The sequence below is a fragment of the Netta rufina genome, assembly GCF_964035555.1.
Source record: "Netta rufina genome assembly, chromosome: Z".
Taxonomy (NCBI): domain Eukaryota; kingdom Metazoa; phylum Chordata; class Aves; order Anseriformes; family Anatidae; genus Netta; species Netta rufina.
The window spans coordinates 38,729,525-38,790,472 of NC_140126.1; the positions used below are offsets into that span (position 1 = coordinate 38,729,525).

Below are 60,948 nucleotides of genomic sequence, written 5' to 3' on the forward strand. Positions count from 1 at the left end.
CCATTCACCAATAAAGTCAGTCAGGGAGCCAGATGATGCCAGGGCTGGAATTCTTCCAATATTGCAGGTGACTGACTGTTGTGTTTAAGAAATAAGAACTATCTTAAACAATGTAAGTTTATACATTACAATTCACCCCATTTAGAGTCATAGAACAGGCTACACCTGGGTCATCACACATTTTTGAGAGTGCAAGGCAGGAGAGGCAGACCCACCACCTACAGCAGTGCAAGGCCAAATGTTGCCAAGACAATGGCTGAGGAGGAGATTTTATCCTTCTTTACGTTACTAAATCAGTGAAGCAAAAAAGTACACTTAGCAGTCCTAACATCTTTTCAAAAATATACACAGTTGCAGGTTGCTCATACAAATAGCACTCTCTCGAGGCTACCATTTACTTATTTCATGCATCCCATCCCTCTGAGCCTCTTTAGCTCAGAATAGGGTCTCTTCAGCCTTCTAAGCCCGCTCCACCTTATAAAATTTGTTTTCCTCTCCACCCTTACCTCAGCTTTGCTAGCCTGAAGCAGGGCAACATTTGTTCTCTCTTCTCCCACACACTGGGCTTCCACACAAAATATAGCAGATTTTTTGGTTCAAAAATCCACTGTAAGGCACATTGCCAACAATAGACATCAGCACCCACCACACTGTTCACCCTGGCGATGTCATTTTACACCATTTTCCCCACACACCATCACCTCTCTCTGAAAGGGGGCATCCTTATGTCTCTCCCTATACACTCCCACCTTCACTCCACAGACCCACAGGGGTTCGTTCCCCCATCGGGGGAAGTCTTCAGGTCAGCCCCAAGAGCTGAGTTCCACTGGACCCTCACATACCAGTTCTCAAGTCTTAGCCTCCTTGGACATCCTCCTTCAGCAATTTTTAGCAATTTTCCCCATAGTGGTATTGGGGCAGATTTACCCTACCAGAGTCATCAAGACCTCAAGCAGGTCTAGGGCTTGCTTTCATTTAATTTTTTTAAAGGTCAGGTTGGCTTTCTGTCTGGATGTGCTTCTAATCACAGCAAAGGCCTTCCCCATTCTCCTGTGTTTAAAATGTTTAATTCAAGCCTCCTGTGGTACCAGAAGCATCACATTCTCCACAGCATCATCAGTTAGCCCAGGTGTCAGCAATAGGCACAGTGTGTATTAGAGAGTGATGGTGGGCCAGCTCTCACCTAAGCCCACAGTGGAGGCAAAGGCCATCATAACACTATATCAGTTTTTATCCAGGGTCAGGAACTCACCAGTTAATGAATAGATTTTTTTTCCACATTTGCAAGTGTTTTTCATGGCACACAGTAAGGTTGGTGTGGAGCTCATTTGTTTCCAACTGCAAACATTTGTTCATTACCCTAGGCTGATCAGCAGGGTAAAGAACAAACATTTGCTGCATTGATGAGAAGGGGGAAAAGAACAATGAATAAGTACCTTGGGACAAGCCAGTCTTAACATTTACAGTTGTTTTAGTTAACTTGAGTTAATTGCCAATTAACACATGCCGCTACACAACTGAAAATTCTAATGTGGACAGTCCCAAAGTGAAGGATTTTTATTTCTTACGTTTTAGTGATTTACCTATTCAACCTTAACAAACTCAAACTATCAAGATGTATATGTTAAAGGACTCTTAAAAGAACTAATCTCTTCAGCACAGTAGATACTACAAAATACAAAATGTGGTGCACGTTCCTAATTTTTGCAATATTGTCAGTCAGAGAACTTCAAATGTTTTTTTTCCTCCATTCAAAAACTGTAATGAAATTTAATGAAACTGCCCTGCAGCGATTTATTTTCATAATAATATTAACATAAGATATGAATGAAAGCAATCAAAGAACAAAACTAATCCAAGCACTTTTGCAAGACAGCAGAAGGTACCCATAGCCACAAAAATATCTTCAGCACCACAAACTGCAACATGAGAACAGTCAGACCAATATATGGCAAGAAAAATATGTTCCAGGGATAAGATTTTTATTTTAAAGCTTAGCCTTAGGGTGATTTTCACAAGCAAACAACAAACCATTCAGAAGACTTGTTTTAGTGAAAAACTGTACTGAATTTAACTAATGTAGTATGAGTGTTCTACTCTACTAGGCTAGTTTTTGAATGCATATATGATTTTTAAAATTTATTTTTATTTTCCAACATGAGTTTAACCTGAGAGATTGTTGGAATAGGGTTTTATTGAACATTGCTGCCCTCTAGTGACTACACAGAACTAGCAATTGGAAGAATGCTGCAAAAGGGTTCTTTTTGCCCTCAGCATAGCTTGTAATTAACTGGGCATAGTTGAACTACAACAGAATTTTATGAGAGTGAAATCTTGATTCATCTTAGTCTTAAAATATCATTTGACTAAAAAAAGTGTTTAAATCAAATAAAAACATCTTCTGTGCAACGTAATACAATTGTAACTACAACACTGAAGATTAGCTAGGCTAAAACATACATTTTTAAGAAAAAAAAGTATACTATCAGAGTTACTTAGAGTCATAAAACTAGTCCTCTACCTTCAGCTTTATACATATCTTTACATTATAAATATTGTAATTGAGGTTGAACTGCAGTTTAAATCACAATGACAGAAAACCATTCAGAATTTGTTGCAAACGGTTGATCAATTTCTGAACTTTGATTTTTCATGTAACACTAAGAAACGTGATGTAAAATCCCAGACAAAGCTACAGATGTGTGACACTTAAGTATAATAAATAAATACGTAAAATATTTCTATAAATGTAATGTGGAGTGCAATAAATGATCACAATCGATGATGTGTTTGTATTGCATTAAAGTATTGTACAAGTAATTCAGAAAATGTACAGGAAGGGAATCTATATTATATTTCCTTTCTAATTCATTGAATCAAGTGTTCTAATTTATCTGCCAAATATTTGATGTATGTGACCATGTTTACCCTACTGGTAACTTTCATAATAAACAGTGTGAGATATTTCAACAAAAGATGATGTCAGTTGTTAAATGTGCATCACTGCCTTCATTTAATAAATTATGCTTGTGCAGAATTTCCCCTCATTTCAGTAGGAGTAAATTAGTACTATAAGGTTTCTTAACAATTCCAAGTTTTTTATAGATTCAGTATTTTGTGGTAGATAAGTTGTCTAATAATCCTTAATACTGTAGTTCCAAATTGCCAATACTTTGTGCTGGTGATTTTTTCTTTAGCTTATGGATGATAACTCTAATGGGATCTTGCCCATATTAAGAAAAATTATGAAACTGCAGTTTCTTGATGCAAAATCTTAAACATATTTATTCCACCAGCATAAATACCATTTAACTCAACCAAATTATAACAAATTGAATCAACATAGTAAACCACTTAGTAAAAATCCCACTTTTCATCTTTAGACATAGCAAGCCGGCGGAGAATGTGTCTGACAGGCACATTCTTGTTGGGTTAAAAACTGGCTGGAGGACTGGTCCCAGAGCGTAATAGTGAATGGAATTAAATCCAGCTGGCAACTGGTCATGAGTGATGTTCCCCGGGGATCAGTGTTGGACCCATCCTCTTTAATACCTTTATTGATGACTTGGATGAGGGAATTGAATGTACCCTCAGTAAGTTTGCAGACGACACCAAGTTAGGAGGAAGTGTTGATCTGCCAGAGGGTAGGTGGCACTGCAGAGGGACCTGGACAGGTTGGATTGATGGGCAGAGGCCAATGGGATCAGGTTCAACATGGCTAAGAGTGCTAAGTCCTACACTTTGGCCACAACAATCCCATGCAATGCTATGGGTTGGGGGAAGAGCGGCAGGAAAGCTGTGCAGAGGAAAATGATCTAGAGGTGTCAGTTGACACTCACAAGAACATGAGCCAGCAGCATGACCAGGTGGCCAAAAAGGCCAACGGCATCCTGGCTTGTATCAGGAACAGTGTAGCCAGCAGGATCAGGGAGGTGATCATCCCCCTGTACTCTGCTCTAGTGAGGCTGCACCTTGAGTACTGTGTTCAGCTTTGGGCCCCTCACTACAAGAAGGACATTGAGGTCCTAGAACATGTCTAGAGAAGAGCTACAAAGCTGGTGAAGGGCCTGGAACACAAGTCCTATGAGGAACGGCTGAGGTAACTAGGGTTGTTCACTCTGGAGAAGAAGAGGCTCAGGGGAGACCTTATTGCTCTCTACAACTACTTGAAGTTGTGGGGAGCTGGGGCCTGGCCTCTTCTCACAGATGACTAGTGGTAGGACTAGAGGGAATGGCCTCAAGTTGTGCCAGGCGAGGTTCAGGTTGGAAATTAGGATAAATTTCTTCTCAGAAAGAGTCAATGGAATGGGTTGCCCAGGGAAGTAGTGGAATCACCATCCCTGGGGGTATATAAGGGTGTGGTGCTTAGTGTCATGGTTTAGTGGGTGATATTGGTGGTAAGGAGGTGATAGGACCAGATGATCTTGAGCTTTTTTCCAACCCTAATGATTCTATGATTCTATGAATCCTGAAGACATAGTCCCCTGTTAGGTTTCATTGTTATTTTTAACAATATAATCAAATTATTGCAGCTAGCAACATAACCTAGGTAGGTTTGTTGGTGAGAGAGGGGTTTATATCCTAGTTTCAGCTAGGATAGTGTTCATTTTCCTCCTAGTAGCTGGTATGGTGCTGTGTTTTGGATTTAGAGTAAGAATGATGTTGAATCACACTGATGTTTTAATTGTTGCAGAGCAGTGCTTACACTAAGCCAAGGACTTTTCAGCTTCTCACACTGTCCTGCCAGTGGGCAGGCTGGGGGTGCAGCAGGAGCTGGGAAGGGACAGACCCAGGACAGCTGACTCAGACTGGCCAAAGGGGTATTCCATCCCATCTGATATCACGCTGAACAATATATAGGGGTGGCTGGCTGGGGTGGGGGGCCGGCTGCTTGGGGATAGGCTGGGCATTAGTCAGCAGGTGGTGAGCAACTGTATTTTGCATCACTTGTTTCGTACACATTATTAGTAGAAGTACTATTATCATTACTATTATTATTTTCCTTTCTTTCCTGCCCTAATAAACTGCGTCTATCTCAAAACAAAAGCTTTCATTTCGTTATTTCTTTCTTTTTAATACTCTCCCCTATCCTACTGGGGGAAGGTGAATGAACAGCTGAATAGTGCTTTGCTGCCAGCCGGGTTAAACTACTACAGTTCAGAAAGAGTTAATGCACCCTTAATGTTTCCTAGTATAATCATTCTTGAGAAACTAAATCCTTTTTTTTTTTTTTTTTCCAAAATTTCCTGGAGTATGAGATGGTTGTTTTATGAAATTGCTAATGATTTATCAAATTTAACTTCCTTGAACTGGGATTTCTTCCCAATACAGCAAGTTACTGCTTCTCAAGTACAACTGAAAACTAGGAAAATAAATATTCTGTTCAAAAATGACTGTTTACGATGTTGTCTGTTTTCTGGCAACATTTATGAGTACTTATGGCACTACAAAGACATTAAAAGTCATTCCTTAACCCAATGAGATTATAGACTAAGTAGATTGGAGCATTTATGTAATCCAGTCTACTTCTTTTTTTGAGTTCTCAGGCTGCAAATAAAGACCATACACAGCAGATGCTCCTTGGATGCTCCAGGGAAGCTTCTTCTAGTCCTGGAAGGAAGGATTAAAAGAAATAAACCTTTTAGGACTGGGAAATACGTCTAGAGCATATACGTAGGCCCAACAGGTCAAAATCTCAAAATCTAAGTTGGGTCCATAATGTATTTGACAGTACAAACTTGTCCTTCAATAAAATAACCTTTTGAATCAGGTTAATATAATAATAAATAAAATAAATAAATTAATTAAATTAAAAGAAATAACTTATTCACACCACCTTCTCAGATTTCCAGTTTGCCAAAGGCTTCAGTTTCTCATGCACTTGTATTCTGGCTAGAACAAAACATTCTAGTTTTTTAACCTCCAACTATGCTATTCACTATTGCTGTGAATCCAGCAAAACTATTTCTCCTGTCATTAGCAATCTTTTATCTCTGCAATGAACCTGGAAGAATGGAAGGCACTAAATACCAAAGTTATCTAACTAATAATCAACCTTTGAGACAAACGTGCACAATTTTAGATTTATGCACTTTGCTTTTCTACTCCACTCTAAATCTGTAAATAGATAGATAGATAGATAGATAGATAGATAGATAGATAGATAGATAGATAGATAAAAAAAAATCAGTAAAAAAGCAGCTACACAAATTTCCCTAATTTAAATCAAACCAACGTCAGCCCACTCATAGAGCAAATCACCCACCACCTGGGTTGTTCTGTTGTTGCCAAAGAAATGATGTGATTGTTTGAGAAAGTTTACCCTGAGGCAAAGCAGAGACAGGATGGGGGGTGTCAGAAGGCTAGGCATGCACTAGAAAAACAGTGAAGCAGAAGCTATTGAAGATTGCAAATAAATTTTTATTGGTGAAGGAAAAATAGAGAACACTGGAGTAACTGGAAGCAGATGAATGGGAGGGGAGTGGAAATGCACAGAGTGGAGAGCAAATAGACAGGTAGAGACAGGATAGTGTTGCAAGTAAAAAGACTGAAATGAGAACTAGAAAAATTAAGGACTTGGAAGTGAAAAAGTATACCTTTCTGGATGTGCTGTGCAGGTTGACTTTTGGCCTTTAGACATTTGGTAAACTTTTTGGAATATAACACTTTCCTTAAGGAAGAAAATATTACATATGTCTTGATTTATAAGTTACTTGGTTTGCGAAGTCATAAATCTCAAATTTAAGATAAAAGTAAGAAGAAGAAAAAAAAGAGGGACATAACAAAATATTATGACAACAAAATATTTACACTATTTGAATTTAAAGAAAAAGACCCAGGTTAATCCTGCCTATGCCTGTGCCATATGTACTTACATGCATTGCTGGTAGGGATTTTAAAGATCCCTATCTTACTTCAAATGTATTATTTGAAAGTATAAATTTAATAATAATTTTATCCATCAAGATCTTATCAGTAACTAATTACCAAAAATATTTCACACTTCACATCACCTATTTGTTCCATTCACTGAGAGTGTCATATTCTATTTGAAACTCATTTAAAAGCTTGATTTATAATCACATTTTCTGGGAAAGCCTCTACACACAGGCTGCATGACTCCTATTCTTCCCATTACTTCATCACTTGTAAATACCCAACAACAACAACAAGTCCTTAAGAGTAAAAAAATAAAATAAAATAAAATAAAATAAAATAAAATAAAATAAAATAAAATAAAATAAAATAAAATAAAATAAAATAAAATAAAATAAAATAAAATAATAAATCTCTTTACACTACACACATGAAATGATCCATATATGGTCCCCATTTAAGAAAGACAGATTTCATGCCAATCACAGCACTTCACTGCTCCAGTTATTCATGTTCCCCTTCAAAAAGCACAGCTTTTCTTTGGGAGCCATACTGCTCAAATGGTCCATGAAGTCTTTTGAAAAGACAGTATTTATTCCTTGGGACCACCTTGCAACCTAAATCATTCACTCACACCTTTGAAAGAGTATCATTTTGAGACACTTCTGTACTCAAATGTTGATGCACATTCCCAAGTAGTTATAGAGGAGAATGTAAAAGGATGTTATAGTACCTTCCACATACAAGGGTAGCCCAAAGTATTTTGCAACAATGCAATAAAAATGCTCTGCGTGTTTCCAAGGCAAAAGTAGTTGCCAGTATGTGCTCAGCAAGATACAACCTTTGATTCAGAGAAAATTCATACTAAGAGGAAAAATGACAACACTAATGTAACAGTTACCTGTTATAAAAACCACTAAGATTCCTGTGATCTAGGATTTTGATTTTTTAAAGGAAATATAACAGTTTTTTTTTTCCTATGTGCAGACACATACACAAACATATATATATGTTCATATAATATATATGTTCATAAAATGAGAGCATATATATCATTTATATGCATGTATGTACAGGTGTTTATATTTACCTCAACAAACCTGATTTTCCAGACTTGGAATGTTGTTTTTCTGTCAAAAAGAGACTACTAGTCACTGCTTAGCCTTACACTATCACTCAGGTTCGGTCTCTTCAGATGACTTCAAAATAAATGTAGAAGGGTATATGTATTTTCATGTATTTGCTACAGTCTCTCTGACTATAATTTCTTTACACAGATATGTTCAGATTTCTACCAGTTCGATCAAGGATTATAGTTAAGAATGGGAAGAGCCACAGAGATGACAAGGGTGGTGTATGATTCAGCTAGGTTGTGTGTTGCCCACAACTCTGGCTACAGACAAGTTCAGTGTTACAGCTCTGACAGTGCCAGAACAATTTTTTGGCAAAACAAAGACTAGCAAAAATATTTTAAATACTTTTATATTTACATTTATATTTATATATAATATTATATATTATATATATTTATTTGTTTATAAATATATATTTATATATTATATATAATTTTATATAATTATATATATAAATATATATTTATAAAATTTATTTATAAAATATAAATATTATATATATTATATATTATATAATATATAAATATATTATATATATATTATATATATAATTTCTTCTATATATATATAATATATATATTATATATATATAATATATATACTTGTATATATAATGTATATATAAAGTATATATTATATATTTATATATTTATATATAAATATATATATTCTGTATTATATATATATTTATATATTATATAATATAGAATATATATTTTTATATATAATATATAAATATATAAATATATATATATTTAATATATATTTAAATATTTTAAAAATACTGAATACTTCACAAGCTCTTATTATTATTTATATTTGGGGGTTTGGCTTATATCTGTCTAAAACATTTCAAAGAATTGATACCTTCCATTTTTATTTGTTTCAGTTACGCACATAGTTTTAAATATGATACCAACTGCTCTCAGAAGCCTGGTTTGAGTTTGATGTCTTACGTTAATGTGTTCCATTACTTGTCTTAGAACGTGCATCTATTTGGTACATAGAAGCTAGGTGAGTTTATTCACTAGAATCAATTCAAATCTCAGGCACTTTAACTTAGTCAGTTTATAAGAGCATTTTTTTTTCATAAATTTACTGCAAAATGTACAACAATTTTCTCTGACTACTACACAGCTACCTCTGTTATCTTTAGATAACTCTCTGACATGAACAAAATAATTCCCTAAGAATGATAAAGAGAAGAGACTACAGGAATGACAAAAGACAAAAGCAGAAAGACAACTACTTTCAGCATCAAAAAAGGCATGAGGTAGTCAGTATTCTGTTCTAAACATAGTAGCTTTGGTCTTTTTTTAATCTTTTCCTCCCTCAAAAATATCCCCATTACTTTTTTACCCTGGTGTGAGCTGGAGAGCAGTGGAAACAAGAAACTAAAAAACTCTGTAAGGAGAACTTTCTTCATTCTTTTAAGGACTCTGTTATTGATTTTTTCCTTGGATATTTTTTCCTATTTTTAAATAAAAATTAAAAATGCCTAAAAAATACCTATTTTTTTGCCTATTTAAATAAAATTTAAAAATACTTTTAGCAAAAGGAAAACAGTAGTAAGTTCTTAGCAAAGCAAGACATTATCTGCACAAAGCAGTGGAAAAGTGTAAATAGGAAACTACCACGTGAGTATTTCTAGTTGTAGCAAGAAAATCAGCTTTTGAAGCTCTTTTTCCTTTGATTACAACACTAGTTAATGAAGTAGAATTCCCTATTGACCACAGTATCAGTAGGACAATACAGGTAGGCCCTTAATGAAGGAACTTAAAAATTGTTTCTGATTATATGTTCGTAGTATCAGGCATTAAACACAGCTGAATGTTTCTGTTTCGATGCTAATTTTTAATTTGTACAAATTATACAGAATGCAGAATTACGTTTTAATTCTTACAACTTCCATGGCCACAGGAAGAACACATTGCAGGAACAAGGGAGGAAAATACCTAAAGAAGAAAACAAACATGAAAATTAAATTTGGGGTCCTACTATCTTTGTATTAGCTGTGGTTTAACCCAGCAAGCAGCTAAGCACCACACAACCATTTGTTCACTCCTGCTCCACCGGTGGGACAGGTGAGAGAATCAGAGGGAGAAAAAGTGTAAAACTCATGGGTTGAAATAAAGAGCATTTATTAGGACAGAAAAGGAATGGAAAATAATAATTATTATGATTACAAGAAAAAAAAAATACACAAAACAAGTGATGCAAAATGCAATTGCTCACCACCCTGATGCCCAGAGAGACCCTGAGCAGCAGCAGCCCCCACCCGAACCCCAAACCCACCCCAGCCAACCTACCCTAGTTTTATTTTTTGACATGACACCATATAACATGGGATATCACTTTGTCCAGTCTGGGTCAACTGCCCTGGCTCTGTCCCCTCACAGCTCTTTGTGCACCTCCAGCTTCCTCACTGGCAGGGCAGAACAAGGAATTGAAAAGTCTTCAGCTTAGTGTAAGCACCATTCAACAACTGAAACATCAGTGTGTTATTGACATTATCCTCATCCAAAATCCAAAACATAGCACCATACCAGATAGAAAATAAGGAAGATAGAAAAAAAGAAAGAAAACTAATTCTATCCTAGCCAAAAACAGGGCAAAGCTATCCTTTATTCCATACAGTCTACATCAAGCTCAGGACCCACACTTCCCATTTCATTCCAGTTAATCACAACCTTTCCTGTCTTTTGATATATACACTCATAGGTGTCATTCCCTTAGTTGATGGGCAATCCATCTAGTCTGTTGAGTTCATTTACTATATGACTTTGGGCTCCGTCTGCTATAATAGCCCTTCAGGGCAGGAGAGATTGTGTGTGGTGTTGGATTATTGTATGCTGAAACCACTTCTGGTTTCTTTACCACTGCTTGTCAAGTTGCATCACTGAGGCACTTCGCTTGGTTCCTTCAAAATTAAGTTCTCATTAATCTGTGTGATTCTTACTGTAATACCATTAATATGGCATATAGCAACTATAGCAGGGTTGACATATAGCATTACACTCTACCCAGGCAGCAATATCTTGCCACAATACAGCAGCCCAGATGGGTTTAGCCACTGCATGACTAGTTACTCTGCTTCCATTGCTGTAACCATTTGCCACCATCCATGAGTTTGTACAGAGACAGAACATTGGACGCTTTTCTTGTTCAGCAACATCTAAAGGAAGCTGGATTGCTTTCTGTACTGCTTCTGCAAATTGGCTCAATTAACCTTCTGCTTTAGTAGTTTCTGCAACTTGTTCTGTAGAACTACGTAAGACCTTCCACCTCCAATGCTTTTCCGCAATATAACAATATCTGCCACATGATATTATTGTCTCTAGATTGGAGAGACAAGGGTTTGCTGGATGGACCAATTGATGGGTAGGGAATTGGCTGATTGTAACACTCAAAGAGCTGTCATCAATGTCTCAGTGTCCAGGTGGAGATCAGTAACAAACGGTGTTCCTCAGGGGTCAGTATTGGGACCACGGCTGTATAACATCTTTGTTGGTGACACGGACAGTGGCATTGAGTGCAACCTCAGCAAGTTTGCTTACAACACCAAGCTGTGCAGTGCGGTCAACACACTGGAGGGAAGGGATGCCATCCAGAGGGACCCTGGCAGGCTTGGGAGGTGGGTCTCACGAGGTTCAACAAGGCCAAGTGCAAGACCCTGCACCTGGGCTAGATCAATCCCAAGCACAAATACAGGCTGGGTACAGAATGGATTGAGAGCAGCCCTGTAGTCAGGGACCTGGGGGTGTTGGTTGATGAGAAGCTCAACATGAACTGGCAATGTGCACTTGCAGTCCAGAAAGCCAGCCACATTCTGGGCTGCAACAAAAGAAGCATGGACAACGGGGTCATGGATGTGATTGTCCCACTCTGCTCTGCTCTTGTGAGACCCCACCTCAAGTACTGCATTCAGCTCTGGGGCCCCCAGCACAAGAAGGACATGGACCTCTTAGAACAAGTCCAAAGGAGGGCCACAAAGAAGATCAAGGGGCTGGAGCACTTCTACAAAGACAGGCTGAGAGTTGTGGGTGATCAGCCTGGAGAAGAAAAGACTCTGGAACATCTCATTGCAGCCTTTCAGTACCTGAAGGGGGCCTACAAGAAAGCTGGGGAGGGACTCTTTAAACCATTAAAACATTAGGGGAGATTTAGATTTGATTCAGAAGAAATTCATTACTCAGAAGGTGTGCGTGAGGTGCAAGCAGGTGGATGACCTGGTCCACCTGGTGGCAGAACTCAAGGAGGAGATGGAGAGGTCGAGGGAAATCAGGGAGTGTGAGTGGGAGATAGACTGGTGGAGCAACTCCCTGCAGGACCTGAAGGAAAGGTACCAGGGTGAGACAACCTAAATGGGGGTGGACCCCCTGCCCTGTTGCTGCCGGGCAGAGGGAGGGGACCTAGGAGTTGAGAAGGAATGGAAGCAGGTCCCTGCTTGACCTCACAGGAGATGCCCCCCCCCACACACCCTACCGGCCCCACCTTCCCAGGTGCCCTTACACAACAGATTTGAGGCCCTGGAGCTTGAGAGGCCAGTAGGTGAGGATGAGATAGAAAATCTACCCAGGAAGATGCCTAGGGCGAGGAAGTCAACTCCACACCTCAGGACTGTCTCCACCAAGAAAGAAAGAAGGGTGATTGTTGTAGGCGACTCCCTTCTCAGGGGAACAGAGGGCCCTATGTGTCGGTCTGACCCTACCCGTAGGGAAGTCTACTGCGTCCCTGGGGCCAGGGTCATGGACTTTGCCAGAAAGTTTCCCAACCTGGTTCGCCCCTCTGACTGTTATTCTCTTTTGATAGTCCTGGTAGCCAGTGATGACACTGAAGAGAGAAGCCTGAAGGCTATCAAACGGGACTTTAGGGGACTGGGACAGTTAGTGGATGGAGTGGGAGTACAGGTGGTGTTTTTATCTATCCTTATGGTGGCAGGGAGGTGTACAGAGAGGACATGGAAAGCCCACCTGATAAACATGTAGCTCAGAGGCTGTTGCCAACACAGAAATTTTGTTGTTTTTTTTTTTTTTGACAGTGGAGTGCTTTACTTAGCACCCGCCCTGATGGCTGCAGATGGGTCCCTATCTCTAAGGGGAAAACGGATCCTAGCCCAGGAGCTGGCAGGGCTCATTGAGAGGGCTTTAAACTAGGTAAGAAGGGGGACGGGGCTGAAATAAGGCTTGTTGGAGCTGTGCCAGGGGAAACAATGGCAAGGCTGGGGGAGAAGGCAATGGCCCAGCTGAAGTGCATCTACACTAATGCACGCAGCATGGGTACCAAACAGGAGGAGCTGGAAGCCATTGTGCAGCAGGCAGGCTATGACTTGGTTGCCATCATTGAAACGTGGTGGGACCACTCTCATGACTGGAGTGCTGCAATGACTGGCTATAGGCTCTTCAGAAGGGATAGGCAGCATGGAAGGGGTGGTGGTGTGGCTTTCTATAATAGAGAGTGTTTTGATGTTGTGGAACTTGAGGCTGGGAATAATAACATCGAATCCCTATGGGTTAGGATCGGCGGGAAGGCCAACAACACAAGCATCCTGGTGGGGGTCTGTTATAGACTGCTGAACCAGGATGAGGAGACAGATGAGGATTTCTACAGGCAGCTGACAAAAGTTGCAAAATCATCAGCACTTGTTCTTGTGGGGGACTTCAACTTCCCAGACATATCCTGGAAGCACAACACAGCCCAGAGAAAGCAGTCTAGGTGGTTTCTGGAGAACGTGGAAGATAGCACCACCTGATGCAGCTGGTTAGTGAACCTACCAGGGGAGGTGTGCCACTAGACCTTCTCTTCACAGAGAAGGACTGGTGGGAGATGCAGTGGTTGGAAGCTGTCTTGGGCAGAGTGACCATGAAATTATAGAGTTCTCTATTCTTGGTGAAGTCAGGAAGGAGACTAGTAAAACTGCTGTATTGGACTTCTGGAGGGCTGACTTTGAGCTGTTCAGGATGCTGGTTGGCAGAGTCCCTTGGGAGGCAGTTCTGAAGGGCAGAGGAGTCCTGGAAGGCTGGGCACTCTTCAAGAGAAGATGAAGGAAAGGCTGTGGATGTGGTTTACCTTGATTTCAGCAAGGCTTTTGACACTGTTTCCCACAACATTCTACTCAAGAAACTGGCTGCTAATGCTTTGGACTCGCATACGCTTCATTGGGCTAAAAACTGGCTGGATAGCTGGGCCCAAAGAGTTGTGGTGAATGGAGTCAAATCCAGTTGGAGGCCAGTCACTAGTGGCATTCCCCAGGGCTCGGTGCTGGGGCCGGTCCTGTTTAATATCTTCATCGATGATCTGGATGAGGGCATTGAGTGCACCCTCAGTAAGTTCACAGATGACACCAAGTTAGATGTGCGTGTGTCAATCTGCTCAAGGGTAGGAAGGCTCTGCAGGAGGATCTGGATAGGCTGGACCAATGGGCTGAGGCCAACCATATGAAGTTCAACAAGGCCAAGTGCCCGGTCCTGCACCTGGGGCACAACAACCCCAAGCAGAGCTACAGGCTGGGAGATGAGTGCTTAGAAAGCTGCCAGGCAGAGAAGGACCTGGGAGTATTGGTTGATAGTTGGCTGAATAGAAGCCAGCAGTGTGCTCAGGTGGCCAAGAAGGCCAACAGCATCCTGGCTTGTATAAAAAGCAGCATGGCCAGCAGGTCTAGGGAAGTGATTATCGCCCTCTACTCAGCTCTGGTGTGGCCACACCTTGAGTACTGTGTTCAGTTTTGGGCCCCTCACTACAAGACGGGCATCAAGGTTTGAGTCCGGAGAAGGGCAACGAAGCTGGTGTGGGGCCTGGAGAACAAGTCTTATCAGGAGCGGCTGAGGGAGCTGGGCTTGTTCAGTCTGGAGAAAAGGAGGCTCAGGGGCGACCTTATCACTCTCTACAAGTACCTCAAAGGAGGCTGTAGTGAGGTGGGGGTTGGTCTATTCTCCCACGTGCCTGGTGACAGGACGAGTGGGAATGGGCTAAAGTTGCGCCAGGGATGTTTTAGTTTGGATATTAGGAAGAACTTCTTTGCTGAAGGGGTTGTTAGGCATTGGAATGGGCTGCCCAGGGAAGTGGTGGAGTCACCATCCCTGGCAGGGCAACATGAGGAATTGTTGACACTGACACATACACACACACACCCCACCACCACCACTTTCTTCCAGAACTCATTGCTGGATGGAGAGAAGCGGGCATTCATGCTTTAGGTTCAGATTCAACCACTACCAAACCTGTGTTTGAACTTTGAATTACAGGACTTGCTTTCACATTATGCTCACTGTCCCTAGCCACACTTTTTTCTGTTGCTCTTACTCCAGTTACATTGGAGGTTCATGTGCATGAGAACATAATGCCTTTGTGGACTTCAGAGCAGGTACTAAAACCAATTCCAACACATATAAAAATCATTAAGAAGTAAGGCAGAAGGTCAAAGTTTGGCTTCAGGCCAAAAAAAAAAATACAGCCAATGTTACTCTAAAGTCACCTCACCAAGGAGGTCAAGCTGTTAAAAGTTTGCAAGCACAGAAGTACAGATGGCAGCAGTATTCAGGAAAGCAGCATCTGTTCTCAAACCTAGGAACATACACCAAAGTAGTTCTGCCAGTAAATCTGAGGACTAACTTAAAAATCTACAGTATTTCTTTCAGCTTGTTCTCAGCTACCTTTTACTTTAAAAGAAGCATATTTATTGAGTATTGTACTTATTAAAAATATATTTATAAGAAGAGAGCAGACAATAATATCCTTTTAAGTTCAAATTGTATCAATATTTAAGGTTGTTAATTTTATCTGAAGGAGCTTTAAATTTGGATTTGGGGGTGTTTTTTCTTTGATGTATGGATTCCTAAGCATTTTCCTTTTGAGGTCTAGAGCCCTGTAGAGCATATTTGCTATAGACTTGTTGTTTGGTTTTGTTACCTTCTTCTTTTCTTTCTTACCACAGTAATATCACATACTAGTGATGTGGAGACTAAGTGGTTAAAATATCCCTCTAAAGATACGGCTATGTAATTGCAAGCCTTGTTTGTGCTCAGTTATGGACATCTCTCAACAGAGATGCAAGCTGATGACTACTTATTGAGGCTAAGTATCCACGACTTGGTATCGCTCTTACATGCTCTTGGCTGCAGAAATTGGTGAATCTTAACCACAGAAAGCTGACAAGTCATAGATGCTATGTCAGACTGCAGCCCATAAGCAGTGGCAAAAAGAAAATACAGTTCAGAAAAGTAGTTATTGAAACATATTTTATTGTACAGTAATTTTCAATATAGGGAAAGTGTAGTTCTTTTTAAGCATATGCATGTACAAAATGACAGTGGATGCAGTGATCACTCATTTGGAGGAGGAACAAACTTCACGAACACCACAGTTCTAATCGTAAACGGTAAAAATTAAAGTTTCAGAAGTTTTCACAATTTAGAGCTTTATCAAAATTTGATACATGTCATTGGCAATGAGTTTCTTCCTCATACTAGTATGAAAATACATTGTTATTTTAAATACTTTATATTTATTGGGAAACTTCCACAGCTTGGGTTTATTGGTTACTCAGCCACACTAGTGACTAATTTCACATAAACTCAACTATCAATAGCTATAACTCAAAGGGCAGAAATTACAGGAAAAAGACTTCATTTTACAAACTATGTAATGCATTTGTACGTACGTTTCACACATCTGGGACAAATTCTATTTAACCCTAAGGAGGGTTTTCTTACAAAACAAGGTATATGGAAAAAAAAATAAATAATAATAATGATAATGAATAATGATGCTACCAGTCCTGCAGACATCCATAAGGATTGGGATTACTATTACTGATAGTAATGCAATGGGAGAGAAATACTAGAACCTCTAGTGCTGTAAAAAGTTTCTCCAGTCCATAAGTAGCCTGTACAGGGTCAGAGGGATAGCATCACATGCTATATCAAAGCTGGCACAGGCAGTGGGAAAAGGCATTTGAACTACAGATGAGTTATTGGATCTATTTTTTAATTATTTATTACAGTCAGAAACATTTTGGTAGTAAGTTTCTTCCTAAAGTGTCTTGATGATATGAATAATTATCTCATTTCTGTTTATGAATCAGGGATCTTTTACTGAAATTTGTTTCTCTAAAATGTTACATAACATTGTTGAACAACAGTAGGTTGTGTAAAATAGAAAACATTCATACAAATTAACAGATTGCCTGCACTGGCACAGAAGCTGTTAGCTTAACTGGGTATCTGCATGCGTACACATCTACATGACGCTCCTTGAAGCAGTGGGCTATAGATATTTTCCTTGAAATACATTTTAGCAGGCATACAGATGTAAAACTGCAATTTATTTTTCCTAAAATAATAGAGGATTCTGTACTCTGTACAACAAAAATAGCTACATTGAAAAACATGTAATCCATGTTAGGCCACAACTGTATTTCTAAGAACAATTAACCAAATCTTCAGCATGTCTTATTAAGCCACTAATGTATGCTGAACAGGCACAAAGTGGTTAGAAGAATAGTGATTTATCAGAACATTTTCAGGGTGTCTAAGAAAAATTATTGCCTCAGATACGTGCATTATGCCACAATTAGGGTCAAAAACAATACAGGACAAAATAATACTTCCATGTCAACTGAATAAAAATAATATATTTACAGATCATGAGGAGAAACATAAAAATGTCTTTCCTTTTTGAATAAATATATGTATTAAGGGAACACATCCACTAACTAAAAAAATAGCTTTGTATGATTTAATGAATAGCTCTTACACACTAAACAAAACCATAAAAACATTTAAAGTACAATAGTGCAACCATGTCAGAGCATAAAGCTGAGGTTTTTCACTTTACAATTCAGGTAGAAGGCAAGGTAACTTTTCAACGCAAAACAATGGAAAGCCTCAAATATTCATTATTTCCATTTACAAACACATGGTTTTGTTTCCATACTTAAATATTTTTTTTCAAATTTCTCTTGCTTTAACACAAATTCTACCTGGTGTTATGTGAATATTTAGACTTTGTGGAGCTGATTTCTAAAACCAATTCCAACAGAGCTATAGTTATATCCCCATTCAGTAGCACTTTTTCTAGTAATTCATACATTGATCATAAAACTAGTCCAAGGTAAAACTTTGTTAACAGTTTCCAACCCTGAATCTTACTTAAAAAAAAAAAAAAAAAAAAAAAACACTGTTGCTTTACTTGACACACATAAAAATTACATAGCTTAAAAAAAGTGATTTGGTTTGCATAGTTTAGTCAAATATCACTGGAGAGATTTTGCTCATTAAAATAAATGAAAAAAGGTACCCAAAATGCCCAGGGCCCAATCTGGCATAGGAAAAGAAAAAATAGGTCCCTGAATTCATGTCCTTCAGCCAGGCTTTTCTCTACAGGAATAGATATTCACATAGCACTCTGTAAGAAAAGCACCTCAGATGTGAAATGAATTACTGCACATGCACACACGTGGCAAACTAAGGATCTGGAAGCCACTTTTGAAAGGGGTACTCCACATTGTTACCATACTTATGAGGAGAAGATAGAGGGTAATCTAATAGACTACAGCTACTAAAATTAAATGATTTAATCACCTACTGAAAGGAGAGTTACAAAGGCCACAGCCAAACTGTTCTTGGTAGCAGCAGATGGTAAAAAACACAGCTAACCTAATCTACAACTGGCAATAGTCCATCTCTGCTTAAGTGCTTGGGAGGTTGGGAAAAAACACATCCTGAAATCTTTCTTGCAAACAAATTTATGTAATTTTCTGTACCCAAGCAAAATGTTTTGCTGATGCGGGCTTGTCAAGAAGGTTTACACAAATGTATTTCACCTCATTTATAGCAGGCCAAGACCACAGACTTGGTCAAACACTGTGATTCACCCAATAGACCATAGAACACCAAGCTCCGTCTCAGTTCTGCGAGTTAAATGAAGATAGTAACACTGAAGAAGCAGTATTTTGGAATGCCAGTAACAAGCTTACAATCATGACCTTTTCTTCTTGAGAAAATGCAAACTCCACCATGTTGTGAGCATAAGCTCACTTCAGAAATCATGCATAGATCATCTCCACCTCTCTTCTCTACTGCAGAACTACATGCAAGTACAACCCACATTGACTCTCCTTCCACCTTATTCCTTTGGACAGAAGTTTTAGACACAAAGATAACGAAAGATGCCCTCATCAGTTAGCTCAGCTAGGCATGGTTTTCTACTCAGAGAAACTCCAAATAGCTTCCCCTCAGTATTTCAAAGAGGACATTAAACATGTCTTTTCTTTTATGGCTGAAGTACAATAAAGTGAAATAAAAATGTCTTATTTCTTCTGGCATTAGATTTCTTTGTCATGTTAAGAACAAGCTTTCATATAACTACCGATTAGCCGCTCTGGGTCAAGAGGCTCAAAAGGATACTTAAAAACACTGTTCCCACCCCTTTAAAACAGTATTTTTTTTTTAACAATGATGAACCTTCCTATTTCTAAGAACTCCACTTTTTATACTACTGATAACATAGCTCAGGCTATACAGTGTTCAAATATAGCACTGATAAAACACAGTAGCAGCTGTTGGTCATATGGGTTTCCACTAAGTCCATAAAACTTTACTCAAGGTTGATTTATTGAGGCAGGTTTCAGCCTGGAGATATTTTCTATATATAAACAGAAAACATTGAAACAGTTCACTTGCTCTTAAGGGGTCCTAACCTAGTCCCATCAAAATTACTGAAAGCTGAGAATTGTACCATGATTGTTGACAACAGAAATACCTTCAATTTCTACTACACTATATGACTGTTGGGAACTACTATAAGCAGTAACAACTCAGCTTTTAAAGATCCTGACACCTCAAACTATCACCCACTGGTATCTCAGAATTTTCTTAAATTCAGGCTACAGTATTCTCATTAAGACAAGGGGTTGCTATTCATTCCAGAGACTTTCAGTGAATAGCTCACACAGATGCTTGTGCATGTGCAGCAATTCTTCCACCTGCATGCCTAAAACTTCAAAAATGTCTGAAGAATATCCAAAACAGACTCCTCTGTCCTATTACAAACCTCAATTAATGTCTAAATGGGAAACATTTGAAAACAAGCAAAAATTACAATCTCTATCTCTCTGTAACACTATTAATGATCTAGTCTAAACAGGCAGGTACTGGATTATTAATTAATCCCAGTAACCCTACATATCACAGGTATTATAGATCTACCTGGGATTTGGAACTGTAATGGCCTGTGCAAATGTTAATTTCACTTTTAAGCTGTGTAGGATCAGAAATAAAGTCTGCTTCTCAGTTCTGAATCATACCTTAAGTCCCCAAATTATCTCGCCAACTTTTGTGAAAATTAAACCAGTACCCCATACACCCACTTCTGTCTTCTCCCAAGAGACCATTCTACTTCATGCCCTGAACTTGTAACTAGGAAACATCTTAACGGCTTGGGGTTTTCTTGGGAAGTGTTTCATGAAGGTGTAACTTGAGGCCTTCAAAAAACTAGGTACATGGGCACAAGAAAAAAAGATTAATTAAAGTTGCAATTTTTTTCTTTTGAAAGTGATATTACATTATCTTATCATATTCTGTATGTAAGAAATATTGAGCCCATAAAGAAACAAGCAGGTAAACAAGATAAAATATATTACAATATTTCATGCACTGACTGCTGCAGTATTGATTCAGAGCTCACTTCATTGAATTACAATACTTAAGAAAGGTGAAATCAGAGCCTACAGGACAAAGCAAATGTATAAAAATGAATTAGCAGAAAGCAGAGTCTGGACTTTTTCCATGATGTACAACTTCAATGTACAAAAAACCACAAATGTATAAATCCACAGTAAAAAGAATACATAATTGAAATCCTTCATTATTTTTTTTTTTTTAATAGGTATATACATGTATGTATCTGAGTTAAGTCAAGAGTTTATCACTTAAACGTTGCAACAGTTTTTTGTGAGTGCTGATTTTTTGACAGGCATCCCAGCCAGGCTGGTTATTGACCTCGTATCATCTTGATTATCACTTCGTTTTCTCACTTCACTGTGAAGGAAAAAAAAAAAAAAAAAAACACAATAAAAATACAGCCAGTGAATATATTTCTACACGCATTCATGTTCACTATTTTGTTTCAGCAGGCATCTCTTACACAGGTCACCATGACTTAGTTAACTCCCATTAAAACACTAATACAATTGTTAGTGTACAGAATCAACATGTCCCTTAAGTTTCAATTTGGGGGATTGAATCAATATTTCTATACAAATCACTGCTAATGTCAGAAATACAATTTCTGATATGTAAGAACACACAAGCATTCTTTTTTTCCCCTGCCCTTTTATTTTGCTCATTTTTCTTTCATTTTTTTTTTACTTCAGTACATTACCATAGAAATACTTTTTAATACTTTTAATACTTTTTTAGTATAATTTTTTATACTTTCAGCTATGTTCACAGCTGAAAGTATAAAACTAAATAACTGCAATTTCAGGTATGTATTTATCCTCAGAGGAAAAACATATATTTTTGGATGTTTTGTTATAAACAAAAACTTTAAAATTGTGTATGTAATAATGATTATTGATACTGTATTCTCACACAGCCACTGTCATAGGGCATCCTAGAATAGTCAAAAGCAAGTTCTAGAATTTCTTGCTAACATATGTGTGTATTACACATATACATATATAATTTAAATCCTCCTTGTACCAGTAGAATATGAAGTCCACTCAGAACACTATTATTCAATAAAACAGTGGCAGAAAGGAACCCTGCAAAGAAGTAACACATTAGTCTGTATGGTATCTGCTCTAATGAAATGTTTATTTAGAAATTTACATTTCAAAATGAAATGCTTTTCTCAAAGAATAAGGGTTACAAACTGGAGAAACTGCAGCCAACCATTCCAGATCAAGGCTCTGGGTAGTATCTAAAGCATATAAGATTCAATGAACCTAATGAAGAAATATATATATATTTTTTTTTTTTTGAGATTCTATAAATAAAGGCTCCAACTGCCAAAACATTTTTATCTTTGAAACAGTTAAACAAATTTATCATGGTTAAACATTAGAGATCATTTTCCAACTGTGATTAATGTTATGGAACTATGCTATGTATGTTCTCTGATTTATAATCCACTGCTGCATTCATGGTCAGGTTCCTGGAAATAAGTCATTTAACAAATCAGCTGCTGACAATAACAGACAAATAAATGCCTGTGTTCTTGCTGCAACTGTGATGGACTCATTTTCCTGGAAATACAAGTGCTCTTGAAAGTCCAGTGTGAAGAAGCAATGATGCTCTCCAGGAAGCCAGTATTTTGTATTTAAGCCCCATTAATTAATAGTGTTATTAATTAATAACACTATTTAATAACACTATAACTGAATTAAAAAAAATATATACCAAATGACAAAAAGTTTGATTATTGAATTGAACTGCTAAAAAAAAAAACAATAAATATTAATTTGGTCTGTAATTCTGACCTTGAGTTCCCCATATTAAGCTGAAAAATCCGAGCCTGAGGATCTCTTATATACTACCAGCCCTTCAAAATAATACTGTAACACAGGCCAGCTTGGAAAGGTAGCAAAAGTGTAACATTTGGCTCACTCTTTATCACAGAAATAGCACATTGCTAAATAGATATAAAGCACAGTTTCTGTCTTTTAAATAATTTAGAGACATCAAGGAAAATACGTGGGATTAGAATGGTCAGTAATAAAGCTGAATACATATTAACATATATGGAAGAACTAAGTATTAATTATATGCATAATTATATGCAAGTTGAATTAATTTATGCATATGAAAGAATTAAGAAAGTAAATCCACATACCACTAAAAATATGATTCATTCACCAACCAGGTTTTAAAATTGTGGGGTCCATAACTAAGCTCTAATTTAAATATTAATAGTTAAGACAGCCATGTAACATTTGCAAGCAAAATTGTTACTTGATTAAACTGAGAATAAAACCCACCTTACATTATTGATAGATTTAATGTGGTATTCCTTTTATAATATCATTGGTTGGATTTTACATTGGCACAATTTTAAATCTGTACATGTGTACATACGTATATACTTTGTATGTACATTCATATATAAAATATATTCAAATATGCATATTCAGCCCAGAAAGTCAGCCACATCCTGGGCTGCAACAAAAGAAGCATGGCCAGCAGGGCGAGTGAGGTGATTGTCCCCCTCTGCTCTGCTCTTGTGAGACCCCACCTGGAGCACTTCAGCTCTGCATTCAGCTCTGGGGCCCCTGCACAAGAAGGACACGGACCTGTTAGAGCAACTCCAGAGGAGGGCCATTGGAGATTAACAAAGATTAAAGGGGCTGGAGCACTTCTACAAAGACAGGCTGAGGTAGTTGTGGTCGTTCAGCCTGAAGAAGAAAAGACTCTGGGGACATCTCATCGCAGCCTTTCAGTACCTGAAGGGGGCCTACAGGGAAGCGGGAGAGGGGACTCTTTGTCAGGGAATGGAGTGATAGGACAAGGGGTAATGGCTTTAAAATAAAAGAGGGTAGATTTAGATTAGAGATTAGTAAGACATTCTTTACAGAACAGAGGGTGGTGAGGCAGTGGCACAGGCTGCCCAGAGAAGCTGTGGATGCCCCATCCCTGGAGGTGTTCAAGGTCAGGCTCTATGGGGCTTTGGGCAACCTGATCTGGTGGGAGGTGTCCTTGCCTATGGCAGGGGGTTGGAACTGCGTGATCTGTAAGGTCCCTGTAGACTCAAACCATTCTATGTTTCTATGATTATATGTTTATTTCAAATTAGAAATACATCTACTTACCGAGCAAGATGAAGAACTGCTTCTACAATATTAGATCCATCTTTAGCACTTGTTTCACAGAATAGTGCATTATAAGTCTGTGAGTGAAAAATAAAATGTTAAGCCAACTCAACCGAAATGGTTCTCATCTGTATATCTATATTCAGTTAAAAATAATTCCTTAGTAACTCAATGAATTGGGACACATATATTTAAATCAACAGGATTTCACTTCAGTACTCCAAAAAAAAACAATTGCCTTTTAATTGTAACTTTTTATATTTGGTATATAACGAATTCACAAATTAAGTTAAAAAAAAATACATTGTAAGCTCAATGTCTGAACTCAATCATCTTGTCCACAAAACTGCAAAATAGGAAAACTTGCTAGGTCAGGTTACTGAAACAGTCTGTTAGCTACTAAACTATATAACCTACAGCATCTGGTATTTTAGTTTAACCTACAAATTAACCAGAAATATCATTCCATAAGTAACAGACATGCTACCTGCCCATGTACAAATCAATCAATTGCACAATTATACAGCAACCCAAGACACTACAGACTCTACTTTTTTTTTCTTTTTTTTTTCTGCAAAACATGGGATATGCTCATCCTTTATCGAACATATAAAAATATGCACAAAACTTGTCCATGCTATTTCCAGTGTTCCATTTTTCTATCTGTAGACATGGTAGGAATGCAAAACAATCCCTCAAAAGTGAAAATATTCCATTTGAAAGTTGAACAAATGCAATAAAAAAAAGGTTTTTAGTATGTTAACAGCAAAAGGAGAACAAGAGACAACCTTAGTCTGTTACTTGATGAGGTGGAAATCTAACAATTGGGATATATATAAAGCATAAAAAATTAGGGCCTTCTTCGTCTGTCTTCAACACCAGTGATGAGTGGTGGAATCCCTGGAGCCCTGAGCTGTAGGACCATGACTGGGGGAATGACAAACTCCCAGCCAATCTGAACTTGTGTATGTTTGCTACTCCTGCTGGATACATATATCCATATATGGATACATATATCTGTTTATCACAGCCTGGCTCAGTTTGGAATGGGCCTTTGAAGATCATCTCGCCCAAGTGGGGCCCTGTAGAATTCATCTTAGGATACTCAAAGAGCTCATTTATGTCATCACAAGACCTCTCACAATTATCTTTTAACTGTCTTGGGAATCCAGAGAGGTACCAGTCACCTGAAAGCTGGCAAATGTCCCGGTTTTCAAGAAGTGCAAGAAAGAAGATCCTGGTAACAGGCCTAATTGTCAGTCTCACTTCAGTGCATGGTAAAATTATGGAGAAGACTATTCTGCAAGTTAGTGACAAACACTTGAAAGACATTGCAGGCATTGGTCATAGTCAACACAGGTTCACAAGAGGAAAATCCTGTTAAATGAACTTTCCTTTTATGACAAGGTTACCCACCTAACTGACCAAGGAAGCCAGTATAGGTAAACTTTTTGGATTTCAGCAAAGCTTTTCATAGTGATTCTCAGTCTATCTCTAACAGTTGGACAAAATGTCCAGCATATGCCTAGATAAATACATAATGCAATGGCTGATGAGTTGGGCTCAAAGGATTATAGTAAGTGTGCTTACATCAGGCTGGAGGCCAGTAACTAGGGGGGTTCCCCTGGGTTCCCTTTTGAAGTGAGTCCTCTTCTATGTTTTTATAAATGATCTGGACATGGGATTCAAATGCATATAACGTTAATTCACAGATGACACTAAATTAGGAGGAACTGTTGAATCCCTCAAGGGCAGAGAGGCCTTGCAGAAAGATCTCTAACATCTTTATCAATTACCTGGACAAGGACATTGAGTGCACCCTCAGTAAGTTTGCAGATGACACCACATTGGACAGGAGTATTGATCTGTTTGAGGGTAGAAAGGTTCTACAGAGGGTTCTGTATAGGCTGGATCGATGAGATGGGGACAGCAGCATAAGCTTCAACAAGACTAAGTGCCAGATCCTGAACTTGGTGCACAACAGCTCCATGTAACACTACAGGCTGGGGGAAGAGTGGCTGAAAAGATTTTCATCAAAAAGTGACCTTGGGGTATTAGTCAATTATCAGCTGAATATGAGCTAGCAGTGTGCTCAGGTGGCCAAGAAGGTTTATGTCAAAAATAGTGTGGCAAGCAGGACTAGGGAAGTGATTGTCTCCCTGTATTTGGCTCTAGTGAGGCCACATCTCAAGAACTGGGTTCTTTGTTGGTCCCATTGTACAAGAAGGACTTCAAGGTGCTGAAGCACATCCAAAGAAGGGCAATGAAGCTGGTGAAGCATATAGAGAACAAGTCGTATGAGGAGAGACTGAGGGAACTTGGGTTATTTAGCATAGAGAAAAATGGCTTAGTGGAGAGTTCATCACTCTCTACAACTACCTCAAAGGAGGCTGTAGCGGGGTGGTGGTCGGTCTTTTCTTTCAAGCAACAAGCAATAGCACAAGATGAAATGGCCTTGAGTTGCACCAAGGGTGGTTTAGTTTGGATATTACAAAACATTTATTCACTGAAGGGGCTGTGAAGCATTAGAACAGGCTGCCCAGGGAAGTAGTTGAGTCACTCTCCCTAGAGATATTTAAAAGGCTTGTAGATGTGGTGCTTAGGGACATGGATTAGGGACTTGGCAGTGCTAGGTTAACAATTGGACTTGATGACCTTAGAGATCTTTTCAAACCTAAATGATTCTATGATTCTATCTTGACAGACTAGAGGGTTGGAAAATCACCAACTGTATAAAATCTAACAAAGGCATCGTCAGATTCTGCACCTGATATAGAATCATACAATCACAGATATGGGGCAATCTTGGATATTTATATGGACTGAGGGTAAAGCACAGAAAGAGATATGGGGGTTCTGGTCGACATCAAGTTGAATATGAGTCAACAGTGTACCCTGACAGTCAAAAGGGCCAAACATATCCTGGGGTGCCTCAAGCATAGCCTTGCTAGCCAGTCAAGGGAAAGCATTGTCCTGCTCCACTCTGCAGCTCAATTACTATGTGCAGTTTTGGGCACCACAATTTAAGAAGGACATAAAACTATCAGACAGGATCCAAGCAAGGACTGCAAAGATGGTGAAGGGTATAGAGGGAAAGATGTACATATATGAGGAGCAGCTGAAGTCACTTGGTTTGTTTAGCCTAGAGAAGAGGCTGAGGGGTGGCCTCATGGCGGCCTGCAGCTTCATCAAAAGGATTGGGGGGCAGGCACTGATCTTTTCTCTCTGACAACCAGTGACAGGACCCAAGGGAATGGAATGAAACTGCATCACGGGAGGTTCAGGTTGGACATCAGGAAAAGGTTTTTCACCAAGAGGGTGGTTAGGCACTGAGACAGGCTCCCTAAGGAAGCAGTCATGGCACTGAGCCTGACGTAGTTCAAGAAGCATTTGGATGACACTCAGACATATGCTCTGATTCTTGGTGGTCCTGTGTGGAGCCAAGAGTTGAATTCAATGATCCTTGTGGGCTCCTTCCAGCTCAGGATATTCTACAATTCTGAGCCAGGCTAAGATTCTCAACTGCTCACTAGTGTGCTTCATTTCATTGGCAAAATTGCATTGGCAACTTCTCTCTGGAAGCAGAAAAGCTCAGTATCCTAGTATCTGCCAGTATCCTAGCATCTATCTTAGTACTCTAGTACCCACTCACTTCTGACTATAAAGACCGAGAATATCCCAGCATATAATGAAGTTCATCTCAGTGCAAACTTAGCCCAGCAAACACTATCAAAATAGGACAGCTTTCATTAAAATTATCCATGAATCCTAATGACTAGATTTGAATAAATGACCAGAAAATTACTTTTGTTTACAAGCTTTTCACAGAGTTTTTGGATTATTAAGTTATTAAAACCATTTTATACTTAAAAGGTAGACATAGATCTTACCATAGCCAGCTTTTCTCCATAGTTTATAGGCACACATTTTTGCCCTTGTTCTGTAACTGCTTGACGGAGATCTGCTTTGTTTCCTACCATCATAATTGGAATATTCTCATGAGTTGCATCCTGTAAAAATGATTTTACTTCTTTATTGCTAGAACACTGAGAATGGAAACAGGTAACTAGCTTCATTGTATCATACTCCCTTCTTTCCCCACAAAAATTCTTGTGCAATTTCACAAAAAAAAAAAACAACAAATTGTCTAAGTCATGCTGAGAACTTTTCGTGACAATCTATACTTGAAGCAGTCAGTTTAAGTATCAGCCTGCAAAGATGTGCATCTATAAGCCCTGTTACACAGCAAGGAGTTTCATGTGTTAAATTAGAGTAATGGAAACAGTTATTATATCTAAAAGCCTTATGACAAAAATACTATGGGAAGAGTGATCAACCGTTACACAATGATAAAAAAATATAATTTGCTTTAAGAAGACAAATTAAATATTTTGCTGACACTTTCTCTCCAATTAACCAAGTCTCTTACAACAGCAAAATCTTTTTCATCAAATACAAATTTGTATTAAAATAAACAAGAAGTACAGAAACAGAAAGAAATACTAAAAAAATCCACTTGGACTATAGCTAATTTGGAGTATTTAATATGCTGTTTTAAAATGCAGAGGTTCCATGGAATACCTCAGGCACAATCTGGTATGGGCTCTTGTGTCCATTTCAAAAGGAAGTGAATGGGAAGAGTGTGATTACATGATACTCTTTAATTTTAATGATGTATCAGTTTTAACACTGATTATGTCAGAATACACTTTAATACCCTTAGAATTTCAGTTTCCCTTGAACTTTTACAAGAGATTGCAGTTCAGCTAATTCCATCCTTACTGAAGTTTCATAAATCAAGCCAAGTCAATCTAAATGGACTCTGGAATTCTAAAGTAAAAAAATAAGCTTTCAAATGAGAATAAATGCAATAAAACATAGTCTGTAAGTTGCATATTAAGGTCCTTACCTCAATCATATCCACCCACTCTCGCACATTAAGAAAGCTTTTTTCACATGTTACATCATATAACAGTAAGACACCATCTGCTCTTCTGAAGTATGATTTAGCAATACTTCGGAATCTTTTTTTTTTTAAAAAAAAAAAAAAAGAAAGTAAGAAAGAAAAGACTTCTGTAAGGTCACATTTTCAAAAAAAAATAAATTAAGATTTAACGACACAGCATTACAGTATTACACTACTGAGTATGGAGATTCTCTCCACATTATAAAATGTGTTTTCTCTAGCTTTTTTCATAACTACTTCTGGAAAACTACTTATGCAGATCTACATGTACTTAAAAATCCATAGGATTCTATCCTAATCTTATAAAGAATCTTTTGTATGAAAACCATGTATAGTGTATCTATTACAAATATCTCACTGTATTTTTTATTATCTGGCATGGCTTTTTTGCTTACATATAAGTTCATAACTTGACTGGGTTACTCTGATATGTTTGAAAAAATATGAAGCCAATAAGCTTATAGCAGGAATGAATCCATCAGTTTAGTCATTCACAGACACCATAACACAGTCTACTTAACAGCCATACTGCAAACAGATATTTATACATATATTAAAATATTCTTCACAAACTTATTACATGGGAGGAGAATGACTTGGCTTCTGACTACCTATGTGACATAAACAGTCTTTTAGCAAAAGTAAACACATACAGCTCAATACACATCTTTGCCAGGGAACAGATAAAACTGACTTCTAAGGTGTTAGATTAAACCCATAATGAGCTATAAGATGTCAATGAAGTAATGACTCTGCAAGAAAGGATTCTGTCAAATTCTGTCACAGAAATTTGAAGAACATTGCTTGCACACTCAGTACTTTGTACAATTCTGCCACATGTTTTTTGAAATCTTTGGAGAGAAGAGAGATTTTTCATACACTAACTACAATGCAAATCGGGGTCAGGAATTTCAAGGAAAGTGTAAGTAAAGAATATCTCAAGAATAAACTTGTTCAGAAATACAGATCTGTAATGACAAAGACAAAAGAGTAAAAATGGAAGAAACAATGTATATCTATTCCATCTTTTTGTATTGCAAGGGAGGGACATATGGATGTAATTAATTAATACTGTGTTGAACCTCAGCTAGCTCTCTCTGCAGAGAGAAAAGGCTATCTTGGGCATCACCAAAGCTAACAAATAAACATTCCACCTGTCGCAGTCTCAGCAGTGCAACATCACATCTGTCTACAGACATCTACATATGGTCATAATGACTTATTCACTATTGATCCATGTAATATTTATTTGTGGTTTTTTTTTTTTTTTCCTAGATGAAAAAGGTACTATGTAATTTAGGAAAAAAAAAAAAAGGCAAAAAAAAAAAAAACCATTGAAATTACTTAAGTTGCGTGTTAAGTTTCACTAACCTCTCCTGCCCAGCCGTGTCCCACAGCTGTAGCACTGTAGGTTCTCCATCAACAATTAGTCTTTTCATTTGAAAATCCACCCCTGAAAAGAATTATACATGTAGTCTAATCAAAAACCTTTAAAAACCCACAAAAAATGGGATGTTAACTGTTATATTATGTGGCACATATTTCAAACTATATCTCTTGTAACAGACTATCTGATTTCAATTATTCACATCATCCTGAGCTGCAAAAAATCCCATGAATATGGCAATGCATATTTCATTTGTATTTAGAAAAAACATTTAAAGGCATATTTTTCCCACACATTTTCCCAGGTGCACTGATTCAAATTTTGCATTATGATCAACAAACAGGAAGATCCCTCTACACTCCATTTTGCAAAATACTTTTATAGATTTCTTTTTTTTTTTTATAATACAGACTTTGTTTCAAATCCCCCATAAAAGAAAAAATTCAAATTAGACAAAAATTCTCAGACAGAGACAACGAAACAAATAGATAACTGTGGTTTGATTGGAAGGCAAACACTCAGTCTTTGGAGACAAGTTTCTTATCTGACATCTATAATAATACACACAACAAGCCAGTCAGAAATCTCTCCAGCTTCAATGACACTTTGAGAAATGGAGATAAAGAATAGTACTAAAGAAATAAAAGGAGTATGAAAGATTAAGGAAAGATGAAAGAGTGGAGGAAACCAGACAGCCATGAAAAAAGTGAAAAAGACTGTAAATGCGTTCTAAGTTCATTACTCTGAAACTGCCTTTTTTGGTACTTTCTGTTGCTCAGGAACAGGCTTTGTGCTTTACCAAGAGGAAGTAGATCAGAGCACTGCCCTATTATCCACTCAGTTATACCAGTTATACTACTAAGCTTTAGTGCTCAACTAAATCTCACAGCCTAAGAAAGTGCAAGTGGGTGTTCAGGAAACCCTAGCAATCTTTTCACCCACTACTTTTACATAACAGCAGTGATATTCATTTTAGAATTTTAAGTGAACAACTGTACCTAGGGTTGCACTGGTATTGCCTCTAAATTCATTCTTGCAAAGTCTCATAAGGAAACTGGATTTTCCCACTGCTGCATCTCCAGCAAGAACAATCTTGTAAGCCTTCTCTGAACTCGGGTATTTTGGAGTACATTCAGTTGCACATGACTGAAAATACAAAGGATCCACTTGATTCAAATATAAAAATATTTAAAATACAGTTTTCTATATCAAACACTTTTCTTTCCCCCTACAGAACTGGTTACCTGAGGAGTCAGAGCAGATATGTGTTTCCTTGTTGAAGCAACTGAGCTGCTTCGACTTACTGGTCTTGAGGGCTTCCAATCTAATATTGCACTGCCATTATCAGGAGTGTATGTTTCTTCATCCCTGATCTCTGGAACCTGAAAGTATAAGCCTATGTGTCACTTTCAGTGCACAAAGTATGCTCTTTTTTGGAATGACACTGCTAAGACTGATTGAAATCTTTTTGTTTGTTTGTTTGTTTTAAATAAAGGATCAAACAAAACTTTGTAATTCTAGCTGAAATTCTGTTCTTATTTTGATTGTATTTCTCAGAGTTTAAGCAGCTGTGTTAAGTCATACACTCTCCTAGGAGGATAAATAATGCTAACAGCCACTTCTATGGCAGGTTCAATAAAGAAAACTCTATTCGAGTACATTTCAGTATTCTCTGATGTGTTAATTTTTCCATCTTGAGAACACTAGCAAATTCTGAAGAAATCTTGTAAGAACTTTCTGTAGCAGTTCCATACACTAGAGCAACTTCATTTGCTGATTACTAGAGCCAACATTCCATCCTTGAATGTTGGCTATTTGGGACACACGCTTTCAAGACAGGTTCCAGGTAAAGCAAATTAATCTCCCTATGGAAAATTTCAACTTCAAAAATAATTGCAATTAGCAAATACTTTATTTCAAAGCTTATTTTACAGAAAAAAAAGAAAGAAAAGAGTTTCTCTACATGACATTACTCTATGCTGTTAATACTCAAGCTCTCGTATATGTGATTTTTTCATTCACTGCTATAGCACAAGAGAAAGTGAGCTGAAACTTTCTACAGTATCTGCTCTTAAATACTTAAAAAAAAGATCTCCTTTCTCCAGGTTGTTCAACAATCTTCAAAAATATTAAATTTAATTTGCAGATGACACCAAGTTAGATGTGCGTGTGTCGATCTGCTCAAGGGTAGGAAGGCTCTGCAGGAGGATCTGGACAGGCTGGACCGATGGGCTGAGGCCAACCATATGAAGTTCAACAAGGTCAAGTGCCAGGTCCTGCAACTGGGGTGCAATAACCCCAAGCAGAGCTACAGGCTGGGAGATGAGTGCTTAGAAAGCTGCCTGGCAGAGAAGGACCTGGGAGTATTGGTTGATAGTTGGCTGAACAGAAGCCAGCAGTGTGCTCAGGTGGCCAAGAAGGCCAACGGCATCCTGGCTTGTATAAGAAGCAGTGTGGCCAGCAGGGCTAGGGAAGTGATTGTCCCCCTCTACTCAGGTGTGGTGAGGCCACACCTTGAGTACTGTGTTCAGTTTTGGGCCCCTCACTACAAGAAGGACATAGAGGTAGGTGCTCGAGCGAGTTCAGGGAAGGCAATGAAGCTGGTGAGGGGTCTGGAGAACAAGTCTTATGAAGAGCGGCTGAGGGAGCTGGGCTTGTTCAGTCTGGAGAAAAGGAGGCTCAGGGGCGACCTTATCACTCTCTACAAGTACCTCAAAGGAGGCTGTAGTGAGGTGGGGATTGGTCTATTCTCCCCCATGCCTGGTGACAGGACGAGTGGGAATGGGCTAAAGTTGTGCCAGGGGTGTTTTAGGTTGGATATTAGGAAGAACTTCTTTACTGAAGGGGTTGTTAGGCACTGGAATGGGCTGCCCAGGGAAGTGGTGGAGTCACCATCCCTGGAGGTCTTTAAAAGATGTTTAGATGTTGAACTTAGCGATATGGTTTAGTGGAGGACTTCTTAGTCCTCCACTAAAGAGATTGGACTCGATGATCTTGAGATCCCTTCCAACCTAGACAACTGTGATTCTGTGATTCTGTAACTCAAAAATGATTTATTGCTACAAAAGTCTACTAGAAAAAGTCAAAACATACATTTTCTCTTAAAACAGAAAACTGTTTAAGAATGCTGCAAAAAACTGTCACTAATACTACCTAAATACATGTAAGCCACATACTTAAGTTTCATCAATGGGCAAATATCCATTTCATTTTAACAACAGGAAGTTGATTTTTTCTCAAACCAAAGGTCTTTCTTAGAGAGGCACTAAGTCTGGCACTTACATCTGTATCAGAAGCATCACCACCAAAGCCTTCCTGCATACATTGCGACCTTTGAAAAATTCTTTGTTGCCTGTATTCCACTTCTGAATCATATTCATTTGAATCTCTCAGAGTAGACAAACCACTATCAAAACAGCTCTCAGGTAGGCTGTCAACTTCACAGTTTATCCTTTGCATGGGGTCACAGAGGGCTAAAGAATCATAATCTTCATCCACACATGAAGAATGAGATGATCTAAAACACAAGTATTGAAAAAGAAAGACAACAGAGCAAACAAATTTTATTTCACAGTTGTTTTGTTCCAGCAAAATCTGAACCATTCCAGAACGTTCAGTTCTTTGAAATACTATCTATAAAGTTTAAGACATATGTCACTGCCCTACTTTGGCTTTCTAAATATTTTTTTCTAAAATCACATTTCTCAGGAATCTCAGATCATATACCTACTGCCCAAGTGTCAGTATGAACCCCAGTTTATTTATATGCAGAAAAAAATATTTGCTTTAAAAAATCTGAAAATTGACATAATATGAAGACTTCAAAGGCAAAAAATGACTGTACATTGCTGATGGTTTAGCTAACTTTGGCCTTGATATGAGCAAACAATAACAAAACACAAAAAATAGTCATGGTATACTGTATCTTATTTACACGAATACATCCAGGCTTTTGCTCACAGAGATACATGGGCCAGTAATTACTAACTACAAATTCAGAAGAGAGGACAACTGAGTTCAAAAGCTCAGAGATGGTAGAAGAAGAAGACACTGTTTTGTTACAATTTGGCAGACCATGCAAAACTTTCTTTACATGAAAGCCCTTTCTTTCCTCTCTCCCTTCCTTCAAAGGCCATCTTTTTTATTTTTATTCTGGATGCTATAACATAGAAAAATACGTAAATGGATGCAGTAATGACAGTATGGCTTAGAGAACAAAAAGGATTTACTTTTTATTTGTGCAAAAGAAGCTACAGAAAATAAAGATGAATAGAACAAATCTTAAAAGAATCAAACTTTTAAAAAAGTTTATTGAGGCTACAATCATTATCCTGCTCTGCATGAAGATAGGGACAGGCACAAATTAAAGTGAGGTAGAAAAGATCTCCAAGTCACAGTGAAGAAGACAGAAACAGTTTGGTTCTGTGCTATGGGAATGCATGTGAAGCACAACAGACAATGTCAACAGACAGCGTAAGCGTCAATCCTTGTAAAGTTGGTATTCTGCCAAAGGGGCTGAGACCTCCCAATACAATGGCACACCACAGAAGAACACAATGGGGAGAATCATGGAATTGTGAAGCTGTTACTGAACCAAATGCATGTACCCAAATACAGGGGTGTTAGAGTCATCATTGTCACACACAACATGCAGAACTGTTTAATTTCCATCTTTGCAGACTATTGAATAACCACATGACAAAGCATTATCTTTACTATGGAATATCACAGCATCCTTGCAATTTGTATTCACATACCTGCTAGCCTATAGCAAATTACTGACATACAAAAATGGTGCATGCAGTAACAAAGTTAAGCTTGTCAGACATCCACCGAAATAAAGGTCTTTATTAGTCAATTTTCAGCTTCACTGAAGCATGGATTCAATGCTGGGAATTTCATATGTGCTTCAAGTGAGTTAGACCAAGACATATTATGCAGCTAAAAAGCAAAAAATGCACTTACTAGCATAAATGGCTTAGAACATTTTAGAATGCAAATCAGTATCTCTTAATGCTGACCTGATGTCAGGAGACAAAGTACTGGATATGAAGAGGTTTGGGGACATTTATATCTTCCTTCATACTATTAAATCATACATAATAAGAGTAAATTTTATTCCTGCCACATAAACTTTCTTCTAAAGTAGCTTGCATTTCTCACTTTTACGAAAATGGAAGGATGGCACCAAGTAGCAGTTATTAATAAATATTCTCAGAGAAGGACATCACTAACATTCAGAGATATTTTAGTTATTTCTTCCCTAACCTCAGAAGATCACTCAATCTAATATGCAACTTACTAACAGCTGGCTCTCACAAAATTCCCCAGCAGAGGGAAATTGGTATTATCTGCATTCAGCAGAAGGAATCATTCTGTGATGAACAAAAATTTATAGCCTGCAAACACATGGAAACAGCAGAGCAACAGTACTGAATGAATGTGGATATTATTAGTATGAAGCAGAAGACAACACAATCACTACCAAAGATTTTCATCCCACTGGCAAAATATAAAACACAGGCTACTAAGAACTCTAACAGAGATCTATGTAGGGTTTGAAGTAACACCAAAAGAACAGTAAGACAAAATAATCTATTATTCGAGTAAGGACACACATTTTTCATGGCAATTCCAGCTATTTCAAAACAAAACAAGACAAAAAGTTTCATAAAATAGATCTATCTATTGATCTAATATCAATAGATATCTAATATTGATCTAAATGATCTAGAGAACTCAAACTTGTTCCCAGTGCCCAGTGATGTCAATGAGAGTCTCTGCAATGATCAAAAGAAGTTCTGATCAATGACTTGCATTTATTAGGTACAAAACCAATAAAGCTCTGACTAAATAAGATACTTGTGTTTAGATAACTTCCTGTTCTCTGTGGCTTTTATCCTGTTAATATCCAAGTGCATTCACTATTCTTGCATGTCAGTGGGAGATGAGGATTTTTATTCTCCTGAAGAATTAGGCCTATATACTTTTGTAATAATTATTAGAGGGAAAAAAAAAAAAAAAAAAAAAAGGGTAAAGATATGACCAAAACCATTTTACGTACTAAGTACCGAGAAGGCCAGGTAATAGAGGTCCTCAGTAGATTTTTATGGGTTTTTTTGCAGACAAGGATGAGAGATTAAGAGTAAAACCAGGAACAAAATAGTCTAAGATTAAACAAAAGGCTATCTGAACTTTCTGTAATTTACAATTACCACTGAACAGAGCTTTCCTGAGCTTCCTGAAAACACTGAAAATATTCCTCTTGATTTCACTGTACTTTGGATCTTATGCTATGACCACATATTTATTTTGAATGAGGAAGAATTATTTTCTCTCTTACTTGACAATATTTGATTTGCTAAGACATTTGTGATGTCCAGCCTTTTTAAACATAGTAAAAGCAAACGTGGCTTACCTGTCATATCGTGGGTTTAAAGGAGACTGTCCACCGCTACATTTGGGACTGCTTCTAGAAATGGTACTTCCTGGTGAGGTGTTTGCTAACCGCTGAGACAGATACACAACAAGTGCATAAATTTGATGAACACATGATAATTCATCATGATAAAAGCGCAAATCATCAAAATTAGTACTCTATATTTTCATGTATATCCAACCACTTATTTTTAAATAACAGCACCCTTTAAATATGATTGGATGCCTAAAGGTCCACTATATCTACTATTTAGGCTCCACTGTTGCCTTAATACTTGACCTGCTAACCACACTCAATCACAAGACAATGGAATTTCCGAGAGGATTATTTCATTAACTACACCTATGAGATTTTGAGATCTCAATATTTTGAAAATATGACGTTTGAGATCTCAGTATTGAAAATATCACATTGACTACTACAATAAGAAGGAAAATGTCACCAGATGAGATGTAGTTTCCTTCCCTTGATGTGTTTTAGGGCATGGCAGCAAATTGAATGCCTGTTCAGTTTTTCCCTTCCTGGCAAGTATTCCCTCTGTGGGCCCATTATTCTGGCTTTGTTCTTTTAAAACAGTTACTTGCTTTCTTGGTGATGCAAGAGCTTGCCCAATTACTAGTTTTGGAGATTAGCAGGTTTCCCCATACCATAAAATAGCAATATAGAGTAGTTTTTTTGTGATTTTCAGTCCTTCCATTCTCTGGTTTGAAGGATGCTGTGTCACAGCTGTTACAAAAGATCCCTGTACAGCTCCAATAGCCCTGAGCGAGGGCATACTATCAGCAGTCCCCGTTAGTGACTTGCCTGGACAGAAGTTCAAATTAGGTTAAGACAAAGAAGGAAGTTTTCTGAAGTGTGTTTTCAGTGGTAGAGTACTCCAATATATACAATTCAAACACATTTCCTTCAGGTCAAGAGAAATTATTGACTTATTCACCTCATCAGATATTTTTGGCCAAAACACATAAAAAAAATCACTAATTTCTAAAGCAAATAGAAAATGGTTGTGCTTTAGCAAAAGCTCCGTTATTTCACATCAAAGTCTACTGAAATCCAACTACATGAGTATAACCCCGGAGTGAGACCACTCAAAAAATACCAGTTTTCTGGCTACCCACTGAAGGACAAACAATTTTGCATTTGGTGTGCTATTTCTTATTTCTTCTATCTTAAAGTATAACATTACAAACTTATAATTACGTACCAATGACCTGTTGAACTTGCTGAAACTGTTTTCAAGTGCACTTCTTAAACCATCATTGCTGTCATGTAGTTTTCTGTTAGCTGATCTGACAAGGAAATATAGTTTAACTTGCAAAAGTATAGCAAAGAACAATATATATATAACTTATAGCAAAGAAAAATAAATATATATATAACTTATAGCAAAGAAAATTTGAAAAAATACACATTTAAAAAAAAAAAAAAAAAGTTTCCTTTTTCTTTAGGTGAACAGCAAGGAGTAATGTGGGACCAGAATTGTGATGTCAGATACTCAAACAAATAATTGTTGATAATTAAAAAGCACTGTAAAGTTCAGCCTCCAGTGGCAGTCTGGGAAACTCTGCTTTACTTCCATGTTATGATCTGAGGGGTTGAAAGACACACACAAAAAAAAATGATGTGGGAGTAAACTGGTACAGACATTCCTGAAATAAAACATAACTATCCTTTAAGTGTTGCTGAGACTACTTTAAACACAGATGTATTCAGCTGCTTGAAAGAAAGAATGTGATTAAGAATGAACTAAAGATATAACAAACTATTCATTATTATCCTCCTTGAAAGCAAAACTCTCTGTGTGCCTCGTATAGTACTGCATACACTTACTACTTTACAGACTGAGAGTTACTGGAGAAGAAAAGTCAATGAAAAGGGAGCCAAAGTAATGATATTTAGAATAGTATGGATCGATTCAAATCTCATTCAGTTTATCAGAAAAAAATAAAAGTCAGCGAGGCTAAAAAAAAAAAAAAGGATAAAAAGAAAAAAAAAAAAAACACAATAAATATTAGTGGTTCCACTGTGACACACAACCAAATACTAAATTCAAGAAGCTGCCACCTGTGCTGGATAAATGTTCAATACCTGGCTCCTGGCTGCCTGAGTCAGTGGAGAGCTCAGTCTAAAAGCAAATGGCACAGGATGACTCTCCAAACAAGCAGCATGAAAAAAAAAACAGAGGTGGTTTTAGAAGACATAAACAGAACATGGGTAGGCTACCAAAAACTTGATTGTATTGAAGTTGTCTGGTGCACAACTACTTTAAGCTAAAAATAAGAATCAGGAATGCAACTAATGCCATTCCAAATGGATTCAGCCTTCTCAAAGTGAGTATACAAGAAGTGGGATCTGATAGGCCTTTTTTTTGTTTGAGGAATGAGGAGCTCAAACAAAAACGTCAAGGAGAAACACAAAACTCAGATGCCATAGCAGTATCTTGTCATAATTATCTGACTTGAGAACACAGGAACACAAACTTAAGCAATAATAAAGATCAGCAGACTACCTTAAATGAGCATAGAGTCCATTTTAGTACTTTTACTTGCTATTTTTCTCAAATCTCATACTAGTCTTTTTCAGAACTACAAAAATGCTTATCTATGACTATGTTGCGACAAAGCTTGTTAATAAAATCTGAATTACTGAGGACTTACTGAAGCATTTCAATTTGTCTTTCCAGATTATCCCTGTCTTCAGTATACTCGCGGATTATTTCTAGGTCTCTGAAAAAAAAAGAAAAAAGAAAAAAAAAAAGAAATTATTCTTTACAGAATACCCTTTTTATTTTTATATTGCTCTTGGTGGAGGGCTACACTCAACAGGTAACATTTATAAAGGTAATAAGTATGGGGGTGGAGGGAAGATAATTCTAAAAGATAATTCTGAATTCAATTTCGCTATGTTTACACCATTGCTGAATTATGTTAAAAGCAGTTTTACACAAAACAAGTAACCTGATAATTTAATTGATCTATGAAAGTAAATCTCAACAAAGACTGTGAATGAAAAGTAAAAAAAAATAAATAAAAAATCAATGAAATCATATGAGCTGACTCACTGAAATACTTTCTGTGTTTTATGGGGGTAATAGTGTAATGACACTGTTATAAAGACTCTGGATTACCCTGAAAATCTAGAAGCAGCTGTTGGAAAAAACAGTTGAGATAAATGTGGGAGGCTCCCAAAACTATTTTCCCTAATATTCATAGAGATACTCATCAGAATGCAAGTCATGGAGGAAAAAACTTTTACTCCTAACTGAAGTCCCGATAAAATCAATGGGCTTCCTTGAACAATTATCAAAGTTTGCATCATGTTCAGAACTTGCTCTCTCAGAGACCTGATAAGCAAAGTGAGTAACAGTCATGGTGCCAACTTTGCCAATGGCAAATTTAGAAAATAAGTTACCAACTTTACTTAGTAACTGTATCAGATAAAAGATTTTTTTTCCTGGTGAAAAGAATGAAGTAAAAAAATCTTACCTCTCTGTGTTTAAAGTCTGATCTGCATACTCGCTTTTCAAGCTATCTAATTCACTCTGTAGGAAAGCGATATTTGTCTGTGCTTCTAGGAGATCTTTCTTAAGTTTCTGATTTTCCTGTAAAAAAAGGAAGATGTGAGATAATAGCTGTCACAATCATCTCCATAAAATGCTGAAATATTGTAATGCTTAAATAAAAGCCATCAAAATCAAATAAAAATGAAACACTAGGAAATCTCAGCAGAGAGGAAGAAAGAGAAGAGGAGCACTTTAAAACATCAGAGAAATCTGTAAAGTAACAAGCAAGAACCACAATGAATTTTGATTTTTGGATTTCACAGTCACACATAAATGGAACTATGTCATTTCAAGCCATTTCTAAATGTAATACCTAGAATGTGCATGCATTAATCTAGAACTGTTAATTTTTTTTGCAATTTAAAGATATCTATAAACATATCAACAACTTTAAAAGTTTATCTCTTAGCTTAATCATTAAATTATTTATTTAATTTAAATTATTCTATTAAATAGCATTAAATGCGGGAAGAAAAAAAACAATTATTGCAAAAAGCAAAAATTGAGAATAAATTAATATCCTAATGATAATCACTTCTTACCAGCAACATATCATGTATTCTTTTTTTCAGTTCAACCACATCTTCCCTGTGATTTATGCTTCTGGATTGCTCCTCCAGCTAGGATGGTTTAAAAAAAAACACTCAATTAACGTACATTCTTAATTGTTCTCATTCAAAATATGTAAAATGTAACGGAGATTATGTTAAATAACCCCAACAGTGTGTTACAGCTATTGAAGTTTTTAAAACCCATAGTATTGCCAGCTGCATGAGTAGGGAGAATTATTCCAAGAATTATACCAAAATTTTGTAGTCTTCTATAAGATTTTTTAAGATTTTTAAGATTTTTAACATTTGAAAGAAATGTACTAGATGACAAAACCACTAGTTATTACTACACTAGCAGTGTAGTACCATAGTGAATTAGTATATTGGGATTGACAATTTCATCTAAGTCTATTAATTAGAAGTACTTAGTGGTAATGTATTAGCCTGTTTCTAATGTATCAAAAACAAGACAGGTAACTGCAGTGTTAATATCTTCATAGACCTAGAAAATTATTCAGCAATGGAATTTGGCAATTTGGTCTCTATCCTAAGTATTTCACTAAATTACGCAAAATGTATATAACAGCACAGAACCACAACACAACCCAAAAAATGATTTGAAGTTGTGATTTACCTATACACATTAAATTAAAAAAACTACATCATGATTAACCATCTTGGAGAAGGCATTTCATAAAGTCAGCATCTCTTACAACACTTTAAAAATTCTAGCCATGAGTACAAGTTACTTACCTTTCTAAGTTTTTTTATTGTCACCTGGAGATCCCCAACTTCATTATCATATTGGCGCTTCAACTCATTTAGTGCTTCTTCAGCTTTTCGTTTCTCCTGTAATATAAGTTATCTTACATTGTTGACATAGGTTTCAAATGTTTTCTAAAAAATGTATCCATCAATTTGGAGAGCCAAACATTTTCCCATTAGATTAATATGTGTAATTTTGTCTTTCCATTAAGTCTAAAAGCCCTTCCTTAAGATCCACTGATACTGATTCTATTATTGCAGTCCACTTATGAAATATTCATAGAAATGAAACAATGAGTTGGAAGTGAAGTCATGTGTCAATTCCATGCTTGCTTTCATCTCACAGTCTCCAATGCTAAGCATTTTCAATCACTTAAGTAAAGCCAAAAGAGGAGTGTTCAAATTTTACTTTTACATATATGTAGGTATGTATTACATATACAGATGTGTGTACACACACACAGACATGCAAGTCAAGGCACTGAACCCTTCTCAAACTAGTCTTCCATGGTTTTGCACACAACATCCTGGTAATAGCACTACTGTGCCACCATCACTTACTTACATACTTTCTTTGAATTTTTTGCTTGCAAGTGTTTGAATATGACAGGCCCACATTAAGTAAAAGGTATGCTGATGACAACATCTTTAGTCATTAAAGTTTCACATAGTACTCGGTCTTAAATCAAGTGCAGTATTGGGGATATTATTTTAATTCCAAGAAATTGTGAAAGGAAGTTTCACCAGGAAGGGTTTGGGATTGACAGAGAAAAGAATGGTATGTGCCCAATGATGCAGATGAGCATGCATTCAGCTCCCACCTCCCCACCCCCCTCCAGCATTCTCAGGTACCAAGGTGTGTGGGTTTTTTTTGGAAGACAGGCTGTGCTTCCACACAGAAAAAGCATGTGTGGACTTTGCTCAGAATGCAGTACTTTCCTGCCTGAGATGCTGACATCCGTGTGCTAAAATGATAATCTGTCAAAGTAATCAGTTTAGGCTGGATTCTCTTACTGCTGGCACCTATGCTGGACTCCTAAGTATTGCTTGGTAACTATTTGCTTCCCCTGAAGAAACAAAATAGAGGGTAGGCTCACACTGCAGATACTATCGTGCAAAGGCAGGTGTCACGGTGGCATGAGTGAGATCACTGGCAAACAATAGCCCTGAGTACAGGCTCTAAGATTAATGGCTTAGCACAATCCCACAAAGTAAATATCTTACATTTACTCTCGGGGTGTTTTAGTAGGTGGAGTATGCAGAGCTATGAGCTATGGGGAACATTCAGGAGTGTACTGAGAAGAACGTTGTGGGAAACAAGTTAGAGCCCATTTTCGATATCAGGGTGTGAAAGGTGAAACCTCAATCCATGCAACTCAGCAACAATCTGAGAACTAACACTGATGACTTCTTCGTGATGTTGCCTGGCCATTTCTTTGGCACTTAAATCCAAAGAACAGATCTAGCATAAGCACTGCAAACTACAAAGGGTCCTTTTAAAACCTGAAACATAAACTACATTCACATAATAGATAGCAAACTTTTACATAGATAGTATGTGATTGAGGATGTCCTCCAACTGAACAAACGCACACACCCTGGTCATATTTTTACAGTACTGGACAAGTTTTTCAGGACTTCTTCCAGCGATTTACTACTTTTTGCAGAACAGAAATTTTCCACAACAAACTCGTTATCTAAATATAAATGCATACTCTCCCTGGAAATGGCAAGTTTTTCTGTACTGAGGCCTGTATTATCATTTGTTAAATATATTACAATACACTATTTTGTTGGAACTATAACATTTTTATGTCATTGTATTTTGTTACTAGGAAAAAAAAAGATTTTGATGCCACAATAGGAATTTTTCGTCCTCTATAGAAAAAGACAGTGTTTGAAGCAAATCTATCAGAACACTTTTTACTTTCACAGATCATTTGCTAAAAGATATTTAAAATCAGCAAGATGGCTGACTGCACTTTTTGCTTCTTATCCTGCAAATACTTTGAAGAAAGAATATATAACAAATATACAGAGGTTCAATATACGGTGCATCCTACCAAACTAATTACAAGAACCATAGTTTATGTTTTAATCAGTGAATTTCTTATGCCCACATAAGAATACTTTGCATGAACAACAGCTCATATTATATATACTACAAAGTCTGGTTTATCGTATGTGAATTTAGTAACAGTTCAACATGAAGCAGACAAGACAGGTAGGGTGGATTTCCTGTATTGCTTTCTGCTTAGAATTACACAGACATGTGCAGTTTTATTATATCTTTCAATGAGAAAGGGGAAGAGAGTTCTTGTACTTTGCCATCAAGACTACAAGTGGGCTGAAACAAAGGCTAAAACCTGAGTACACTGAAACAGAGAATATCCCATCAACTTCAAGAGGTCACAACTGTCACACCATATCATCACAAACACCCTCTCTCCTCTAGAAGTCTAAAATAAGACTGCAGCACCACAACGTAACAACAGGGGAAAGAAAGGTCACTGCTCTAGTCAGATGTACAAATTAGGAACAAATTATTTAAGCATTAATTTCTACATAAATTCATCTATTAGCAGTAATAAAAGCAGTAATAAACTGCTTTACATCACTATTTTCTTACCAAAGAAAAAGAGATTTTTTTTTTCTCCGTTTATTACATCTGAGCAGCCATTCCCCTTTGAGGAAGCATTAAGAGAATACATTTCCCATCTCATGGATATTTTCTTTTCATCCAGGCCCTGCTTTCATTGGCTTTGAGCCAGTTGATCAGCATCAAAGACACACCTGTCCATCAATCCTGCATAAATCCACTGAGAGTTCGGTCATTACGAAATAGTGCAAATACAAAATACTCACTTCCTTTTTAACTTTATGCTCCGCAGCCTGTATCCGTTGTTCCATCTCTTCCTCCAGCTCGCTGAGCTGAGCTGCCGCTTTATCCTGAGCTCTAAAATTTAAAAGTAAATACTCTCTTAGGACTTGCCTTGTGTCTTGACAAAAAGTTATGTGAAAAAAAATTGCCGGCCTCCACTGAAACAAATTAGACAGAGATGGAAACAGTTGAGCACTGCCCAGACTTTGAAACTGGTGTGGTTGGGAACCTAAATCACAAATTAATTTGAAAATACAGGCAAATTAGATTTTAAATAACAGCTGACAGCAGATGATTAATATGAAAGACATCACATCACATTTTGAAAATGAAGTTACAAAGATAAAAGGCCCCTCTGGTTATTCTATAATGAGACTTCGAAAGGATAACTACTTGCAGCAACTTGCAGCACCGACACATGGAAAATCTGTCCTTAGCTCCGGAGAAGCAAAAATACATTTTTTCAAATGAAATTGTAATGGGAGAGTATGCTAAACCTCAAAGGTACAGCCATGGAAGAGGAGTCAAAATGCATTAAGACATTAAACATAAGAACACAGACAGAATTTATCCAAAGTATGAACAGGGAATGTTTATGCACATGTGCATATAAGCTAACTTTAGAACTCAGTTTATGAAAACACTCAGGCATATTTTGGCATTGACTTCCAGTAGTTTAATCCAACAAAGTGCAAAAGAGAAAAATGTAACTGCATAAGTGAACTAGAAGCACAACTCACTATACCTTTTGACAGCAATGGCCAAGGTTTCCATCTCTGTGCTTTGAAGCTTGATCTCTCGGATGAAGTTCTTAATGACATGTTCGTATGACTGGATTAATCCTGGTTCCACTATGTGTATGTTCTGATACAGAACACTGACTTGCTCTTGTCTGAAAAAGACAGATACCTTTTTAACAGACTTACTTGGAACAATGTTCTGTAAGAGGTTTGAAAAATGTATTACAAATGAAGGTATTCCCCTTTATTGCCTATTTTTAAAATTTAACAAGTTAAATACAGACATTGAACATTCAGCAAGATAGGTCTGTGTTATTCTAAATTATTTTTACTCTTTCAATTTCTTTTAACATAGCTACTGTAGAAAAATCTTTTTTAGTTTTAGTCAATTTTTTGTACTTATATTTGTGATGTATTGAAGAGCATGCCACTGGAGTAATCCACAATACAAATCAATATTTCTGGTGGCTGTAATGTTAATTATAATCTGTGGAGAGGTATAATGCTATAGCAAGCTGCATAAAAATGTGAAAGTGAGTAAGTACACCAACCACCTAAGTAAAAATGGATGTTTAAAATACAGTAGGGGCTGATCATATGTCCTGTGACACCACCACAGGGGGTAAAATGACAGAGGTTTGCTAGCTAGGCTGAAAACTGAATACAGGTAACAATATCTTTGTAGCAATATGGAAATATGCATGGCCTGCAAAATTCAGAAAAGCAAAAAGCTACCCACAGAGGCACAGAAGCAAAGACAGCTACCTGTACAAAGTCTGATGCTCCCCATCTGTTAGACATTTAGTCTTCAGATATATTGTATAAGTGGGCAGATTTGTAGAGAAAAATAAAATACTCCTCTCTCATTTAAAACAAATTATTTTGGTGCTGAAATCTGCACCCCTAACAATGACAGCCCTGTTTTATTCCACAAAAACAGTACATAAATAAAAGAAAAAAAAAATTGTAAGAAGCTAATTTTACATATAACTCTTATGTGAAAGACAACTAATATATAAAGAAAAAATAAAAAGTCTCTGTAGATCTTTTAAGTTATTAAAAGACTTCCTGAAATTTATACTACTTCTTAATGGCTGCCCCAATGCAGGAATACAATGTTCTGATTCCCACTTAATCTGGACTCATTCCTGTAGATTGTGTACAGTTTTAATTGTCAAAGCAAACCATTTTGACAAGATGCAAAATAGCATAAGCACCAAAATGTTATTACACAGATTAGTTTGTAAAAAGCTCTGATTTCTGGTCATACCATTATTAATGTCAGGTAACAGTTTGTATTAAAAGCCAGCTTAGTTCGAATAACTGGATTATCATAAGGCAATTATATGATACCTACCTATCTATATATATATATAATATATCAGAGAAAATTCTATAACATCAGAATTTAGCAATTCTAAGGACAACTGAAGCTGACTGCCCTGTAGACGATATACCGGAACATAGGCAGGTATTTGAGAATTTACAGATTTAAAAAAAAAAAAAAAAAGTAAAACGGAAAAGCAGGTCTACAAAGGTGCAGGAAGCAGACCAGTCATGAGGAAATACATCATACCAGTGGCAGAAATGTAAACAGAATAATGTTTTGCAATTTCTAGTCACACGCCATATCTAACATATCACAAATACCTGTCCTCTTTTTATTGTTACAGGAAAGCTTAACCTCTAATTTAATGATCCTCCTTATTAGAGAGCTGCTACTCTTCTATGAAAGGCAGTGCTAATGAACACATTCACTACAAGCATGATATCAACATTCAGTGTGGTTTTCCCACCTGAGGTACTTCCAGAGTTTATCCAGCACTCTGCTTCTTCTTTATGATTTTCCCATGGAAATTATAACTTATTTTATTACAGCTGTACCAGAATTGCTCCTTTAGCTCAGATTTCCATTTTAAACAATTAAATGTTTCAGGAAACCATAAAATAAGTTTCCAGATGAAATGCAGATACTTATTTCAATACACAGGAACATAACACCATCACAGAAAATACAGATTTACTGAAGCCAGAGGCATTTTTGTGTACCTACATGTTTCTGTCTTGCAAATGGTCTCATTTACAAAGCCTTAGGTTTTAGGTGTATTCAGTAACTACAGAAGTTAAACTTAAAGTAAACTTGACTCTGACTATGTATGCATACAATTTCATTTAAATAACATTTAAATAGAATAATATCAAGGTTCACAAAACGTATGGTTATAATAACATACGGATTTATCTGATCATCAGATGACACAACATATGTAAAAGCAACATATCATTAAAGAACTCCCCAGACATATGTTTACTCAGTATTCTACATGTACCTTTAAGAAACTGTTAAGGGACATTTTCCTTGGCAACCACACTCAGATAAAATAACACCATTAAAAATGCTAAAATCGGGAAAAAAAATCATTTAAAATCTGCCTTCCTTTCACTCTGTACTATTACATCATTCAGACATATGTGAAATTTCTGTGCTGAAAGATTACAGCACAATAAAGAAATTTAGAATGCTTGTGATAACAGCACATATCACAGAATAAGTTTATGATTCTGGTTCGCCGGGTCTCAGTTAAATTCCAAGTGTACAACAGATCGGTTGTATTTAAACACTGAATTCCAAGTATCAGCAACTGGACAAACAGTAAGTTGAGTGTCCCGAAGTGATACCATTCACAGATTTCCTACTACACTTCCATTACTGCTGATTAGCCTTGAAGCTGGAGTATGACTGTACATGTACTTCAAAAATTACAAAATGCAGTCTCTCTGTAGTCCCTTTACTTGAAATTCCATTTAGTCTGCTAGCTGGATATGATAACATATGCTGCATCTCATAAATTCCTGGCACTTCAGCAGTTGTCCTTCAGAGGTGTAAACACCTCACCAAAACAGCTTACAGAACAGTCTTAAATTTTAGATAAAAGCAGATACGGTGCATATTTGAAATTAGCTGCTGAAGAATGTCACTTCTTCACACAGTGCCAATGTACACATACCCCTTTAGAAGTGTGGCATGTAAAACAGAAATGGCACTAGCCACAGCAAGATGAACAGAGGTTATCAATCTTCTGAGGCAAATACATTCAACTCAAGTTAAATCAGTGCATATAACTTTTAGGAATAAGAAATACAAATTCAAGATCTGTATTCTGGAATTATCTTTTTTTCTGTTAGATTTCATTGTTGCCAGGGAAATGCCTACTAATAACCTTATTTCCTACAAAGCAACCAAACAGTGGCAAAATTACTTTTTACTCGATGTTAACACAAAACATACATTATTTGAGCAAACGTTTACCTAGGACTCTTCCAAATCACAGCCTACCAATTTATGGTAGGATATTTAAGGACCTACATGACTTATTTTCACAAGGAATATATGGTTATCTTGGTACTCTGTCTTTCTTGCCCCATCCTGTGCAGGGTTCGTCATTTGCTAACTTCAGGTCAAAGAAGCTACATCCAAAAAACTACACTGTACAGAATCTTGGAAAGGACATGCAAGACTTTTTTAGATAAAAGTTGGCCACTGAAATTCTCAGTGACACTCACCTGTGAGCTTCTATGGCAGCCTTACAGGATATCTCAATTAAAAACATCAATCAACAAGTACTGCAGCAACAGGAAAATGCAGGAGAAATGAATTAATGCAACAAAATTGATGGGACTCTACTTGATTACTTACACCTTCAGCAAGCAGTAATACATTTTCATGAACTGGGAAGACTCTTACTGACTTAATCACTCCAAGCATCCATGATTAGCATAGAGCACATTGTGATAATATTTTATACTTTCACTGGATTTTAGAAGGATGCAGTTACATACACTGTATATCAGCATGCAATAAGTATTTGATGATTAAGAGAAGAATTGTTCTTAATCATCTCTTTCATATTTTAAATCACTCCTCTACATGCTTTGCTAAGCATTAGTGACATCACTGCAGCGGGACAAACTAGTTGCTATAGATATTGCCTAATTTATTTGTTTATCTCCAGTTCTCCTGGACATGCTATTTCTTTCTGCAAATGTATTAGTTACTCAAAATTATTTGTCAAGGGAGATTTCACAAACAGACTTTACTGAGCTGACTCCTGAACACTGAATAGTCTTTGCTCTGAACAAAAAAGGAAACTAAAATGCCTTTGCTTCAGTTTCAACAAAATTCGTATGAAATGCTCAGGTTTGTCCTTTAAAATTAGCGTTTCTTCAAACCCACAAATCCCCTTTTAAATAGATTAAAAGCTGTACCCCTTTAAGTTCCACACAAACACAGCTGTAAAGCTTCACAATTGCATAGAAAGAGCATTTTCAAATACAACATGAAAAAAACTGTCACTTTGGACCCTCTGGTTCTATGCTGGTACCATCTACCATGAAGTATAAGCACAAAGCACTTATAAGCACTTATAAGCACAAAGTACTTACAAAAAAGTACATTATCCTGACCAGATACTGGTCTCACTTTACCTTACCTCATCTCAAAGGTTTTACTAGTTTAGGTTCTCTGTAAAATTATTAACTGTAATTATATTAATTGTAATTGTATTAACTAACTAATGTTTTAATAACTTCACATAATACTGTATTACATAGAGTTACTGCATTACAGAAATAAAATAAATCTGCCCTGATGATAATGCCATCTGTAATATGACAGATTTAAAATACCAAAGTAGAATGGAGAAAGAGCAGAGGAAAAAAAAGAAAAGAAAACAAACAAACAAACAAACAAACAAAAAAAAAAAACACAAAACAAAGATTAGAGATATCAGATACTTAGATGATATTACATGGCATAATTTTATTTAAACCAATTCATATCAATTCACAGTATTGTTTTAAATGGCTGAATGACAGTTTGCCTACCAGTCCACACTCCAAATGCAGCTCAAAGGAAGTTGGTGGAATGTATCAAAGAAGAGTAACTCTGAGTTTCTTACATGTATTCCCTATCTAGTTGCAAAGAAAGTTTGTTATGTTACATGTTCTGTTTAGTCTGACAGATTGGGCTGTATTTGTAGTGCAGTTCTCCACCAAGTAAAAGGCAAAGTGCAACAAGCTTTCAGAAAACAGACAAAAATCAAAGATTTGACAGTGATGTTATAATACCACTTCCCCTGGCATGGTAATGATTCAGTGTTTTTTCCACCACTATTTTGTGTATATTTACCAGGGTCTGCTTTAGAAAGGTAGAGACTTACAAAGGTACCAGCAGAATTTCAGGGCCCACCTATGCAGAGCACTCAGGAAAACACAACGCAGCAGGACAAGATAGAAGCCCACTTGGACTGGAAGTGGGCTAAAGAATATCACTGGGCTAGGACTGCAATGAGAGGTAAAAAAATGAGACCAAATTGTTCTCCAGCAAGAGCTTTTACATTAACTCAAAAGAGGTCTTTCTGTCTACATATATATATATATGTATATGAAAAAGACATATATAGGAAAAGACATATATATAAATATTTATATTATATATTTATATATATGTCTTTTCCACAACATCCATTGCTGCTTTTCTGATCTTTGCCTTCACTTTTGTCCTCTTTCTTAGCCATGTTACTACCTGCAGACTTAGAGTCCCCAACTTTCAAACTTTCTCTTTGATTTGTTGACCCAGACATCCTTCAGGCATCTGAAAAATACAGCTTCTGATTTTGTATGTGCAGGTAGAAGCAAAGACAATCACCACTATACTTAAACATGTCTGCATGCTGATAATAATAATAATATGCCCCTGATTCTAAGCTTTAGAATGGTCTGTCCTTGAATGGTCTTTTCCCAGTGTAGATGATCTTGCAAAAATCACTCTTACCACCTGTAGCACCTCTGTTCTGGTGTGGGTATGAAAGGATGAAATGCAAGGTTGTCTGAGCCAGGAGGATCTGAGCTGGGTGGTCAGAGCAAGAGAAAGATTAGGCATCACACATCTGTCCTTACACTGGAGATTAATAACCTGTGTGTACTACCAAGAATAGGAAAATACCCTGTTCAGAAAACCTTCTGTCCCAGGTGAGTGTCTAACACCTTCTCCTACAGTAAAAGCCTTGAGGAGAAACACAATTACATGAAACATTCATACAAAATAAACTTTGAAGTATTTCTTAACCTGAGGACAGTGTTTCTTTTAGTATCAGCTTTTCTTTATAAGTCCTTTCACTAATTGAACTGCATTAAAAGAAGATCAAATCCTCAACCCCCAGGTTAGAGTCTGGGCAAGGGAGTGGCAGCAGATTTGCAGGGAAGGGAATTCTAGTGTTCCAAGAAATAAATACTGTTCCCTGTCCAAGGACAGACGCGCAACTTGGAGCAAGTAGTGGGGCACGTGTGGAAAAGCCTGTGGGAAAGGAGGGAAAGATGAAGTCTGTGGAGAGGCAGAATGTTCCAAATGATGGGTCTATTGAAAATGAGACACAAAAATTTCAGTAAAACAAATGAACCTAACAAAAGAGCCTAAGTTATTTGGTACAGATGCTGTTCTGATTAAAGGAAAAAAAGAAACAACTGGTAGGAAAACCTAAGGTAGCTCTGAAAGACTTCTAGCTCACAGAAGATCCTCCACACTTCCACACTCTTCCAGCAGAGCTCATTTGCCAACCCCTCATTGTGAGAAAACAAGAAAAAATCCTACAGCACAGATCCCCTCTCCAGCACTGTGATAAAGGTGGACCAAACAGCTGCTTCTCCTCAGGCTTTGCATTCACTCCCTCTCTGAGAAACACACGTCAACTTCCAAGGAAATTCCACTGCTAGTATCATGGCTCTTCATCTCCTGGAAATAAACACAATCTCCTGATAAGAGCTGAGGCTTAGTTTTCTATTCACCTTGGCACAAAATCCATTCTGGCTCATGACAGCAAGTGCATAATGAGTTCTGAACTATTTTTTTCTGCAGAAGAGCCCCCTTCCTCTCATAATGGCAGCATATGCCATTAGCATCATCCACCTTTACAGTTTAAGTTGCTACTGTTGAAAACAATATTCTTTTCTCATTTTATGATGTCTACCAGACCAACATTTTCTATACAGGCCCAGATTACATATTTAGGAGTGAACTGTTATCTCAATTAAATTAGGAAACTCTGTAATTTTACAATGCATAAAATCTCATAGTATGGCAGCGCAGAAAGGAGGCAAAAGAAACAGATCCCCAGATTAACAATCAAGGCAGTGGAGAGGCTTATGTCTGAAGCAGAACAAATTAACTTAAACAGGGATACAAACTTTCTTCTCTGGATTCACCTACATTCATGATGAAATTAATTTAGTTCATTTTTCAACCAGTTTATCCCAAACATCACAGAAATACTGCCTGCTGTTGTTGAAAGGGATTCAGTTTATCCCAGCAATAAGCAAGAAGGCTCACAATACATGCAGTTCAAGTCTTTTCTCCTTCTGATTTAAGATCTTTGAAATTTAAATTTCAGAATATGTTTTCTGGGAAGTTTTTACCCATGTTTTACAGACAGAAATAACTGCTACAAGGATCATAAGAATAGGTTGTATCCTGACGCACCAGTGGACATCGGATCATTCTTTGTTCCAAGTTAGAAAAGCAGAAGTGTGGCTATCATGAGACCTTCTCACATACTTAAAGGAGTGCATGCCTGTTAAGGGAGTAGAGTGAAAGTTCTCATCTTACCACTGAAATCCAAACAGACCTGAGGAAGACCACGTATTAAACTGGAATGCAACACCAGTAACACAGCCACAGGCTAAACCCTTTCAGGGCAAGAAATACACTGGACTACTCACTGCCTGGAGCACCAAATAGCTAAATTCCCTTTTTTTTTTTTTTTTTTTTTTTTTTTGTAAACCAGTGGCTGTGTCTGAGTTCTAATAAAGTAGATCTCCTAAAGCTCACACAGATATACCCCCATTGGCTATTCTCTCCATGTAAACCAGAAGTACAGCAACCTTTTTGTGTTTAATTACTCATTATAGCAGATTGAATATGAACAACAAAGAAGGAGTAGTTGCATTTTTAAATTAAATGAATGCCAAAAAAATACCCAACCCTCTACGCAATTCCAATAAAATCTGACCTCACACATTATACTAGGTCACTAGCCTGGAAAGACTCCACTTTTTTGTGCTAGAGGCACAATTGCTCACTGAGTACATGTGGAGACTAAGACAAACAATAATTTGACTCACAGTGACCACCTTACAAAGAAACCTAACTGAATTCAGCCGTGAAAATCTGTTCAGAGGGAGTAGGGCTGAAAAGAAACTTTGCAGTGTTACTACCCTTGTTTAACTACATGAGATACAACTCCAGAATGGACTTGAATGTTTAAGCTAACAGAACTGAGCCACCCAGACACCAAAATACAGAGACAAGGTCCATCCCATAATAAAAATTTATTTTCAAAAATTAACTAAATTCAAAATATGCTCATTTTAGTACAGGCATATTTTATTACCTGGTACTAGGCAGTACCTTACAGTAAAAAATGTTGCACCTGATGCCTGCTACTCCATTAAGTTAGGATATTGATCGATGTTACTGGGTTTTCCATGCTATTATGGAGACCTATTTATGGCTTTTAAAAGCTCATTTGTAGAAGAAGAGGCTGAACCACATGTGCTGACATCAGTGAAAATTTTCCTTTTGATTTCCATGGGTATTTGATCAAACTCAAGAATGACACAGACCGCAGATGCTGGGTAATTTTCTCCTTACTTCAGTAATATTTTTGTCTCATTACTTTAATCTCCTGCACCTTGTTTTTTGCTGTACAAACCACAACAGCATCAACGCATGTGACAGTGTTTTGCCAGAGCAGGACCAGAATGCACAGAATCTTGAGGGACTGAACCCCCAAGATCCCAAGATGACCTCAAAACTGAGATCAAAAATACAGACAACTAACTCCATTCATCTCCATTTGAGGAGTTTCTTTCTTGTAATTACTTTTCTCATGATTTTCGACACAAATGTTACAGCAAAAATATGATGATAATATGATAATATGATAATATGATAAAAATATGATGATATGGTGATAAATCACAATGTGAGAACACAGGCTCTTTTACAGTATTGAAGAGGCAGGTCTGTGCCAACCTAGGTCTGTTCTTAGAAAGCATTTAAAAAAAATGAACCAATAAACAACTAAAAATAAAATAATTATTTAAATTAAAAAATAAGCATGTTTTTTGAAGTACCAGCTTGTACATTACATGGTTTTGTTATATTCTGCTGTTTAAAACCTCTTCCATGCCCAGACTTTAACACTTTAAATATATTCATTGCTCACTCACATAATTGGTCCAAATGTTCCCAGTGGGACATAAATATATATATATATATATATATATATCAGAGAGATATTTCAACAAAAAAAGATATGGGTCATAAATGGAAAAAAAAAAAAAAAAAGTTGAGCTGTAACAAAGACCTGCTTCTAGTGCTTCAGCACAGGAATGAGAAAGAACAGGAAAAACAAAGGGTACACTGTTCTTCAGCTGACGTTGGCACACACCTAAGAAATATAGCCAACTGTGAAGGATGTTCAAAGGTATTTATAAAGCTAAACACGAATGGGAAATGTTACAACAAATAACTGCCCACCTGGCACACATGTATTTAATTATTGGCATTTAGTTCTGTTTGCCTAAGAATCCCAAAACAATATAACTAAATTACATGTCTGGACACTCAAACCCGAGAGGGTTAGTTCTGTCCCGTCCTACTGTCCTCTTAGACAAGCAACCACACTCTTCAAACCTCTGCTGCTGCAAACACAGTAACCAAGAGACAGCAACACGCTTATTAGCAAAAGGCGATGGATGCTTTCACAAGCCATCACTGTTCATGAGTCACATTTTTCCATCCCCTGTTGATTATCTCTCTGGCTTTAGGTTAAGTTCTGGATTGCTTCTGCAGACTTTCAAACAAGAGGCTTATTTTTCAGTTCAGTAAAAAGCAACCTACTCTGATTGTGGGCATGAATAGTAAACTCTTTAACCTATGGGACATCTCTTTGAAGACATTTGTCATTGCAAGAGCCACATAGATTTTAAAAGTAGCTAGAACCAAACTATTGTTTCAGGAGTAATTTAAGGTGTGTTACATGAAGACCAGAATGATAAATTTGCCAGTGATTTGTGTTCCTGTAAAGCAACAAACTGTACAAATGACTTGATTGGTGGAAAAGTTACACAGGTTCTGACATGCTTTTAAGTAGAAGAGCCTGTGGATCTCACAGACAGCTCTGCTGGAGTTTGACACAAGCCCCTTTGCATATGGTCATGTATCTGTTTCAATTGTCCCTGAACTAGCTGCCCTTAATCTCAGATTGCTCGTTTTCCAGTTCAAGTTGCAATTTTTGAATTAAGAAAAATTACTCCGTACTTTCCACAGCCAGTATTTTTGTAACACGGAGCACCTCAAGTTTCAGGCAGGCTACTGCTGACCCCCAAAATACGTATCAGTGAAACGCAACCAGCTTTGTACTGATAGACCCGCGACACCCAGCTTTAATGACCCAAATCTACCCCCGGTTTTCTTCCTTCCCGCTCACACCGGGGCAAAGCAGTGCCCGTCGGGGTGCTGTGTGGCATCATCAGCGCACGGCAGCGCTGCGGGCGGCCCGACGGGACGGGCCTTACCTGGGGATGAACCTCGCCTCGTCCCCCAGCCGGACCTCGAAGTCCCTCCAGGACTGCTCCAGCCCCGCGGCGGCCCGCGCTGCCGCCGTCTCCCCCTCGTCGTCTCCCCCGTCCCGCGGCTCTCCGCGGCCGGCTCCGGGCCGCCGCCTCCGGGTGGCGCCGCGGAAGCCGCGAGCGAACTCCGGGAAGGTGATGGCCCCGTCGCGGTCGCTGTCGAGGCGCTGGAAGATGGCCTCGGCCTCCTCCGGCCGTACCCGCAGCTCGGCGCAGAGCGCCGCGAAGTCCTCCCGCTCGATACGGCCCGAGCCGTTGGCGTCGCAGGACAGAAAGAGGGCGCGCAGCCGGGACAGGTCCTCCCCGTCGGGGTCCATCGCCCGCGTCCTCTGCCCGCGGCACGGCACGGCCCAGCACGGCAAGGCACGGCCCGGGCTGGCGGCAGCACTGCGCCGTGCGCTCGGCGGGGCGGGACGGGACGGGACGGGACGGGACGGGACGGGACGGGACGGGATGGGCCCTGCTCCGCCCCGGTGCCCCCGGAGGGAGGCGGGCAAGGGGGCGGCTCTGGCCGGCAGCAAGCGCCGAGGTGGCCCGAGGGGAGAGGGAGGGTGGAGGGTGCGGCACCGCATGGCACGGCATGGCACCGCATGGCACGGCACCTGCTCGCCCCGTAGCCCCCGGGAAGGTGCCCGGTGCCCGGTGCCAGCAGCACAAAACTGCTCCTTGTGTTAGCGGTAGGCGAGGAAACCGCGGCTACCGGAGGTTTCATCACGTAGGGTCTTGCGGGCCGTGAGCAGTTTCGGGTTAAACGGTGCTGAGAGAGCGCTCGCGACTGTCCCACCAGCAGTGATTTAGGCAGGGACGTTGTGAAAACAGTGAACGTGCAAGATTATTTAACCGAAGGAGCCAGGTTTCAGTGCTTTGTATAGCAGAACTAGCTTCCGTCTTTTTCGACAGAAGTCAAGGCTCCCCACTTTCCCTAAGTCCTTGGTAAAAGTTTGTTTTTCATCGGAAGTAGCTACATTCTTAACTGAGATGTTTTATATTCCCCTCCATTTATTCTTCACTATCTGCAAATGTAAATTGCACATACTGAAGTTGTGATAACCAGAATGCAAATCCTCCACCTCACTAAACGACATTTCCTTATTCAGTGAAATAGAGCCCAAGGGTAAATACTCAGTCCAGCAAAGCACAAGCAGCCCAGCTGACCTCTCATTAGAATAAATCACACATTGCAAACGGATTATGAAATTCTCCTCTACCCAAGAAGTGTGGAATGCCCTCAAAGGAAACTAATGGTTTTACAACTTTCGATTACTATTTTGCCAGGGTTAGACAAACTCGCTTTAAAATCCTACAAATACCTATCTGATTTTTTTCAGGCTCTTTTTTTTTTTTTTTTTTTTTTTTTTTTTTTTTTTTTGGTGAAATGCTCCTTCCTGCTCTAGACAAATACAGACACTAAGTAACCGGGAATATAAAATTTAGCTTAAACGTAAATATTGAAGGGCTTCAATATATGATTTTATGTGTTTTTGACACTTTTTGACACTTTTTGGTACGTTTCTGTTACAATAACAAAACTACTATGTGTAGCAAAGGGCTATCATCCTAAGATTCTCATATTCTATCAAAACCTAGTGTTTTGGTAAAGCAGAGTTAACTTGACAGAAGAGTTCTTTGTGTTCCATGTTTTCTCATCTGTCAGCCTAATTTTTGTACCCAAAGAGTTGACCGAGTCAATCATGAAGCCCCAACAGCGCTGATTATAGCTGTTACTCAGCCATCGGAAATGACAAATGTTTACACCTACAGCCCTTTATTTCTAACAGTCAGGACAGTTGGCTTTCAGTGTTGGCAGGCTTCTGAGCTTAACTGAAGCAAACTCATCAGGGGCTGAATGTGTCTCACTAGACAAGAAGTTCCTCATCAGATCAATGTGCTCACCTTCCTCTACTTTTGTGGCTGCACATTCACTGAGGTGAGGTTTGTTTGTCCTCACTCCGTCATGCATAGCTCGTGTTGCAGTGTCTATCCTGGACTGCTAAGTAGAGGACATACACTTTGGATATATCACCCCCATCTTTTTTCCTCTGAGATTTAACACCGTCTTCTCCCAAACCTTTCCATATAATCCTGTATTTACATGACTTTGGATTTTAACTTCCGGCTGCAAAGGTCTGCATCTTTGTTTTCTTAAGCCTTATGTTTCCGCCTATATGATACAAGGAAATAATAAATGACATTGAAAACAAACGGAAATCTTCACATTAACATTCTATTTTAAATTGGGATATATAAATGTATTGCAATATTTCCCAATGCAACATCTATGTGGGCCAGATTTCTGCCTTCACATGCAGAAAATCCCTTTTGGATTCAGTGAATGTCTGTATTGGGTTTAAGTGACTCTGTTTTGGTAGCAGGGGGGCTGCAGGGGTGACCTCTGTGAGCAGAGCCCAGCAGCTGCCCCACGTCAGAGTGGAGCCTGCTCCAGCCAGCTCCAAAAGGGACCTGCTGCTAGACAGAGATGAGCAACATTGATTATGCCTTTGTGAGAGCATATTTAAGAAAGCATTAAAACACTAAGAAACAGCAGCTGGGAAAGAGGATTGGGGAACAGCCCTGAAACACCAAAGTCAATGCAGAAGATGGGCAGGAGGTTCTCCAGGAGCTGGAGCAAAAGTTCCCCTGCAGCCTGTGAAGAAGCCCCTGGTGGAAAAGGTTTGAGCCCAGACCTGCCTTAGGAAGGGGCAGGAGGTGGGAGCTATAGCCTGTGGAGAGGAGCCCACGCAGGTGCAGGGGATCTGGGGGGAGCTGCCGCCCACCCATGGGGGACCCGTGCTAGAGCAGTTTGCTCCTGGGGGATGGATGGACCCCGTGGTACAGAGCCATGTGGGAGCAGTGCTTGGAGAGCTGCTGCCTGTGGGCAGCCCCCACAGGTTCAGTTGGAGAAGGACGACATCCCATGGGAGGGACCCCACATGAAGCAGGGGCAGAGAAAGACCGTGAAGGAGCGGTGGAGACAAAGTGCTATGGACTGACCACAGCCTCCATTCCCCCTTCCTCTGCGCCGCTCAGGGGGATGAGGTAGAAAAGGGAAGGTGTTTTTAGTTTGCTTTTAGTTTCTCACTGTTCTAGTCTGCTAGTGATAGTCAATAAATCATATTAATCTCCCTATTCTGAGTCTGTTTTGCCCATGACAGTTAATGGTGAGTGATCTCCCTGTCCTTATCTCAACCCTTGAGCTTTTTCATCATCTTATCTCCCCATCCTGCAGAGGAGGGAGAATGAGAGAGCAGCTGTGGTGATGCTGAGCTGCCCATCAGTGGTAAACCGTAACATCATAAAAGAGAATTTGGTTTTCAATGTCACATAAATCTCAGGTACTGAGGTGAAGTACAGTGTCTCATTTAGCTATGCAATGGGGCAGGTATATCCTGCAAAACAGATGGTACCCATATTATTGCACAATGCCAGGCAAATAGTGCTTGCTTGGCAGACCATGGTTCAGTCAAATGGTCCTAATGCACTAGAACAGAGATAACGAACAAAAGATGCTTTGTTTGATGAGACTTAAGAGTGAGTAATGAAGGCAGGATTCTGAGCAAAAGAGTGCTTTCTTCTGAAATTATATGCTTATTCTTAGAAGGATATGTCCTTTTAAACCAAACTCTAAATTAAATAAATATGCAAAAACAAAACCTTTTTTTTTTCTGCCATTTTATAAAAAATATTTAAATTTTAAAATTTTTTTATTAAAAAAAATTTTATAAAAAAAATAAAATAAAATAATTCCCCTAAGTATAATTTCAATCTGTTTTACTTCATCTTGTCATGAAACACTCCACCTGGCTTGAGCATCTTTTTGGCTGAAGAGACAACAAAACATGAAACCATGCACAGGAATTTCAGGGACGCTTGAGATAAAATATAAAATGATAGACACATTGTATCACTATAAAAATGTCATGTATTTACTGATTGAAAAAAACACAGGTTTTGGTGCTGTTACAAACACAGAGTTTAAATAGTAGGGATTAGAAAAGACAAGGAAACCAGAAAAGGGAGGTATGGCATCACATGAAATCATTGCTCCAGGAAGAAAAGAGCAGAGGAATGGAGCTGCCCAGCAAAATAAGCTAGAGAGCTCTTAAATTATCCAGTTATTACCAGGCATACACCTCGTGTGAACCATGTATGATAGGTGCATGTACTTCAATCCCAAATCTAGGTAGATTCCTACACACTCTCATTCCCTGACAATGTAAATTTTAATACTACCGATTGTCATTTGCTCTTATTCTTCTCAATTAAAAACTACAGACAATGTATTCAGTAGCAGGCCTCATGTAGGCTCTACTCATTTTCAGATACATAGTGTTAGTATAACCTCTGAAAGGAAAAAAGCATAATCTGTATCTTAAAAAACTCAGGTCAAGGCACAGAAATTAAATAACTTACATAATATTGCAAAGGAACAAGATCTTAGGTTTAGATTTTACAAGAAAAATGAGACTCAAAGTGACATAAAAGCTCTTTGTCAAAGTGGTAGTACGTTAATAGCTAAAAACATCTCTCAAGACACATAAAACTTTTCATTCAACTGGTATGTTAGCAGCTGGGACAGTGAGATCACAAAAGACTTTCAAGGTTTTATCAATTTCTTTAGTGGACTCCAGATGAGGACTAAAGTGGAAACCATAGAGATGAAACATCTTCAGCCTGTAATGGAGCAAATAGACCATTAATAAAGGAACAGTAAAGTACCCAAGGTGCTTTTGCAGAAATGATCGAGTATTGGCAGCAAAAGAGAAATGAAAATCTGACAGCTTTTTTAAAATCTTTTGTCTGTATGATCAAACTGAATAGCCAGGGAGACACTGAAATGACCAATAATGACTGCTGGGCCAAGTCTGGAAGCATTAGCAGTTACCCTGATGTTGCTATAACAAGAATATTCCAACCCAGAAATGGCAGAAGAAGACTGTTCTAAAGACATGCTGTCAAGTTGCATATTCTCAAAAATTGTAATGATTTTGAATAACATAAAGGAGCTCAAAATAAATGGCTATGAATTTCACCTTTTACAGGAAGGCTTTCATGATGATTTTTTGTTATATCTTGACTATCTTTTTTTTTTATTCTGTCCTATTTTTAATGTGTTTGACCTGACAAATGCCAGTTGCTTTTTAGTGAACCAGA

The 60,948-nt window shown here is 37.9% G+C and overlaps 1 protein-coding gene across 1 annotated transcript; it reads right to left on the reverse strand.

The window, feature by feature from the left end:
* Positions 1-20,937: 20,937 nt before the first annotated feature.
* RASEF (RAS and EF-hand domain containing) lies at positions 20,938-45,142 on the reverse strand (the record flags this gene model as incomplete). The annotated part of the gene is made up of 16 exons (XM_084305044.1): positions 20,938-21,046; positions 23,818-23,894; positions 27,708-27,827; positions 28,727-28,841; positions 30,155-30,236; positions 31,169-31,316; positions 31,415-31,552; positions 33,453-33,687; positions 36,589-36,680; positions 37,814-37,898; positions 39,267-39,335; positions 40,095-40,210; positions 40,714-40,791; positions 41,476-41,571; positions 44,353-44,443; positions 45,114-45,142. The coding sequence occupies 16 exons, from the start codon at positions 45,140-45,142 to the stop codon at positions 20,938-20,940; spliced, it is 1,680 nt and encodes a 559-aa protein (XP_084161170.1).
* Between the last annotated feature and the right edge of the window lie 15,806 nt (positions 45,143-60,948).